We start from the raw sequence: 72,089 nt of genomic DNA on the forward strand, positions 1-72,089 counted from the left end.
CTCCCACTCAGACTCCCCTATTTACAGCTCTGTTTGCTAGCTCCTGTGCCGCTGCCTGACTGGCTGCTACCTTTATAGGACCCCTAGTCAGTGAAGCCCCGCCCCCTAATCAGGGCTCAGATTCTCTCCCAGCACAAAGCCTCTACTCATACAGATACTACCAATACAAAACCAAACACACACAAATACCTTCTCCTCCAACAGAACTCCCTCTCAAACTCCCCTGTTTACAGCTCAGTTTGCTAGCTCCTGTTCCGCTGCAGCTGTCTGTGCCCCTGCCTGACTGGCTGCTCCCTTTATAGGACCCGTAGACAGTGAAGCCCCGCCCCCTAATCAGGGCTCAGCTTTTCTCCCAGCACAAAGCCCCTACACATACAGATACTACCAATACAAAACCAAACACACACAAATGCCTTCTCCTCCAACAGAACTCCCACTCAGACTCCCCTATTTACAGCTCTGTTTGCTAGCTCCTGTGCCGCTGCCTGACTGGCTGCTACCTTTATAGGAACCCTAGTCAGTGAAGCCCCGCCCCCTAATCAGGGCTCAGCTTCTCTCCCAGCACAAAGCCCCTCCAAGCCTCTACACATACAGATACTACCAATACAAAACCAAACACACACAAATACCTTCTCCTCCAACAGAAGTCCCACTCAAACTCCCCTGTTTACAGCTCTGTTTGCTAGCTCCTGTGCCGCTGCCTGACTGGCTGCTACCTTTATAGGACCCCTAGTCAGTGAAGCCCCGCCCCCTAATCAGGGCTCAGCTTCGTTCCCAGCACAAAGCCCCTCCAAGCCTCTACTCATACAGATACTACCAATACAATACCAAACGCACACACAAATACCTTCTCCTCCAGCAGAAGTCCCACTCAAACTCCCCTGTTTACAGCTCTGTTTGCTAGCTCCTGTTCCGCTGCAGCTGTCTGTGTTGCTGCCTGACTGGCTGCTATCTTTCTAGGACCCCTAGTCAGTGAAGCCCCGCCCCCTAATCAGGGCTCAGCTTTTCTCCCAGCACAAAGACCCTACACATACAGATACTACCAATACAAAACCAAACACACACAAATACCTTCTCTTCCAACAGAACTCCCACTCAAACTCCCGTTTACAGCTCTGTTTGCTAGCTCCTGTACCGCTGCAGCTGTCTGTTTCGCTGCCTGACTGTCTGCTCCCTTTATAGGACCCCTCGTCAGTGAAGCCCCGCCCCCTAATCAGGGCTCAGCTTCTCTCCCAGCACAAAGCCCCTCCAAGCCTCTACACATACAGATACCAACAATACAAAACCAAACACACACACAAATACCTTCTCCTCCAACAGAACTCCCACTCAAACTCCCCTGTTTACAGCTCTCTTTGCTAGCTCCTGTGCCACTGCAGCTGTCTGTGCCGCTGCCTGACTGGCTGCTGCCTTTATAGAACCCCTAGTCAGTGAAGCCCCGCCCCCTAATCAGGGCTCAGCTTCTCTCCCAGCACAAAGCCCCTACACATACAGATACCACCAACACAAAACCAAACACACACAAATACCTTCTCCTCGAACAGAACTCCCACTCAAACTCCCCTGTTTACAGCTCTGTTTGCAAGCTCCTGTACCGCTGCAGCTGTCTGTGCAGCTGCCTGACTGGCTGCTCCCTTTATAGGACCCCTAGTCAGTGAAACCCCGCCCCCTAATCAGGGCTCAGCTTCTCTCCCACCACAAAGCCCCTACACATACAGATGCTACCAATAGAAAACCAAACACACACAAATACCTTCTCCTCCAACAGAACTCCCACTCATACTCCCCTCTTTACAGCTCTGTTTGCGAGCTCCTGTGCAGCTGCCTGACTGGCTGCTACCTTTCTAGGACCCCTAGTCAGTGAAGCCCCGCCCCCTAATCAGGGCTCAGCTTCTCTCCCAGCACAAAGCCCCTCCAAGCCTCTACACATACAGATACTACCAATACAAAACCAAACACACACAAATACCTTCTCCTCCAACAGAACTCCCTCTCAAACTCCCCTGTTTACAGCTCAGTTTTGTAGCTCCTGTTCCGCTGCAGCTGTCTGTGCCCCTGCCTGACTGGCTGCTCCCTTTATAGGACCCCTAGTCAATGAAGCCCCGCACCCTAATGAGGGCTCAGCTTCGCTCCCAGCACAAAGCCCCTCTAAGCCTCTACACATACAGATACCACCAACACAAAACCAAACACACACAAATACCTTCTCCTCCAACAGAACTCCCACTCAAACTCCCCTGTTTACAGCTCTGTTTGCTAGCTCCTGTACCGCTGCAGCTGTCTGTGCAGCTGCCTGACTGGCTGCTCCCTTTATAGGACCCCTAGTCAGTGAAGCCCCGCCCCCTAATCAGGGCTCAGCTTCTCTCGGAGCACAAAGCCCCTACACATACAGATACCACCAATACAAAACCAAACACACACAAATACCTTCTCCTCCAACAGAACTCCCAATCAAACTCCCCTGTTTACAGCTCTGTTTGCTAGCTCCTGTGCCGCTGCCTGACTGGCTACTACCTTTATAGGACCCCTAGTCAGTGAAGCCCCGCCCCCTAATCAGGGCTCAGATTCTCTCCCAGCACAAAGCCTCTACTCATACAGATACTACCAATACAAAACCAAACACACACAAGTACCTTCTCCTCCAACAGAACTCCCTCTCAAACTCCCCTGTTTACAGCTCAGTTTTGTAGCTCCTGTTCCGCTGCAGCTGTCTGTGCCCCTGCCTGACTGGCTGCTCCCTTTATAGGACCCCTAGTCAGTGAAGCCCCGCCCCCTAATCAGGGCTCAGCTTCGCTCCCAGCACAAAGCCCCTCCAAGCCTCTACACATACAGATACTACCAATACAATACCAAACACACACACAAATACCTTCTCCTCCAACAGAAGTCCCACTCAAACTCCCCTGTTTACAGCTCTGTTTGCTAGCTCCTGTGCCGCTGCCTGACAGGCTGCTACCTTTATAGGACCCCTAGTCAGTGAAGCCCCGCCCCCTAATCAGGGCTCAGCTTCGCTCCGAGCACAAAGCCCCTCCAAGCCTATACACATACAGATACCACCAATACAAAACCAAACACACACAGAAATACCTTCTCCTCAAACAGAACTCCCACTCAAACTCCCCTGTTTAGAGCTCTGTTTGCTAGCTCCTGTGCCGCTGCCTGACTGGCTGCTACCTTTATAGGACGCCTCGTCAGTGAAGCCCCACCCCCTTATCAGGGCTCAGCTTTTCTCCCAGCACAAAGACCCTACACATACAGATACTACCAATACAAAACCAAACACACACAAATACCTTCTCTTCCAACAGAACTCCCACTCAAACTCCCCTGTTTACAGCTCTGTTTGCTAGCTCCTGTACCGCTGCAGCTGTCTGTGTCGCTGCCTGACTGTCTGCTCCCTTTATAGGACCCCTCGTCAGTGAAGCCCCGCCCCCTAATCAGGGCTCAGCTTCTCTCCCAGCACAAAGCCCCTCCAAGCCTCTACACATACAGATACCAACAATACAAAACCAAACACACACACAAATACCTTCTCCTCCAACAGAACTCCCACTCAAACTCCCCTGTTTACAGCTCAGTTTGCTAGCTCCTGTTCCGCTGCAGCTGTCTGTGCCCCTGCCTGACTGGCTGCTCCCTTTATAGGACCCGTAGACAGTGAAGCCCCGCCCCCTAATCAGGGCTCAGCTTTTCTCCCAGCACAAAGCCCGTACACATACAGATACTACCAATACAAAACCAAACACACACAAATGCCTTCTCCTCCAACAGAAGTCCCACTCAGACTCCCCTGTTTACAGTTCTGTTTGCTAGCTCCTGTGCCGCTGCCTGACTGCCTGCTACCTTTATAGGAACCCTAGTCAGTGAAGCCCCGCCCCCTAATCAGGACTCAGCTTCTCTCCCAGCACAAAGCCCCTCCAAGCCTCTACACATACAGATACTACCAATACAAAACCAAACACACACAAATACCTTATCCTCCAACAGAAGTCCCACTCAAACTCCCCTGTTTACAGCTCTGTTTGCTAGCTCCTGTGCCGCTGCCTGACTGGCTGCTACCTTTATAGGACCCCTAGTCAGTGAAGCCCCGCCCCCTAATCAGGGCTCAGCTTCTCTCCCAGCACAAAGCCCCTACACATACAGATACCACCAACACAAAACCAAACACACACAAATACCTTCTCCTCGAACAGAACTCCCACTCAAACTCCCCTGTTTACAGCTCTGTTTGCAAGCTCCTGTACCGCTGCAGCTGTCTGTGCAGCTGCCTGACTGGCTGCTCCCTTTATAGGACCCCTAGTCAGTGAAGCCCCGCCCCCTAATCAGGGCTCAGCTTCTCTCCCAGCACAAAGCCCCTACACATACAGATGCTACCAATAGAAAACCAAACACACACAAATACCTTCTCCTCCAACAGAACTCCGACTCAAACTCCCCTGTTTACAGCTCTGTTTGCTAGCTCCTGTGCCCCTGGAGCTGTCTGTGACGCTGCCTGACTGGCTGCTACAATCATAGGACCCCTAGTCAGCGAAGCCCCGCCCCCTAATCAGGGCTCAGCTTCTCTCCCAGCACAAAGCCCCTCCAAGCCTCTACAAATACAGATACCACCAATACAAAACCAAACACACACACAAATACCTTCTCCTCAAACAGAACTCCCACTCAAACTCCTCTGTTTACAGCTCTATTTGCTAGCTCCTGTGCCGCTGCAGCTGTCTGTTCCCCTGCCTGACTGGCTGCTCCCTTTATAGGACCCCTAGTCAGTGAAGCCCCGCCCCCTAATCAGGGCTCAGCTTTTCTCCCAGCACAAAGCCCCGACACATACAGATACTACCAATACAAAACCAAACACACACAAATACCTTCTCCTCCAACAGAACTCCCACTCAAACTCCCCTGTTTACAGCTCTGTTTGCTAGCTCCTGTACCGCTGCAGCTGTCTGTGTCGCTGCCTGACTGTCTGCTCACTTTATAGGACCCCTCGTCAGTGAAGCCCCGCCCCCTAATCAGGGCTCAGCTTCTCTCCCAGCACAGAGCCCCTCCAAGCCTCTACACATACAGATACCAACAATACAAAACCAAACACACACACAAATACCTTCTCCTCCAACAGAACTCCCACTCAAACTCCCCTGTTTACAGCTCTCTTTGCTAGCTCCTGTGCCACTGCAGCTGTCTGTGCCGCTGCCTGACTGGCTGCTGCCTTTATAGGACCCCTAGTCAGTGAAGCCCGCACCCTAATCAGGGCTCAGCTTCTCTCTCAGCACAAAGCCCCTACACATACAGATACCACCAACACAAAACCAAACACACACAAATACCTTCTCCTCCAACAGAACTCCCACTCAAACTCCCCTGTTTACAGCTCTGTTTGCTAGCTCCTGTACCGCTGCAGCTGTCTGTGCAGCTGCCTGACTGGCTGCTCCCTTTATAGGACCCCTAGTCAGTGAAGCCCCGCCCCCTAATCAGGGCTCAGCTTCTCTCGGAGCAAAAAGCCCCTACACATACAGATACCACCAATACAAAACCAAACACACACAAATACCTTCTCCTCCAACAGAACTCCCAATCAAACTCCCCTGTTTACAGCTCTGTTTGCTAGCTCCTGTACCGCTGCAGCTGTCTGTGCAGCTGCCTGACTGGCTGCTCCCTTTATAGGACCCCTAGTCAGTGAAGCCCCGCCCCCTAATCAGGGCTCAGCTTCTCTCCCAGCACAAAGCCCCTACACATACAGATACCACCAATACAAAACCAAACACACACAAATACCTTCTCCTCCAACAGAACTCCCAATCAAACTCCCCTGTTTACAGCTCTGTTTGCTAGCTCCTGTGCCGCTGCCTGACTGGCTGCTCCCTTTATAGGACCCCTAGTCAGTGAAGCCCCGCCCCCTAATCAGGGCTCAGCTTCTCTCCCAGCACAAAGCCCCTACACATACAGATGCTACCAATACAAAACCAAACACACACACAAATGCCTTCTCCTCCAACAGAACTCCCACTCAGACTCCCCTGTTTACAGCTCTGTTTGCTAGCTCCTGTGCCGCTGCCTGACTGGCTGCTACCTTTATAGGACCCCTAGTCAGTGAAGCCACGCCCCCTAATCAGGGCTCAGCTTCGCTCCCAGCACAAAGCCCCTCCAAGCCTCTACACATACAGATACTACCAATACAAAACCAAACACACACACCAATAGCTTCTCCTCCAACAGAACTCCCACTCAAAGTCCCCTATTTACAGCTCTGTTTGCTAGCTCCTGTACCGCTGCAGCTGTCTGTGCCGCTGCCTGACTGGCTGCTGCCTTTATAGAACCCCTAGTCAGTGAAGCCCCGCCCCCTAATCAGGGCTCAGCTTCTCTCCCAGCACAAAGCCCCTACACATACAGATACCACCAACACAAAACCAAACACACACAAATACCTTCTCCTCCAACAGAACTCCCACTCAAACTCCCCTGTTTACAGCTCTGTTTGCTAGCTCCTGTACCGCTGCAGCTGTCTGTGCAGCTGCCTGACTGGCTGCTCCCTTTATAGGACCCCTAGTCAGTGAAGCCCCGCCCCCTAATCAGGGCTCAGCTTCTCTCGGAGCAAAAAGCCCCTACACATACAGATACCACCAATACAAAACCAAACACACACAAATACCTTCTCCTCCAACAGAACTCCCAATCAAACTCCCCTGTTTACAGCTCTGTTTGCTAGCTCCTGTGCCGCTGCAGCTGTCCTTGCCGCCGCCTGACTGGCTGCTCCCTTTATAGGACCCCTAGTCAGTGAAGCCCCGCCCCCTAATCAGGGCTCAGCTTCTCTCCCAGCACAAAGCCCCTACACATACAGATGCTACCAATACAAAACCAAACACACACACAAGTGCCTTCTCCTCCAACAGAACTCCCACTCAGACTCCCCTGTTTACAGCTCTGTTTGCTAGCTCCTGTGCCGCTGCCTGACTGGCTGCTCCCTTTATAGGACCCCTAGTCAGTGAAGCCCCGCCCCCTAATCAGGGCTCAGCTTCTCTCCCAGCACAAAGCCCCTACACATACAGATGCTACCAATACAAAACCAAACACACACACAAATGCCTTCTCCTCCAACAGAACTCCCACTCAGACTCCCCTGTTTACAGCTCTGTTTGCTAGCTCCTGTGCCGCTGCCTGACTGGCTGCTACCTTTATAGGACCCCTAGTCAGTGAAGCCACGCCCCCTAATCAGGGCTCAGCTTCGCTCCCAGCACAAAGCCCCTCCAAGCCTCTACACATACAGATACTACCAATACAAAACCAAACACACACACAAATAGCTTCTCCTCCAACAGAACTCCGACTCAAACTCCCCTGTTTACAGCTCTGTTTGCTAGCTCCTGTACCGCTGCAGCTGTCTGTGCAGCTGCCTGACTGGCTGCTCCCTTTATAGGACCCCTAGTCAGTGAAACCCCGCCCCCTAATCAGGGCTCAGCTTCTCTCCCAGCACAAAGCCCCTACACATACAGATGCTACCAATAGAAAACCAAACACACACAAATACCTTCTCCTCCAACAGAACTCCGACTCAAACTCCCCTGTTTACAGCTCTGTTTGCTAGCTCCTGTGCCCCTGGAGCTGTCTGTGACGCTGCCTGACTGGCTGCTACAATCATAGGACCCCTAGTCAGCGAAGCCCCGCCCCCTAATCAGGGCTCAGCTTCTCTCCCAGCACAAAGCCCCTCCAAGCCTCTACAAATACAGATACCACCAATACAAAACCAAACACACACACAAATACCTTCTCCTCAAACAGAACTCCCACTCAAACTCCCCTGTTTACAGCTCAGTTTTGTAGCTCCTGTTCCGCTGCAGCTGTCTGTGCCCCTGCCTGACTGGCTGCTCCCTTTATAGGACCCCTAGTCAATGAAGCCCCGCCCCCTAATGAGGGCTCAGCTTCGCTCCCAGCACAAAGCCCCTCTAAGCCTCTACACATACAGATACTACCAATACAATACCAAACACACACACAAATACCTTCTCCTCCAACAGAAGTCCCACTCAAACTCCCCTGTTTACAGCTCTGTTTGCTAGCTCCTGTACCGCTGCAGCTGTCTGTGTCGCTGCCTGACTGGCTGCTACCTTTATAGGACCCCTAGTCAGTGAAGCCCCGCCCCCTAATCAGGGCTCAGCTTTTCTCCCAGCACAAAGACCCTACACATACAGATACTACCAATACAAAACCAAACACACACAAATACCTCCTCTTCCAACAGAACTCCCACTCAAACTCCCCTCTTTACAGCTCTCTTTGCTAGCTCCTGTGCCACTGCAGCTGTCTGTGCCGCTGCCTGACTGGCTGCTGCCTTTATAGGACCCCTAGTCAGTGAAGCCCGCCCCCTAATCAGGGCTCAGCTTCTCTCTCAGCACAAAGCCCCTACACATACAGATACCACCAACACAAAACCAAACACACACACAAATACCTTCTCCTCCAACAGAACTCCCACTCAAACTCCCCTGTTTACAGCTCTGTTTGCTAGCTCCTGTACCGCTGCAGCTGTCTGTGCAGCTGCCTGACTGGCTGCTCCCTTTATAGGACCCCTAGTCAGTGAAGCCCCGCCCCCTAATCAGGGCTCAGCTTCTCTCGCAGCACAAAGCCCCTACACATACAGATACCACCAACACAAAACCAAACACACACACAAATACCTTCTCCTCCAACAGAACTCCCACTCAGACTCCCCTGTTTACAGCTCTGTTTGCTAGCTCCTGTGCCGCTGCCTGACTGGCTGCTAGCTCTATAGGACCCCTAGTCAGGGAAGTCCCGCCCCCTAATAAGGGCTCAGCTTCTCTCACAGCACAAAGCCCCTCCAAGCCTCTACACATACAAATACTACCAATACAAAACCAAACACACACAAATACCTTCTCCTCCAACACAACTCCCACTCAAACTCCCCTGTTTACAGCTCTGTTTGCTAGCTCCTGTGCCGCTGCAGCTGTCTGTGCCGCTGCCTGACTGGCTGCTCACTTTATAGGACCCCTCGTCAGTGAAGCCCCGCCCCCTAATCAGGCTCAGCTTCTCTCCCAGCACAAAGCCCCTCCAAGCCTCTACACATACAGATACCAACAATACAAAACCAAACACACACACAAATACGTTCTCCTCCAACAGAACTCCCACTCAAACTCCCCTGTTTACAGCTCTCTTTGCTAGCTCCTGTGCCACTGCAGCTGTCTGTGCCGCTGCCTGACTGGCTGCTGCCTTTATAGGACCCCTAGTCAGTGAAGCCCGCACCCTAATCAGGGCTCAGCTTCTCTCTCAGCACAAAGCCCCTACACATACAGATACCACCAACACAAAACCAAACACACACAAATACCTTCTCCTCCAACAGAACTCCCTCTCAAACTCCCCTGTTTACAGCTCTGTTTGCTAGCTCCTGTGCCGCTGCCTGAGTGGCTGCTACCTTTATAGGAACCCTAGTCAGTGAAGCCCCGCCCCCTAATCAGGGCTCAGCTTCTCTCCCAGCACAAAGCCCCTCCAAGACTCTACACATACAGATACTACCAATACAAAACCAAACACACACAAATACCTTCTCCTCCAACAGAACTCCCTCTCAAACTCCCCTGTTTACAGCTCAGTTTTGTAGCTCCTGTTCCGCTGCAGCTGTCTGTGCCCCTGCCTGACTGGCTGCTCCCTTTATAGGACCCCTAGTCAGTGAAGCCCCGCCCCCTAATCAGGGCTCAGCTTCGCTCCCAGCACAAAGCCCCTCCAAGCCTCTACACATACAGATACTACCAATACAATACCAAACACACACACAAATACCTTCTCCTCCAACAGAAGTCCCACTCAAACTCCCCTGTTTACAGCTCTGTTTGCTAGCTCCTGTACCGCTGCAGCTGTCTGTGTCGCTGCCTGACTGTCTGCTCCCTTTATAGGACCCCTCGTCAGTGAAGCCCCGCCCCCTAATCAGGGCTCAGCTTCTCTCCCAGCACAAAGCCCCTCCAAGCCTCTACACATACAGATACCAACAATACAAAACCAAACACACACACAAATACCTTCTCCTCCAACAGAACTCCCACTCAAACTCCCCTGTTTACAGCTCAGTTTGCTAGCTCCTGTTCCGCTGCAGCTGTCTGTGCCCCTGCCTGACTGGCTGCTCCCTTTATAGGACCCGTAGACAGTGAAGCCCCGCCCCCTAATCAGGGCTCAGCTTTTCTCCCAGCACAAAGCCCGTACACATACAGATACTACCAATACAAAACCAAACACACACAAATGCCTTCTCCTCCAACAGAAGTCCCACTCAGACTCCCCTGTTTACAGTTCTGTTTGCTAGCTCCTGTGCCGCTGCCTGACTGCCTGCTACCTTTATAGGAACCCTAGTCAGTGAAGCCCCGCCCCCTAATCAGGACTCAGCTTCTCTCCCAGCACAAAGCCCCTCCAAGCCTCTACACATACAGATACTACCAATACAAAACCAAACACACACAAATACCTTATCCTCCAACAGAAGTCCCACTCAAACTCCCCTGTTTACAGCTCTGTTTGCTAGCTCCTGTGCCGCTGCCTGACTGGCTGCTCCCTTTATAGGACCCCTAGTCAGTGAAGCCCCGCCCCCTAATCAGGGCTCAGCTTCTCTCCCAGCACAAAGCCCCTACACATACAGATGCTACCAATACAAAACCAAACACACACACAAATGCCTTCTCCTCCAACAGAACTCCCACTCAGACTCCCCTGTTTACAGCTCTGTTTGCTAGCTCCTGTGCCGCTGCCTGACTGGCTGCTACCTTTATAGGACCCCTAGTCAGTGAAGCCACGCCCCCTAATCAGGGCTCAGCTTCGCTCCCAGCACAAAGCCCCTCCAAGCCTCTACACATACAGATACTACCAATACAAAACCAAACACACACACCAATAGCTTCTCCTCCAACAGAACTCCCACTCAAAGTCCCCTATTTACAGCTCTGTTTGCTAGCTCCTGTACCGCTGCAGCTGTCTGTGCCGCTGCCTGACTGGCTGCTGCCTTTATAGAACCCCTAGTCAGTGAAGCCCCGCCCCCTAATCAGGGCTCAGCTTCTCTCCCAGCACAAAGCCCCTACACATACAGATACCACCAACACAAAACCAAACACACACAAATACCTTCTCCTCCAACAGAACTCCCACTCAAACTCCCCTGTTTACAGCTCTGTTTGCTAGCTCCTGTACCGCTGCAGCTGTCTGTGCAGCTGCCTGACTGGCTGCTCCCTTTATAGGACCCCTAGTCAGTGAAGCCCCGCCCCCTAATCAGGGCTCAGCTTCTCTCGGAGCAAAAAGCCCCTACACATACAGATACCACCAATACAAAACCAAACACACACAAATACCTTCTCCTCCAACAGAACTCCCAATCAAACTCCCCTGTTTACAGCTCTGTTTGCTAGCTCCTGTGCCGCTGCAGCTGTCCTTGCCGCCGCCTGACTGGCTGCTCCCTTTATAGGACCCCTAGTCAGTGAAGCCCCGCCCCCTAATCAGGGCTCAGCTTCTCTCCCAGCACAAAGCCCCTACACATACAGATGCTACCAATACAAAACCAAACACACACACAAGTGCCTTCTCCTCCAACAGAACTCCCACTCAGACTCCCCTGTTTACAGCTCTGTTTGCTAGCTCCTGTGCCGCTGCCTGACTGGCTGCTCCCTTTATAGGACCCCTAGTCAGTGAAGCCCCGCCCCCTAATCAGGGCTCAGCTTCTCTCCCAGCACAAAGCCCCTACACATACAGATGCTACCAATACAAAACCAAACACACACACAAATGCCTTCTCCTCCAACAGAACTCCCACTCAGACTCCCCTGTTTACAGCTCTGTTTGCTAGCTCCTGTGCCGCTGCCTGACTGGCTGCTACCTTTATAGGACCCCTAGTCAGTGAAGCCACGCCCCCTAATCAGGGCTCAGCTTCGCTCCCAGCACAAAGCCCCTCCAAGCCTCTACACATACAGATACTACCAATACAAAACCAAACACACACACAAATAGCTTCTCCTCCAACAGAACTCCGACTCAAACTCCCCTGTTTACAGCTCTGTTTGCTAGCTCCTGTACCGCTGCAGCTGTCTGTGCAGCTGACTGACTGGCTGCTCCCTTTATAGGACCCCTAGTCAGTGAAGCCCCGCCCCCTAATCAGGGCTCAGCTTCTCTCCCAGCACAAAGCCCCTACACATACAGATGCTACCAATACAAAACCAAACACACACAAATACCTTCTCCTCGAACAGAACTCCCACTCAAACTCCCCTGTTTACAGCTCTGTTTGCAAGCTCCTGTACCGCTGCAGCTGTCTGTGCAGCTGCCTGACTGGCTGCTCCCTTTATAGGACCCCTAGTCAGTGAAACCCCGCCCCCTAATCAGGGCTCAGCTTCTCTCCCAGCACAAAGCCCCTACACATACAGATGCTACCAATAGAAAACCAAACACACACAAATACCTTCTCCTCCAACAGAACTCCGACTCAAACTCCCCTGTTTACAGCTCTGTTTGCTAGCTCCTGTGCCCCTGGAGCTGTCTGTGACGCTGCCTGACTGGCTGCTACAATCATAGGACCCCTAGTCAGCGAAGCCCCGCCCCCTAATCAGGGCTCAGCTTCTCTCCCAGCACAAAGCCCCTCCAAGCCTCTACAAATACAGATACCACCAATACAAAACCAAACACACACACAAATACCTTCTCCTCAAACAGAACTCCCACTCAAACTCCCCTGTTTACAGCTCAGTTTTGTAGCTCCTGTTCCGCTGCAGCTGTCTGTGCCCCTGCCTGACTGGCTGCTCCCTTTATAGGACCCCTAGTCAATGAAGCCCCGCCCCCTAATGAGGGCTCAGCTTCGCTCCCAGCACAAAGCCCCTCTAAGCCTCTACACATACAGATACTACCAATACAATACCAAACACACACACAAATACCTTCTCCTCCAACAGAAGTCCCACTCAAACTCCCCTGTTTACAGCTCTGTTTGCTAGCTCCTGTACCGCTGCAGCTGTCTGTGTCGCTGCCTGACTGGCTGCTACCTTTATAGGACCCCTAGTCAGTGAAGCCCCGCCCCCTAATCAGGGCTCAGCTTTTCTCCCAGCACAAAGACCCTACACATACAGATACTACCAATACAAAACCAAACACACACAAATACCTCCTCTTCCAACAGAACTCCCACTCAAACTCCCCTGTTTACAGCTCTCTTTGCTAGCTCCTGTGCCACTGCAGCTGTCTGTGCCGCTGCCTGACTGGCTGCTGCCTTTATAGGACCCCTAGTCAGTGAAGCCCGCCCCCTAATCAGGGCTCAGCTTCTCTCTCAGCACAAAGCCCCTACACATACAGATACCACCAACACAAAACCAAACACACACACAAATACCTTCTCCTCCAACAGAACTCCCACTCAAACTCCCCTGTTTACAGCTCTGTTTGCTAGCTCCTGTACCGCTGCAGCTGTCTGTGCAGCTGCCTGACTGGCTGCTCCCTTTATAGGACCCCTAGTCAGTGAAGCCCCGCCCCCTAATCAGGGCTCAGCTTCTCTCGCAGCACAAAGCCCCTACACATACAGATACCACCAACACAAAACCAAACACACACACAAATACCTTCTCCTCCAACAGAACTCCCACTCAGACTCCCCTGTTTACAGCTCTGTTTGCTAGCTCCTGTGCCGCTGCCTGACTGGCTGCTAGCTCTATAGGACCCCTAGTCAGGGAAGTCCCGCCCCCTAATAAGGGCTCAGCTTCTCTCACAGCACAAAGCCCCTCCAAGCCTCTACACATACAAATACTACCAATACAAAACCAAACACACACAAATACCTTCTCCTCCAACACAACTCCCACTCAAACTCCCCTGTTTACAGCTCTGTTTGCTAGCTCCTGTGCCGCTGCAGCTGTCTGTGCCGCTGCCTGACTGGCTGCTCACTTTATAGGACCCCTCGTCAGTGAAGCCCCGCCCCCTAATCAGGCTCAGCTTCTCTCCCAGCACAAAGCCCCTCCAAGCCTCTACACATACAGATACCAACAATACAAAACCAAACACACACACAAATACGTTCTCCTCCAACAGAACTCCCACTCAAACTCCCCTGTTTACAGCTCTCTTTGCTAGCTCCTGTGCCACTGCAGCTGTCTGTGCCGCTGCCTGACTGGCTGCTGCCTTTATAGGACCCCTAGTCAGTGAAGCCCGCACCCTAATCAGGGCTCAGCTTCTCTCTCAGCACAAAGCCCCTACACATACAGATACCACCAACACAAAACCAAACACACACAAATACCTTCTCCTCCAACAGAACTCCCTCTCAAACTCCCCTGTTTACAGCTCTGTTTGCTAGCTCCTGTGCCGCTGCCTGAGTGGCTGCTACCTTTATAGGAACCCTAGTCAGTGAAGCCCCGCCCCCTAATCAGGGCTCAGCTTCTCTCCCAGCACAAAGCCCCTCCAAGACTCTACACATACAGATACTACCAATACAAAACCAAACACACACAAATACCTTCTCCTCCAACAGAACTCCCTCTCAAACTCCCCTGTTTACAGCTCAGTTTTGTAGCTCCTGTTCCGCTGCAGCTGTCTGTGCCCCTGCCTGACTGGCTGCTCCCTTTATAGGACCCCTAGTCAGTGAAGCCCCGCCCCCTAATCAGGGCTCAGCTTCGCTCCCAGCACAAAGCCCCTCCAAGCCTCTACACATACAGATACTACCAATACAATACCAAACACACACACAAATACCTTCTCCTCCAACAGAAGTCCCACTCAAACTCCCCTGTTTACAGCTCTGTTTGCTAGCTCCTGTGCCGCTGCCTGACTGGCTGCTACCTTTATAGGACCCCTAGTCAGTGAAGCCCCGCCCCCTAATCAGGGCTCAGCTTCGCTCCGAGCACAAAGCCCCTCCAAGCCTATACACATACAGATACCACCAATACAAAACCAAACACACACAGAAATACCTTCTCCTCAAACAGAACTCCCACTCAAACTCCCCTGTTTACAGCTCTGTTTGCTAGCTCCTGTACCGCTGCAGCTGTCTGTGTCGCTGCCTGACTGTCTGCTCCCTTTATAGGACCCCTCGTCAGTGAAGCCCCGCCCCCTAATCAGGGCTCAGCTTCTCTCCCAGCACAAAGCCCCTCCAAACCTCTACACATACAGATACCAACAATACAAAACCAAACACACACACAAATACCTTCTCCTCCAACAGAACTCCCACTCAAACTCCCCTGTTTACAGCTCTGTTTGCTAGCTCCTGTACCGCTGCAGCTGTCTGTGCAGCTGCCTGACTGGCTGCTCCCTTTATAGGACCCCTAGTCAGTGAAGCCCCGCCCCCTAATCAGGGCTCAGCTTCTCTCGCAGCACAAAGCCCCTACACATACAGATACCACCAATACAAAACCAGACACACACAAATACCTGCTCCTCCAACAGAACTCCCAATCAAACTCCCCTGTTTACAGCTCTGTTTGCTAGCTCCTGTGCCGCTGCAGCTGTCCGTGCCGCCGCCTGACTGGCTGCTCCCTTTATAGGACCCCTAGTCAGTGAAGCCCCGCCCCCTAATCAGGGCTCAGCTTCTCTCCCAGCACAAAGCCTCTACTCATACAGATACTACCAATACAAAACCAAACACACACAAATACCTTCTCCTCCAACAGAACTCCCTCTCAAACTCCCCTGTTTACAGCTCAGTTTGCTAGCTCCTGTTCCGCTGCAGCTGTCCGTGCCGCCGCCTGACTGGCTGCTCCCTTTATAGGACCCCTAGTCAGTGAAGCCCCGCCCCCTAATCAGGGCTCAGCTTCTCTCCCAGCACAAAGCCTCTACTCATACAGATACTACCAATACAAAACCAAACACACACAAATGCCTTCTCCTCCAACAGAAGTCCCACTCAGACTCCCCTGTTTACAGTTCTGTTTGCTAGCTCCTGTGCCGCTGCCTGACTGGCTGCTACCTTTATAGGAACCCTAGTCAGTGAAGCCCCGCCCCCTAATCAGGGCTCAGCTTCTCTCCCAGCACAAAGCCCCTCCAAGCCTCTACACATACAGATACTACCAATACAAAACCAAACACACACAAATACCTTCTCCTCCAACAGAAGTCCCACTCAAACTCCCCTGTTTACAGCTCTGTTTGCTAGCTCCTGTGCCGCTGCCTGACTGGCTGCTACCTTTATAGGACCCCTAGTCAGTGAAGCCCCGCCCCCTAATCAGGGCTCAGCTTCGCTCCCAGCACAAAGCCCCTCCAAGCCTCTACTCATACAGATACTACCAATACAATACCAGACACACACACAAATACCTTCTCCTCCAACAGAAGTCCCACTCAAACTCCCCTGTTTACAGCTCTGTTTGCTAGCTCCTGTTCCGCTGCAGCTGTCTGTGTTGCTGCCTGACTGGCTGCTCCCTTTATAGGACCCCTCGTCAGTGAAGCCCCGCCCCCTAATCAGGGCTCAGCTTCTCTCCCAGCACAAGGCCCCTACACATACAGATACTACCAATACAAAACCAAACACACACAAACACCTTCTCCTCCAACAGAACTCCCACTTATACTCCCCTGTTTAGAGCTCTGTTTGCTAGCTCCTGTACCGCTGCAGCTGTCTGTTTCGCTGCCTTACTGTCTGCTCCCTTTATAGGACCCCTCGTCAGTGAAGCCCCGCCCCCTAATCAGGGCTCAGCTTCTCTCCCAGCACAAAGCCCCTCCAAGCCTCTACACATACAGATACCAACAATACAAAACCAAACACACACACAAATACCTTCTCCTCCAACAGAACTCCCACTCAAACTCCCCTGTTTACAGCTCTCTTTGCTAGCTCCTGTGCCACTGCAGCTGTCTGTGCCGCTGCCTGACTGGCTGCTGCCTTTATAGAACCCCTAGTCAGTGAAGCCCCGCCCCCTAATCAGGGCTCAGCTTCTCTCCCAGCACAAAGCCCCTACACATACAGATACCACCAACACAAAACCAAACACACACAAATACCTTCTCCTCGAACAGAACTCCCACTCAAACTCCCCTGTTTACAGCTCTGTTTGCTAGCTCCTGTACCGCTGCAGCTGTCTGTGCAGCTGCCTGACTGGCTGCTCCCTTTATAGGACCCCTAGTCAGTGAAGCCCCGCCCCCTAATCAGGGCTCAGCTTCTCTCCCAGCACAAAGCCCCTACACATACAGATGCTACCAATACAAAACCAAACACACACAAATACCTTCTCCTCCAACAGAACTCCCACTCAAACTCCCCTGTTTACAGCTCTGTTTGCTAGCTCCTGTGCCCCTGGAGCTGTCTGTGACGCTGCCTGACTGGCTGCTACAATCATAGGACCCCTAGTCAGCGAAGCCCCGCCCCCTAATCAGGGCTCAGCTTCTCTCCCAGCACAAAGCCCCTCCAAGCCTCTACAAATACAGATACCACCAATACAAAACCAAACACACACACAAATACCTTCTCCTCAAACAGAACTCCCACTCAAACTCCCCTGTTTACAGCTCTGTTTGCTAGCTCCTGTGCCGGTGCAGCTGTCCGTGCCGCCGCCTGACTGGCTGCTCCCTTTATAGGACCCCTAGTCAGTGAAGCCCCGCCCCCTAATCAGGGCTCAGCTTCTCTCCCAGCACAAAGCCCCTACACATACAGATACTACCAATACAAAACCAAACACACACAAATACCTTCTCTTCCAACAGAAGTCCCACTCAAACTCCCCTGTTTACAGTTCTGTTTGCTAGCTCCTGTGCCGCTGCCTGACTGGCTGCTACCTTTATAGGAACCCTAGTCAGTGAAGCCCCGCCCCCTAATCAGGGCTCAGCTTCTCTCCCAGCACAAAGCCCCTCCAAGCCTCTACACATACAGATACTACCAATACAAAACAAAACACACACACAAATACCTTCTCCTCCAACAGAACTCCCTCTCAAACTCCCCTGTTTACAGCTCAGTTTTGCAGCTCCTGTTCCGCTGCAGCTGTCTGTGCCCCTGCCTGACTGGCTGCTCCCTTTATAGGACCCCTAGTCAATGAAGCCCCGCCCCCTAATCAGGGCTCAGCTTCGCTCCCAGCACAAAGCCCCTCCAAGCCTCTACACATACAGATACTACCAATACAATACCAAACACACACACAAATACCTTCTCCTCCAACAGAAGTCCCACTCAAACTCCCCTGTTTACAGCTCGGTTTGCTAGCTCCTGTGCCGCTGCCTGACTGGCTGCTACCTTTATAGGACCCCTAGTCAGTGAAGCCCCGCCCCCTAATCAGGGCTCAGCTTCGCTCCCAGCACAAAGCCCCTCCAAGCCTCTACTCATACAGATACTACCAATACAATACCAAACACACACACAAATACCTTCTCCTCCAACAGAAGTCCCACTCAAACTCCCCTGTTTACAGCTCTGTTTGCTAGCTCCTGTGCCGCTGCCTGACTGGCTGCTATCTTTCTAGGACCCCTAGTCAGTGAAGCCCCGCCCCCTAATCAGGGCTCAGCTTTTCTCCCAGCACGAAGACCCTACACATACAGATACTACCAATACAAAACCAAACACACACAAATAGCTTCTCCTCCAACAGAACTCCCACTCAAAGTCCCCTATTTACAGCTCTGTTTGCTAGCTCCTGTACCGCTGCAGCTCTCTGTGTCGCTGCCTGACTGTCTGCTCCCTTTATAGGACCCCTCGTCAGTGAAGCCCCGCCCCCTAATCAGGGCTCAGCTTCTCTCCCAGCACAAAGCCCCTCCAAGCCTCTACACATACAGATACCACCAACACAAAACCAAACACACACACAAATACCTTCTCCTCGAACAGAACTCCCACTCAAACTCCCCTGTTTACAGCTCTGTTTGCTCGCTCCTGTACCGCTGCAGCTGTCTGTGCAGCTGCCTGACTGGCTGCTCCCTTTATAGGACCCCTAGTCAGTGAAGCCCCGCCCCCTAATCAGGGCTCAGCTTCTCTCCCAGCACAAAGCCCCTCCAAGACTCTACACATACAGATACTACCAATACAAAACCAAACACACACAAATACCTTCTCCTCCAACAGAACTCCCTCTCAAACTCCCCTGTTTACAGCTCAGTTTTGTAGCTCCTGTTCCGCTGCAGCTGTCTGTGCCCCTGCCTGACTGGCTGCTCCCTTTATAGGACCCCTAGTCAGTGAAGCCCCGCCCCTAATCAGGGCTCAGCTTCTCTCCCAGCACAAAGCCCCTACACATACAGATGCTACTAATACAAAACCAAACACACACACAAATGCCTTCTCCTCCAACAGAACTCCCACTCAGACTCCCCTGTTTACAGCTCTGTTTGCTAGCTCCTGTTCCGCTGCCTGACTGGCTGCTACCTTTATAGGACCCCTAGTCAGTGAAGCCCCGCCCCCTAATCAGGGCTCAGATTCTCTCCCAGCACAAAGCCTCTACTCATACAGATACTACCAATACAAAACCAAACACACACAAATACCTTCTCCTCCAACAGAACTCCCTCTCAAACTCCCCTGTTTACAGCTCAGTTTGCTAGCTCCTGTTCCGCTGCAGCTGTCTGTGTTGCTGCCTGACTGGCTGCTCCCTTTATAGGACCCCTCGTCAGTGAAGCCCCGCCCCCTAATCAGGGCTCAGCTTCTCTCCCAGCACAAAGCCCCTCCAAGCCTCTACACATACAGATACTACCAATACAAAACCAAACACACACAAATACCTTCTCCTCCAACAGAAGTCCCACTCAAACTCCCCTGTTTACAGCTCTCTTTGCTAGCTCCTGTGCCACTGCAGCTGTCTGTGCCGCTGCCTGACTGGCTGCTGCCTTTATAGAACCCCTAGTCAGTGAAGCCCCGCCCCCTAATCAGGGCTCAGCTTCTCTCCCAGCACAAAGCCCCTACACATACAGATACCACCAACACAAGACCAAACACACACAAATACCTTCTCCTCGAACAGAACTCCCACTCAAACTCCCCTGTTTACAGCTCTGTTTGCTAGCTCCTGTACCGCTGCAGCTGTCTGTGTCGCTGCCTGACTGGCTGCTACAATCATAGGACCCCTAGTCAGCGAAGCCCCGCCCCCTAATCAGGGCTCAGCTTCTCTCCCAGCAGAAAGCCCCTCCAAGCCTCTACAAATACAGATACCACCAATACAAAACCAAACACACACACAAATACCTTCTCCTCAAACAGAACTCCCACTCAAACTCCCCTGTTTACAGCTCTATTTGCTAGCTCCTGTGCCGCTGCAGCTGTCTGTTCCCCTGCCTGACTGGCTGCTCCCTTTATAGGACCCCTAGTCAGTGAAGCCCCGCCCCCTAATCACGGCTCAGCTTTTCTCCCAGCACAAAGCCCCTACACATACAGATACTGCCAATACAATACCAAACACACACACAAACACCTTCTCCTCCAACAGAACTCCCACTCATACTCCCCTGTTTAGAGCTCTGTTTGCTAGCTCCTGTGTCGCTGCCGGACTGGCTGCTACCTTTCTAGGACCCCTAGTCAGTGAAGCCCCGCCCCCTAATCAGGGCTCAGCTTTTCTCCCAGCACAAAGCCCCTACACATACAGATACTGCCAATACAATACCAAACACACACACAAACACCTTCTCCTCCAACAGAACTCCCACTCATACTCCCCTGTTTAGAGCTCTGTTTGCTAGCTCCTGTGTCGCTGCCGGACTGGCTGCTACCTTTCTAGGACCCCTAGTCAGTGAAGCTCTGCCCCCTAATCAGGGCTCAGCTTCTCTCCCAGCACAAAGCCCCTCCAAGACTCTACACATACAGATACTACCAATACAAAACCAAACACACACAAATACCTTCTCCTCCAACAGAACTCCCTCTCAAACTCCCCTGTTTACAGCTCAGTTTTGTAGCTCCTGTTCCGCTGCAGCTGTCTGTGCCCCTGCCTGACTGGCTGCTCCCTTTATAGGACCCCTAGTCAGTGAAGCCCCGCCCCCTAATCAGGGCTCAGCTTCGCTCCGAGCACAAAGCCCCTCCAAGCCTATACACATACAGATACCACCAATACAAAACCAAACACACACAGAAATACCTTCTCCTCAAACAGAACTCCCACTCAAACTCCCCTGTTTACAGCTCTGTTTGCTAGCTCCTGTGCCGCTGCCTGACTGGCTGCTACCTTTATAGGACGCCTAGTCAGTGAAGCCCCGCCCCCTTATCAGGGCTCAGCTTTTCTCCCAGCACAAAGACCCTACACATACAGATACTACCAATACAAAACCAAACGCACACAAATACCTTCTCTTCCAACAGAACTCCCACTCAAACTCCCCTGTTTACAGCTCTGTTTGCTAGCTCCTGTACCGCTGCAGCTGTCTGTGTCGCTGCCTGACTGTCTGCTCCCTTTATAGGACCCCTCGTCAGTGAAGCCCCGCCCCCTAATCAGGGCTCAGCTTCTCTCCCAGCACAAAGCCCCTCCAAGCCTCTACACATACAGATACCAACAATACAAAACCAAACACACACACAAATACCTTCTCCTCCAACAGAACTCCCACTCAAACTCCCCTGTTTACAGCTCTGTTTGCTAGCTCCTGTACCGCTGCAGCTGTCCGTGCCGCCGCCTGACTGGCTGCTCCCTTTATAGGACCCCTAGTCAGTGAAGCCCCGCCCCCTAATCAGGGCTCAGCTTCTCTCGCAGCACAAAGCCCCTACACATACAGATACCACCAATACAAAACCAAACACACACAAATACCTTCTCCTCTAACAGAACTCCCAATCAAACTCCCCTGTTTACAGCTCTGTTTGCTAGCTCCTGTGCCGCTGCCTGACTGGCTGCTACCTTTATAGGACCCCTAGTCAGTGAAGCCCCGCCCCCTAATCAGGGCTCAGATTCTCTCCCAGCACAAAGCCTCTACTCATACAGATACTACCAATACAAAACCAAACACACACAAATACCTTCTCCTCCAACAGAACTCCCTCTCAAACTCCCCTGTTTACAGCTCAGTTTGCTAGCTCCTGTTCCGCTGCAGCTGTCTGTGCCCCTGCCTGACTGGCTGCTCCCTTTATAGGACCCGTAGTCAGTGAAGCCCAGCCCCCTAATCAGGGCTCAGCTTTTCTCCCAGCACAAAGCCCCTACACATACAGATACTACCAATACAAAACCAAACACACACAAATGCCTTCTCCTCCAACAGAAGTCCCACTCAGACTCCCCTGTTTACAGTTCTGTTTGCTAGCTCCTGTGCCGCTGCCTGACTGGCTGCTACCTTTATAGGAACCCTAGTCAGTGAAGCCCCGCCCCCTAATCAGGGCTCAGCTTCTCTCCCAGCACAAAGCCCCTCCAAGCCTCTACACATACAGATACTACCAATACAAAACCAAACACACACAAATACCTTCTCCTCCAACAGAAGTCCCACTCAAACTCCCCTGTTTACAGCTCTGTTTGCTAGCTCCTGTGCCGCTGCCTGACTGGCTGCTACCTTTATATGACCCCTAGTCAGTGAAGCCCCGCCCCCTAATCAGGGCTCAGCTTCGCTCCCAGCACAAAGCCCCTCCAAGCCTCTACTCATACAGATACTACCAATACAATACCAAACACGCACACAAATACCTTCTCCTCCAACAGAAGTCCCACTCAAACTCCCCTGTTTACAGCTCTGTTTGCTAGCTCCTGTTCCGCTGCAGCTGTCTGTGTTGCTGCCTGACTGGCTGCTCCCTTTATAGGACCCCTCGTCAGTGAAGCCCCGCCCCCTAATCAGGGCTCAGCTTCTCTCCCAGCACAAGGCCCCTACACATACAGATACTACCAATACAAAACCAAACACACACAAATACCTTCTCCTCCAACAGAACTCCCACTCATACTCCCCTGTTTAGAGCTCTGTTTGCTAGCTCCTGTGCCGCTGCCTGACTGGCTGCTATCTTTCTAGGACCCCTAGTCAGTGAAGCCCCGCCCCCTAATCAGGGCTCAGCTTTTCTCCCAGCACAAAGACCCTACACATACAGATACTACCAATACAAAACCAAACACACACAAATACCTTCTCTTCCAACAGAACTCCCACTCAAACTCCCGTTTACAGCTCTGTTTGCTAGCCCCTGTACCGCTGCAGCTGTCTGTTTCGCTGCCTGACTGTCTGCTCCCTTTATAGGACCCCTCGTCAGTGAAGCCCCGCCCCCTAATCAGGGCTCAGCTTCTCTCCCAGCACAAAGCCCCTCCAAGCCTCTACACATACAGATACTACCAATACAAAAACACACACACACAAATATCTTCTCCTCCAACAGAACTCCCACTCAAACTCCCCTGTTTACAGCTCTGTTTGCTAGCTCCTGTGCCGCTGCCTGACTGGCTGCTACCTTTATAGGACCCCTAGTCAGTGAAGCCCCGCCCCCTAATCAGGGCTCAGCTTCTCTCCCAGCACAAAGCCTCTGCACATACAGATACTGACAATACAAATCCAAACACACACAAATTCCTTCTCCTCCAACAGAACTCCAACTCCCCTGTTTACAGCTCTGTTTGCTAGCGCCTGTGCCACTGCAGCTGTCTGTGCCGCTGCCTGACTGGCTGCTACCTTTATAGGACCCCTCGTCAGTGAAGCCCCGCCCCCTAATCAGGGCTCAGCTTCTCTCCAAGCACAAAGCCCCGCCAAACCCCTACACATACAGATACTACCAATACAAAACCAAACACACACAAATACCTTCTCCTCCAACAGAACTCCCACACAAACTCCCCTGTTCACAGCTCTGTTTGCTAGCTCCTGTGCCGCTGCCTGACTGGCTGCTACCTTTATAGGACCCCTAGTTAGGGAAGCCCCGCCCCCTAATCAGGGCTCAGCTTCTCTCCCAACACAGAGCCCCTGCACATACTGATACTACCAATACAAAACCAAACACACACAAATACCATCTCCTCCAACAGAACTCCCACTCAAACTCCCCTGTTCACAGCTCTGTTTGCTAGCTCCTGTGCCGCTGCAGCTGTCTGTGCCGCTGCCTGACTGGCTGCTACCTCTATAGGACCCCTAGTCAGTCAAGCCCCGCCCCCTAATCAGGGCTCAGCTTCTCTCCCAGCACCTAGCCCCTCCAAGCCTCTACACATACAGATAATACCAATACAAAAACACACACAAATACCTTCTCCTCCAACAGAACTCCCACTCAAACTCAACTGTTTACAGCTCTGTTTGCTAGCTCCTGTGCCGCTGCCTGACTGGCTGCTCCCTTTATAGGACCCCTAGTCAGTGAAGCCCCGCCCCCTAATCAGGGCACAGCTTCTCTCCCAGCACAAAGCCCCTCCAAGCCTCTACACATACAGATAATACCAATACAAAAACACACACAAATACCTTCTCCTCCAACAGAACTCCCACTCCAACTCCCCTGTTTACAGCTCTGTTTGCGAGCTCCTGTGCCGCTGCAGCTGTCTGTTCCTCTGCCTGACTGGCTGCTACCTTTATAGGACCCCTAGTCAGTGAAGCCCCGCCAGCTAATCAGGGCTCAGCTTCTCTCCCAGCACCTAGCCCCTCCAAGCCTCTACACATACAGATACTACCAATACAAAAACACACACAAATACCTTCTCCTCCAACAGAACTCCCACTCAAACTCCCCTGCTTAGAGCTCTGTTTGCTAGCTCCTGTGCCGCTGTCTGACTGGCTGCTACATTTATAAGACCCCTAGTCAGTGAAGCCCCGCCCCCTAATCAGGGCTCAGCTTCTCTCCCAGCAGAAAGCCCCTACACATACATATACTACCAATACAAAACCAAACACACACAAATACCTTCTCCTCCAACAGAACTCCCACTCAAACTCCCCTGCTTAGAGCTCTGTTTGCTAGCTCCTGTGCCGCTGTCTGACTGGCTGCTACCTTTATAGGACCCCTAGTCAGTGAAGCCCCGCCCCCTAATCAGGGCTCAGCTTCTCTCCCAGCACAAAGCCCCTTCAAGCCTCTACACATACAGATACTACCAATACAAAAACACACAAATACCTTCTCCTCCAACAGAACTCCCACTCAAACTCCCCTCTTTACAGCTCTGTTTGCTAGCTCCTGTGCCTCTGCAGCTGTCTGTTCCTCTGCCTGACTGGCTGCTACCTTTATAGGACCCCTAGTCAGTGAAGCCCCGCCCCCTAATCAGGGCTCAGCTTCTCTCCCAGCACAAAGCCCCTCCAAGCCTCTACACATACACATACTACCAATACAAAAACACACACACACAAATACCTTCTCCTCCAACAGAACTCCCACTCAAACTCCCCTGTTTACAGCTCTGTTTGCTAGCTCCTGTGCCGCTGCCTCACTGGCTGCTACATTTATAGGACCCCTAGTCAGTGAAGCCCCGCCCCCTAATCAGGGCTCAGCTTCTCTCCCAGCACAAAGCCCCTCCAAGCCTCTACACATACAGATACTACCAATACAAAAACACACACACACAAATACCTTCTCCTCCAACAGAACTCCCACTCAAACTCCCCTGTTTACAGCTCTGTTTGCTAGCTCCTGTGCCGCTGCCTGACTGCCTGCTACCTTTATAGGACCCCTAGTCAGTGAAGCCCCGCCCCCTAATCAGGGCTCAGCTTCTCTCCCAGCACAAAGCCCCTCCAAGCCTCTACACATACAGATACTACCAATACAAAACCAAACACACACAAATACCTTCTCCTCCAACAGAACTCCCACTCAAACTCCCCTGTTTACAGCTCTGTTTGCTAGCTCCTGTGCCGCTGCCTGACTGCCTGCTACCTTTATAGGACCCCTAGTCAGTGAAGCCCCGCCCCCTAATCAGGGCTCAGCTTCTCTCCCAGCACAAAGCCCCTCCAAGCCTCTACACATACAGATACTACCAATACAAAACCAAACACACACAAATACCTTCTCCTCCAACAGAACTCCCACTCAAACTCCCCTGTTTACAGCTCTGTTTGCTAGCTCCTGTGCCGCTGCCTGACTGGCTGCTACCTTTATAAGACCCCTAGTCAGTGAAGCCCCGCCCCCTAATCAGGGCTCATCTTCTCTCCCAGCACCTAGCCCCTCCAAGCCTCTACACATACAGATACTACCAATACAAAACCAAACACACACAAATACCTCCTCCTCCAACCAAACTCCCACTCAAACTCCCCTGTCCACAGCTCTGTTTGCTAGCTCCGGTGCCGCTGCCTGACTGGCTGCTACCTTTATAGGACCCCTTGTCAGTGAAGCCCCGCCCCCTAATCAGGGCTCAGCTTCTCTCCCAGCACAAAGCCCCTCAAAGCGTCTACACATACAGATACTACCAATACAAACACACACACAAATACCTTCTCCTCCAACAGAACTCCCACTCAAACTCCCCTGCTTACAGCTCTGTTTGCTAGCTCCTGTGCCGCTGCAGCTGTCTGTTCCTCTGCCTGACTGGCTGCTACCTTTATAGGACCCCTAGTCAGTGAAGCTCCGCCCCCTAATCAGGGCTCAGCTTCTCTCCCAGCACAAAGCCCCTTCAAGCTTCTACACATACAGATACTACCAATACAAAACCAAACACACACAAATACCTTCTCCTCCAACAGAACTCCCACACAAACTCCCCTGTTTACAGCTGTTTGCTAGCTCCTGTGCCGATGCCTGACTGGCTGCTACCTTTATAGGACCCCTAGTCAGGGAAGCACCGCCCCCTAATCAGGGCTCAGCTTCTCTCCCAGCACAAAGCCCCTGCACATACAGATACTGACAATAAAAACCAAACACACACAAATACCTTCTCCTACAACAGAACTCCCACTCAAACTCCCCTGGTCACAGCTCTGTTTGCTAGCTCCTGTGCCGCTGCCTGACTGGCTGCTACCTTTATAGGACCCCTAGTCAGGGAAGCCCCGCCCCCTAATCAGGGCTCAGCTTCTCTCCCAGCACAAAGCCCCTGCACATACAGATACTACCAATACAAAACCAAACACACACAAATACCTTCTCCTCCAACAGAACTCCCACTCAAACTCCCCTGCTTAGAGCTCTGTTTGCTAGCTCCTGTGCCGCTGTCTGACTGGCTGCTGCCTTTATAAGACCCCTAGTCAGTGAAGCCCCGCCCCCTAATCAGGGCTCAGCTTCTCTCCCAGCACAAAGCCCCTACACATACAGATACTGACAATACAAAACCAAACACACACAAATACCTTCTCCTCCAACAGAACTCCCACTCCAACTCCCCTGTTTACAGCTCTGTTTGCTAGCTCCTGTGTCGCTGCAGCTGTCTGTTCCTCTGCCTGACTGGCTGCTACCTTTATAGGACCCCTAGTCAGTCAAGCCCCGCCCCCTAATCAGGGCTCAGCTTCTCTCCCAGCAAAAAGCCCCTTCAAGCCTCTACACATACATGTACTACCAATACAAAACCAAACACACACAAACACCATCTCCTCCAACAGAACTCCCACTCAAACTCCCCTGTTTACAGCTCTGTTTGCTAGCTCCTGTGCCGCTTCAGCTGTCTGTGCCGCTGCCTGACTGGCTGCTACCTCTATAGGACCCCTAGTCAGTGAAGCCCCGCCCCCTAATCAGGGCTCAGCTTCTCTCCCAGCACCTAGCCCCTCCAAGCCTCTACACATACAGATACTACCAATACAAAAACACACACAAATACCTTCTCCTCCAACAGAACTCCCACTCAAACTCCCCTGTTTACAGCTCTGTTTGCGAGCTCCTGTGCCGCTGCAGCTGTCTGTTCCTCTGCCTGACTGGCTGCTACCTTTATAGGACCCCTAGTCAGTGAAGCCCCGCCCCCTAATCAGGGCTCAGCTTCTCTCCCAGCAGAAAGCCCCTACACATACATATACTACCAATACAAAACCAAACACACACAAATACCTTCTCCTCCAACAGAACTCCCACTCAAACTCCCCTGTTCACAGCTCTGTTTGCTAGCTCCTGTGCCGCTGTCTGACTGGCTGCTACCTTTATAGGACCCCTAGTCAGTGAAGCCCCGCCCCCTAATCAGGGCTCAGCTTCTCTCCCAGCACAAAGCCCCTTCAAGCCTCTACACATACAGATACTACCAATACAAAAACACACACAAATACCTTCTCCTCCAACCGAACTCCCACTCAAACTCCCCTGTTTACAGCTGTTTGCTAGCTCCTGTGCCGCTGCCTCACTGGATGCTACCTTTATAGGACCCCCAGTCAGTCAAGCCCCGCCCCCTAATCAGGGCTCAGCTTCTCTCCCAGCACAAAGCCCCTCCAAGCCTCTACACATACAGATACTACCAATACAAAAACACAAACACACAAATATCTTCTCCTCCAACAGAACTCCCACTCAAACTCCCCTGTTTACAGCTCTGTTTGCTAGCTCCTGTGCCGCTGCCTGACTGGCTGCTACCTTTATAGGACCCCTAGTCAGGGAAGCCCCGCCCCCTAATCAGGGCTCAGCTTCTCTCCCAGCACAAAGCCCCTGCACATACAGATACTGACAATACAAATCCAAACACACACAAATTCCTTCTCCTCCAACAGAACTCCAACTCCCCTGTTTACAGCTCTGTTTGCTAGCGCCTGTGCCACTGCAGCTGTCTGTGCCGCTGCCTGACTGGCTGCTACCTTTATAGGACCCCTCGTCAGTGAAGCCCCGCCCCCTAATCAGGGCTCAGCTTCTCTCCCAGCACAAAGCCCCGCCAAACCCCTACACATACAGATACTACCAATACAAAACCAAACACACACAAATACCTTCTCCTCCAACAGAACTCCCACACAAACTCCCCTGTTTACAGCTGTTTGCTAGCTCCTGTGCCGCTGCCTCACTGGATGCTACCTTTATAGGACCCCTCGTCAGTGAAGCCCCGCCCCCTAATCAGGGCTCAGCTTCTCTCCCAGCACAAAGCCCCTACACATACAGATACTACCAATACAAAACAAAGCACACACAAATACCTTCTCCTCCAACAGAACTCCCACACAAACTCCCCTGTTTACAGCTCTGTTTGCTAGCTCCTGTGCCGCTGCCTGACTGGCTGCTACCTTCATAGGACCCCTAGTCAGTGAAGCCCCGCTCCCTAATCAGGGCTCAGCTTCGCTCCCAGCACAAAGCCCCTCCAAGCCTCTGCACATACAGATACTACCAATACAAAACCAAACACACACAAATACCTTCTCCTCAAACAGAAATCCCTCTCAAACTCCCCTGTTTAGAGCTCTGTTTGCCAGCTCCTGTGCCGCTTCAGCTGTCTTTGCCGATGCCTGACTGTCTGCTACCTTTATAGGACCCCTAGTCAGTGAAGCCCCGCCCCCTAATCAGGGCTCAGCTTCTCTCCCAGCACAAAGCCCCTACACATACAGATACCACCAATACAAAATCAAACACACACAAATACCTTCTCCTCCAACAGAACTCCCACTCAAACTCCCCTGTTTACAGCTCTGTTTGCTAGCTCCTGTGCCGCTGCCTGACTGGCTGCTACCTTCATAGGACCCCTAGTCAGTGAAGCCCCGCTCCCTAATCAGGGCTCAGCTTCGCTCCCAGCACAAAGCCCCTCCAAGCCCCTACACATACAGATACTACCAATACAAAACCAAACACACACACAAATACCTTCTCCTCCAACAGAACTCCCACTCAAACTCCGCTGTTTACAGCTCTGTTTGCTAGCTCCTGTGCCACTGCAGCTGTCTGTGCCGCTGCCTGACTGGCTGCTGCCTTTATAGGACCCCTAGTTAGTGAAGCCCCGCCCCCTAATCAGGGCTCAGCTTCTCTCCCAGCACAAAGCCCCTACACATACAGATGCTACCAATACAAAACCAAACACACACAAATACCTTCTCCTCCAACAGAACTCCCACTCAAACTCCCCTGTTTACAGCTCTGTTTGCTAGCTCCTGTGCCCCTGGAGCTGTCTGTGACGCTGCCTGACTGGCTGCTACAATCATAGGACCCCTAGTCAGCGAAGCCCCGCCCCCTAATCAGGGCTCAGCTTCTCTCCCAGCACAAAGCCCCTCCAAGCCTCTACAAATACAGATACCACCAATACAAAACCAAACACACACACAAATACCTTCTCCTCAAACAGAACTCCCACTCAAACTCCCCTGTTTACAGCTCTGTTTGCTAGCTCCTGTGCCGGTGCAGCTGTCCGTGCCGCCGCCTGACTGGCTGCTCCCTTTATAGGACCCCTAGTCAGTGAAGCCCCGCCCCCTAATCAGGGCTCAGCTTCTCTCCCAGCACAAAGCCCCTACACATACAGATACTACCAATACAAAACCAAACACACACAAATACCTTCTCTTCCAACAGAAGTCCCACTCAAACTCCCCTGTTTACAGTTCTGTTTGCTAGCTCCTGTGCCGCTGCCTGACTGGCTGCTACCTTTATAGGAACCCTAGTCAGTGAAGCCCCGCCCCCTAATCAGGGCTCAGCTTCTCTCCCAGCACAAAGCCCCTCCAAGCCTCTACACATACAGATACTACCAATACAAAACAAAACACACACACAAATACCTTCTCCTCCAACAGAACTCCCTCTCAAACTCCCCTGTTTACAGCTCAGTTTTGCAGCTCCTGTTCCGCTGCAGCTGTCTGTGCCCCTGCCTCACTGGCTGCTCCCTTTATAGGACCCCTAGTCAATGAAGCCCCGCCCCCTAATCAGGGCTCAGCTTCGCTCCCAGCACAAAGCCCCTCCAAGCCTCTACACATACAGATACTACCAATACAATACCAAACACACACACAAATACCTTCTCCTCCAACAGAAGTCCCACTCAAACTCCCCTGTTTACAGCTCGGTTTGCTAGCTCCTGTGCCGCTGCCTGACTGGCTGCTACCTTTATAGGACCCCTAGTCAGTGAAGCCCCGCCCCCTAATCAGGGCTCAGCTTCGCTCCCAGCACAAAGCCCCTCCAAGCCTCTACTCATACAGATACTACCAATACAATACCAAACACACACACAAATACCTTCTCCTCCAACAGAAGTCCCACTCAAACTCCCCTGTTTACAGCTCTGTTTGCTAGCTCCTGTGCCGCTGCCTGACTGGCTGCTATCTTTCTAGGACCCCTAGTCAGTGAAGCCCCGCCCCCTAATCAGGGCTCAGCTTTTCTCCCAGCACGAAGACCCTACACATACAGATACTACCAATACAAAACCAAACACACACAAATAGCTTCTCCTCCAACAGAACTCCCACTCAAAGTCCCCTATTTACAGCTCTGTTTGCTAGCTCCTGTACCGCTGCAGCTCTCTGTGTCGCTGCCTGACTGTCTGCTCCCTTTATAGGACCCCTCGTCAGTGAAGCCCCGCCCCCTAATCAGGGCTCAGCTTCTCTCCCAGCACAAAGCCCCTCCAAGCCTCTACACATACAGATACCACCAACACAAAACCAAACACACACACAAATACCTTCTCCTCGAACAGAACTCCCACTCAAACTCCCCTGTTTACAGCTCTGTTTGCTCGCTCCTGTACCGCTGCAGCTGTCTGTGCAGCTGCCTGACTGGCTGCTCCCTTTATAGGACCCCTAGTCAGTGAAGCCCCGCCCCCTAATCAGGGCTCAGCTTCTCTCCCAGCACAAAGCCCCTCCAAGACTCTACACATACAGATACTACCAATACAAAACCAAACACACACAAATACCTTCTCCTCCAACAGAACTCCCTCTCAAACTCCCCTGTTTACAGCTCAGTTTTGTAGCTCCTGTTCCGCTGCAGCTGTCTGTGCCCCTGCCTGACTGGCTGCTCCCTTTATAGGACCCCTAGTCAGTGAAGCCCCGCCCCTAATCAGGGCTCAGCTTCTCTCCCAGCACAAAGCCCCTACACATACAGATGCTACTAATACAAAACCAAACACACACACAAATGCCTTCTCCTCCAACAGAACTCCCACTCAGACTCCCCTGTTTACAGCTCTGTTTGCTAGCTCCTGTTCCGCTGCCTGACTGGCTGCTACCTTTATAGGACCCCTAGTCAGTGAAGCCCCGCCCCCTAATCAGGGCTCAGATTCTCTCCCAGCACAAAGCCTCTACTCATACAGATACTACCAATACAAAACCAAACACACACAAATACCTTCTCCTCCAACAGAACTCCCTCTCAAACTCCCCTGTTTACAGCTCAGTTTGCTAGCTCCTGTTCCGCTGCAGCTGTCTGTGTTGCTGCCTGACTGGCTGCTCCCTTTATAGGACCCCTCGTCAGTGAAGCCCCGCCCCCTAATCAGGGCTCAGCTTCTCTCCCAGCACAAAGCCCCTCCAAGCCTCTACACATACAGATACTACCAATACAAAACCAAACACACACAAATACCTTCTCCTCCAACAGAAGTCCCACTCAAACTCCCCTGTTTACAGCTCTGTTTGCTAGCTCCTGTGCCGCTGCCTGACTGGCTGCTACCTTTATAGGACCCCTAGTCAGTGAAGCCCCGCCCCCTAATCAGGGCTCAGCTTCGCTCCCAGCACAAAGCCCCTCCAAGCCTCTACACATACAGATCCCAACAATACAAAACCAAACACACACACAAATACCTTCTCCTCCAACAGAACTCCCACTCAAACTCCCCTGTTTACAGCTCTCTTTGCTAGCTCCTGTGCCACTGCAGCTGTCTGTGCCGCTGCCTGACTGGCTGCTGCCTTTATAGAACCCCTAGTCAGTGAAGCCCCGCCCCCTAATCAGGGCTCAGCTTCTCTCCCAGCACAAAGCCCCTACACATACAGATACCACCAACACAAGACCAAACACACACAAATACCTTCTCCTCGAACAGAACTCCCACTCAAACTCCCCTGTTTACAGCTCTGTTTGCTAGCTCCTGTACCGCTGCAGCTGTCTGTGTCGCTGCCTGACTGGCTGCTACAATCATAGGACCCCTAGTCAGCGAAGCCCCGCCCCCTAATCAGGGCTCAGCTTCTCTCCCAGCAGAAAGCCCCTCCAAGCCTCTACAAATACAGATACCACCAATACAAAACCAAACACACACACAAATACCTTCTCCTCAAACAGAACTCCCACTCAAACTCCCCTGTTTACAGCTCTATTTGCTAGCTCCTGTGCCGCTGCAGCTGTCTGTTCCCCTGCCTGACTGGCTGCTCCCTTTATAGGACCCCTAGTCAGTGAAGCCCCGCCCCCTAATCACGGCTCAGCTTTTCTCCCAGCACAAAGCCCCTACACATACAGATACTGCCAATACAATACCAAACACACACACAAACACCTTCTCCTCCAACAGAACTCCCACTCATACTCCCCTGTTTAGAGCTCTGTTTGCTAGCTCCTGTGTCGCTGCCGGACTGGCTGCTACCTTTCTAGGACCCCTAGTCAGTGAAGCCCCGCCCCCTAATCAGGGCTCAGCTTTTCTCCCAGCACAAAGCCCCTACACATACAGATACTGCCAATACAATACCAAACACACACACAAACACCTTCTCCTCCAACAGAACTCCCACTCATACTCCCCTGTTTAGAGCTCTGTTTGCTAGCTCCTGTGTCGCTGCCGGACTGGCTGCTACCTTTCTAGGACCCCTAGTCAGTGAAGCTCTGCCCCCTAATCAGGGCTCAGCTTCTCTCCCAGCACAAAGCCCCTCCAAGACTCTACACATACAGATACTACCAATACAAAACCAAACACACACAAATACCTTCTCCTCCAACAGAACTCCCTCTCAAACTCCCCTGTTTACAGCTCAGTTTTGTAGCTCCTGTTCCGCTGCAGCTGTCTGTGCCCCTGCCTGACTGGCTGCTCCCTTTATAGGACCCCTAGTCAGTGAAGCCCCGCCCCCTAATCAGGGCTCAGCTTCGCTCCGAGCACAAAGCCCCTCCAAGCCTATACACATACAGATACCACCAATACAAAACCAAACACACACAGAAATACCTTCTCCTCAAACAGAACTCCCACTCAAACTCCCCTGTTTACAGCTCTGTTTGCTAGCTCCTGTGCCGCTGCCTGACTGGCTGCTACCTTTATAGGACGCCTAGTCAGTGAAGCCCCGCCCCCTTATCAGGGCTCAGCTTTTCTCCCAGCACAAAGACCCTACACATACAGATACTACCAATACAAAACCAAACGCACACAAATACCTTCTCTTCCAACAGAACTCCCACTCAAACTCCCCTGTTTACAGCTCTGTTTGCTAGCTCCTGTACCGCTGCAGCTGTCTGTGTCGCTGCCTGACTGTCTGCTCCCTTTATAGGACCCCTCGTCAGTGAAGCCCCGCCCCCTAATCAGGGCTCAGCTTCTCTCCCAGCACAAAGCCCCTCCAAGCCTCTACACATACAGATACCAACAATACAAAACCAAACACACACACAAATACCTTCTCCTCCAACAGAACTCCCACTCAAACTCCCCTGTTTACAGCTCTGTTTGCTAGCTCCTGTACCGCTGCAGCTGTCCGTGCCGCCGCCTGACTGGCTGCTCCCTTTATAGGACCCCTAGTCAGTGAAGCCCCGCCCCCTAATCAGGGCTCAGCTTCTCTCGCAGCACAAAGCCCCTACACATACAGATACCACCAATACAAAACCAAACACACACAAATACCTTCTCCTCTAACAGAACTCCCAATCAAACTCCCCTGTTTACAGCTCTGTTTGCTAGCTCCTGTGCCGCTGCCTGACTGGCTGCTACCTTTATAGGACCCCTAGTCAGTGAAGCCCCGCCCCCTAATCAGGGCTCAGATTCTCTCCCAGCACAAAGCCTCTACTCATACAGATACTACCAATACAAAACCAAACACACACAAATACCTTCTCCTCCAACAGAACTCCCTCTCAAACTCCCCTGTTTACAGCTCAGTTTGCTAGCTCCTGTTCCGCTGCAGCTGTCTGTGCCCCTGCCTGACTGGCTGCTCCCTTTATAGGACCCGTAGTCAGTGAAGCCCAGCCCCCTAATCAGGGCTCAGCTTTTCTCCCAGCACAAAGCCCCTACACATACAGATACTACCAATACAAAACCAAACACACACAAATGCCTTCTCCTCCAACAGAAGTCCCACTCAGACTCCCCTGTTTACAGTTCTGTTTGCTAGCTCCTGTGCCGCTGCCTGACTGGCTGCTACCTTTATAGGAACCCTAGTCAGTGAAGCCCCGCCCCCTAATCAGGGCTCAGCTTCTCTCCCAGCACAAAGCCCCTCCAAGCCTCTACACATACAGATACTACCAATACAAAACCAAACACACACAAATACCTTCTCCTCCAACAGAAGTCCCACTCAAACTCCCCTGTTTACAGCTCTGTTTGCTAGCTCCTGTGCCGCTGCCTGACTGGCTGCTACCTTTATATGACCCCTAGTCAGTGAAGCCCCGCCCCCTAATCAGGGCTCAGCTTCGCTCCCAGCACAAAGCCCCTCCAAGCCTCTACTCATACAGATACTACCAATACAATACCAAACACGCACACAAATACCTTCTCCTCCAACAGAAGTCCCACTCAAACTCCCCTGTTTACAGCTCTGTTTGCTAGCTCCTGTTCCGCTGCAGCTGTCTGTGTTGCTGCCTGACTGGCTGCTCCCTTTATAGGACCCCTCGTCAGTGAAGCCCCGCCCCCTAATCAGGGCTCAGCTTCTCTCCCAGCACAAGGCCCCTACACATACAGATACTACCAATACAAAACCAAACACACACAAATACCTTCTCCTCCAACAGAACTCCCACTCATACTCCCCTGTTTAGAGCTCTGTTTGCTAGCTCCTGTGCCGCTGCCTGACTGGCTGCTATCTTTCTAGGACCCCTAGTCAGTGAAGCCCCGCCCCCTAATCAGGGCTCAGCTTTTCTCCCAGCACAAAGACCCTACACATACAGATACTACCAATACAAAACCAAACACACACAAATACCTTCTCTTCCAACAGAACTCCCACTCAAACTCCCGTTTACAGCTCTGTTTGCTAGCCCCTGTACCGCTGCAGCTGTCTGTTTCGCTGCCTGACTGTCTGCTCCCTTTATAGGACCCCTCGTCAGTGAAGCCCCGCCCCCTAATCAGGGCTCAGCTTCTCTCCCAGCACAAAGCCCCTCCAAGCCTCTACACATACAGATACTACCAATACAAAAACACACACACACAAATATCTTCTCCTCCAACAGAACTCCCACTCAAACTCCCCTGTTTACAGCTCTGTTTGCTAGCTCCTGTGCCGCTGCCTGACTGGCTGCTACCTTTATAGGACCCCTAGTCAGTGAAGCCCCGCCCCCTAATCAGGGCTCAGCTTCTCTCCCAGCACAAAGCCTCTGCACATACAGATACTGACAATACAAATCCAAACACACACAAATTCCTTCTCCTCCAACAGAACTCCAACTCCCCTGTTTACAGCTCTGTTTGCTAGCGCCTGTGCCACTGCAGCTGTCTGTGCCGCTGCCTGACTGGCTGCTACCTTTATAGGACCCCTCGTCAGTGAAGCCCCGCCCCCTAATCAGGGCTCAGCTTCTCTCCAAGCACAAAGCCCCGCCAAACCCCTACACATACAGATACTACCAATACAAAACCAAACACACACAAATACCTTCTCCTCCAACAGAACTCCCACACAAACTCCCCTGTTCACAGCTCTGTTTGCTAGCTCCTGTGCCGCTGCCTGACTGGCTGCTACCTTTATAGGACCCCTAGTTAGGGAAGCCCCGCCCCCTAATCAGGGCTCAGCTTCTCTCCCAACACAGAGCCCAACACATACTGATACTACCAATACAAAACCAAACACACACAAATACCATCTCCTCCAACAGAACTCCCACTCAAACTCCCCTGTTCACAGCTCTGTTTGCTAGCTCCTGTGCCGCTGCAGCTGTCTGTGCCGCTGCCTGACTGGCTGCTACCTCTATAGGACCCCTAGTCAGTCAAGCCCCGCCCCCTAATCAGGGCTCAGCTTCTCTCCCAGCACCTAGCCCCTCCAAGCCTCTACACATACAGATAATACCAATACAAAAACACACACAAATACCTTCTCCTCCAACAGAACTCCCACTCAAACTCAACTGTTTACAGCTCTGTTTGCTAGCTCCTGTGCCGCTGCCTGACTGGCTGCTCCCTTTATAGGACCCCTAGTCAGTGAAGCCCCGCCCCCTAATCAGGGCACAGCTTCTCTCCCAGCACAAAGCCCCTCCAAGCCTCTACACATACAGATAATACCAATACAAAAACACACACAAATACCTTCTCCTCCAACAGAACTCCCACTCCAACTCCCCTGTTTACAGCTCTGTTTGCGAGCTCCTGTGCCGCTGCAGCTGTCTGTTCCTCTGCCTGACTGGCTGCTACCTTTATAGGACCCCTAGTCAGTGAAGCCCCGCCAGCTAATCAGGGCTCAGCTTCTCTCCCAGCACCTAGCCCCTCCAAGCCTCTACACATACAGATACTACCAATACAAAAACACACACAAATACCTTCTCCTCCAACAGAACTCCCACTCAAACTCCCCTGCTTAGAGCTCTGTTTGCTAGCTCCTGTGCCGCTGTCTGACTGGCTGCTACATTTATAAGACCCCTAGTCAGTGAAGCCCCGCCCCCTAATCAGGGCTCAGCTTCTCTCCCAGCAGAAAGCCCCTACACATACATATACTACCAATACAAAACCAAACACACACAAATACCTTCTCCTCCAACAGAACTCCCACTCAAACTCCCCTGCTTAGAGCTCTGTTTGCTAGCTCCTGTGCCGCTGTCTGACTGGCTGCTACCTTTATAGGACCCCTAGTCAGTGAAGCCCCGCCCCCTAATCAGGGCTCAGCTTCTCTCCCAGCACAAAGCCCCTTCAAGCCTCTACACATACAGATACTACCAATACAAAAACACACAAATACCTTCTCCTCCAACAGAACTCCCACTCAAACTCCCCTCTTTACAGCTCTGTTTGCTAGCTCCTGTGCCTCTGCAGCTGTCTGTTCCTCTGCCTGACTGGCTGCTACCTTTATAGGACCCCTAGTCAGTGAAGCCCCGCCCCCTAATCAGGGCTCAGCTTCTCTCCCAGCACAAAGCCCCTCCAAGCCTCTACACATACACATACTACCAATACAAAAACACACACACACAAATACCTTCTCCTCCAACAGAACTCCCACTCAAACTCCCCTGTTTACAGCTCTGTTTGCTAGCTCCTGTGCCGCTGCCTCACTGGCTGCTACATTTATAGGACCCCTAGTCAGTGAAGCCCCGCCCCCTAATCAGGGCTCAGCTTCTCTCCCAGCACAAAGCCCCTCCAAGCCTCTACACATACAGATACTACCAATACAAAAACACACACACACAAATACCTTCTCCTCCAACAGAACTCCCACTCAAACTCCCCTGTTTACAGCTCTGTTTGCTAGCTCCTGTGCCGCTGCCTGACTGCCTGCTACCTTTATAGGACCCCTAGTCAGTGAAGCCCCGCCCCCTAATCAGGGCTCAGCTTCTCTCCCAGCACAAAGCCCCTCCAAGCCTCTACACATACAGATACTACCAATACAAAACCAAACACACACAAATACCTTCTCCTCCAACAGAACTCCCACTCAAACTCCCCTGTTTACAGCTCTGTTTGCTAGCTCCTGTGCCGCTGCCTGACTGCCTGCTACCTTTATAGGACCCCTAGTCAGTGAAGCCCCGCCCCCTAATCAGGGCTCAGCTTCTCTCCCAGCACAAAGCCCCTCCAAGCCTCTACACATACAGATACTACCAATACAAAACCAAACACACACAAATACCTTCTCCTCCAACAGAACTCCCACTCAAACTCCCCTGTTTACAGCTCTGTTTGCTAGCTCCTGTGCCGCTGCCTGACTGGCTGCTACCTTTATAAGACCCCTAGTCAGTGAAGCCCCGCCCCCTAATCAGGGCTCATCTTCTCTCCCAGCACCTAGCCCCTCCAAGCCTCTACACATACAGATACTACCAATACAAAACCAAACACACACAAATACCTCCTCCTCCAACCAAACTCCCACTCAAACTCCCCTGTCCACAGCTCTGTTTGCTAGCTCCGGTGCCGCTGCCTGACTGGCTGCTACCTTTATAGGACCCCTTGTCAGTGAAGCCCCGCCCCCTAATCAGGGCTCAGCTTCTCTCCCAGCACAAAGCCCCTCAAAGCGTCTACACATACAGATACTACCAATACAAACACACACACAAATACCTTCTCCTCCAACAGAACTCCCACTCAAACTCCCCTGCTTACAGCTCTGTTTGCTAGCTCCTGTGCCGCTGCAGCTGTCTGTTCCTCTGCCTGACTGGCTGCTACCTTTATAGGACCCCTAGTCAGTGAAGCTCCGCCCCCTAATCAGGGCTCAGCTTCTCTCCCAGCACAAAGCCCCTTCAAGCTTCTACACATACAGATACTACCAATACAAAACCAAACACACACAAATACCTTCTCCTCCAACAGAACTCCCACACAAACTCCCCTGTTTACAGCTGTTTGCTAGCTCCTGTGCCGATGCCTGACTGGCTGCTACCTTTATAGGACCCCTAGTCAGGGAAGCACCGCCCCCTAATCAGGGCTCAGCTTCTCTCCCAGCACAAAGCCCCTGCACATACAGATACTGACAATAAAAACCAAACACACACAAATACCTTCTCCTACAACAGAACTCCCACTCAAACTCCCCTGGTCACAGCTCTGTTTGCTAGCTCCTGTGCCGCTGCCTGACTGGCTGCTACCTTTATAGGACCCCTAGTCAGGGAAGCCCCGCCCCCTAATCAGGGCTCAGCTTCTCTCCCAGCACAAAGCCCCTGCACATACAGATACTACCAATACAAAACCAAACACACACAAATACCTTCTCCTCCAACAGAACTCCCACTCCAACTCCCGTTTACAGCTCTGTTTGCTAGCTCCTGTGCCGCTGCAGCTATCTGTTCCTCTGCCTGACTGGCTGCTACCTTTATAGGACCCCTAGTCAGTGAAGCCCCGCCCCCTAATCAGGGCTCAGCTTCTCTCCCAGCACCTAGCCCCTCCAAGCCTCTACACATACAGATTGTACCAATACAAAAACACACACAAATACCTTCTCCTCCAACAGAACTCCCACTCAAACTCCCCTGCTTAGAGCTCTGTTTGCTAGCTCCTGTGCCGCTGTCTGACTGGCTGCTGCCTTTATAAGACCCCTAGTCAGTGAAGCCCCGCCCCCTAATCAGGGCTCAGCTTCTCTCCCAGCACAAAGCCCCTACACATACAGATACTGACAATACAAAACCAAACACACACAAATACCTTCTCCTCCAACAGAACTCCCACTCCAACTCCCCTGTTTACAGCTCTGTTTGCTAGCTCCTGTGTCGCTGCAGCTGTCTGTTCCTCTGCCTGACTGGCTGCTACCTTTATAGGACCCCTAGTCAGTCAAGCCCCGCCCCCTAATCAGGGCTCAGCTTCTCTCCCAGCAAAAAGCCCCTTCAAGCCTCTACACATACATGTACTACCAATACAAAACCAAACACACACAAACACCATCTCCTCCAACAGAACTCCCACTCAAACTCCCCTGTTTACAGCTCTGTTTGCTAGCTCCTGTGCCGCTTCAGCTGTCTGTGCCGCTGCCTGACTGGCTGCTACCTCTATAGGACCCCTAGTCAGTGAAGCCCCGCCCCCTAATCAGGGCTCAGCTTCTCTCCCAGCACCTAGCCCCTCCAAGCCTCTACACATACAGATACTACCAATACAAAAACACACACAAATACCTTCTCCTCCAACAGAACTCCCACTCAAACTCCCCTGTTTACAGCTCTGTTTGCGAGCTCCTGTGCCGCTGCAGCTGTCTGTTCCTCTGCCTGACTGGCTGCTACCTTTATAGGACCCCTAGTCAGTGAAGCCCCGCCCCCTAATCAGGGCTCAGCTTCTCTCCCAGCAGAAAGCCCCTACACATACATATACTACCAATACAAAACCAAACACACACAAATACCTTCTCCTCCAACAGAACTCCCACTCAAACTCCCCTGTTCACAGCTCTGTTTGCTAGCTCCTGTGCCGCTGTCTGACTGGCTGCTACCTTTATAGGACCCCTAGTCAGTGAAGCCCCGCCCCCTAATCAGGGCTCAGCTTCTCTCCCAGCACAAAGCCCCTTCAAGCCTCTACACATACAGATACTACCAATACAAAAACACACACAAATACCTTCTCCTCCAACCGAACTCCCACTCAAACTCCCCTGTTTACAGCTGTTTGCTAGCTCCTGTGCCGCTGCCTCACTGGATGCTACCTTTATAGGACCCCCAGTCAGTCAAGCCCCGCCCCCTAATCAGGGCTCAGCTTCTCTCCCAGCACAAAGCCCCTCCAAGCCTCTACACATACAGATACTACCAATACAAAAACACAAACACACAAATATCTTCTCCTCCAACAGAACTCCCACTCAAACTCCCCTGTTTACAGCTCTGTTTGCTAGCTCCTGTGCCGCTGCCTGACTGGCTGCTACCTTTATAGGACCCCTAGTCAGGGAAGCCCCGCCCCCTAATCAGGGCTCAGCTTCTCTCCCAGCACAAAGCCCCTGCACATACAGATACTGACAATACAAATCCAAACACACACAAATTCCTTCTCCTCCAACAGAACTCCAACTCCCCTGTTTACAGCTCTGTTTGCTAGCGCCTGTGCCACTGCAGCTGTCTGTGCCGCTGCCTGACTGGCTGCTACCTTTATAGGACCCCTCGTCAGTGAAGCCCCGCCCCCTAATCAGGGCTCAGCTTCTCTCCCAGCACAAAGCCCCGCCAAACCCCTACACATACAGATACTACCAATACAAAACCAAACACACACAAATACCTTCTCCTCCAACAGAACTCCCACACAAACTCCCCTGTTTACAGCTGTTTGCTAGCTCCTGTGCCGCTGCCTCACTGGATGCTACCTTTATAGGACCCCTCGTCAGTGAAGCCCCGCCCCCTAATCAGGGCTCAGCTTCTCTCCCAGCACAAAGCCCCTACACATACAGATACTACCAATACAAAACAAAGCACACACAAATACCTTCTCCTCCAACAGAACTCCCACACAAACTCCCCTGTTTACAGCTCTGTTTGCTAGCTCCTGTGCCGCTGCCTGACTGGCTGCTACCTTCATAGGACCCCTAGTCAGTGAAGCCCCGCTCCCTAATCAGGGCTCAGCTTCGCTCCCAGCACAAAGCCCCTCCAAGCCTCTGCACATACAGATACTACCAATACAAAACCAAACACACACAAATACCTTCTCCTCAAACAGAAATCCCTCTCAAACTCCCCTGTTTAGAGCTCTGTTTGCCAGCTCCTGTGCCGCTTCAGCTGTCTTTGCCGATGCCTGACTGTCTGCTACCTTTATAGGACCCCTAGTCAGTGAAGCCCCGCCCCCTAATCAGGGCTCAGCTTCTCTCCCAGCACAAAGCCCCTACACATACAGATACCACCAATACAAAATCAAACACACACAAATACCTTCTCCTCCAACAGAACTCCCACTCAAACTCCCCTGTTTACAGCTCTGTTTGCTAGCTCCTGTGCCGCTGCCTGACTGGCTGCTACCTTCATAGGACCCCTAGTCAGTGAAGCCCCGCTCCCTAATCAGGGCTCAGCTTCGCTCCCAGCACAAAGCCCCTCCAAGCCCCTACACATACAGATACTACCAATACAAAACCAAACACACACACAAATACCTTCTCCTCCAACAGAACTCCCACTCAAACTCCGCTGTTTACAGCTCTGTTTGCTAGCTCCTGTGCCACTGCAGCTGTCTGTGCCGCTGCCTGACTGGCTGCTGCCTTTATAGGACCCCTAGTTAGTGAAGCCCCGCCCCCTAATCAGGGCTCAGCTTCTCTCCCAGCACAAAGCCCCTGCACATACAGATACCACCAATACAAAACCAAACACACACAAATACCTTCTGCTCCAACAGAACTCCCACTCAAACTCCCCTGCTTACAGCTCTGTTTGCTAGCTCCTGTGCCGCTGCAGCTGTCTGTGCCGCTGCCTGACTGGCTGCTACCTTCATAGGACCCCTAGTCAGTGAAGCCCTGCCCCCTAATCAGGGCTCAGCTTCGCTCCCAGCACAAAGCCCCTCCAAGCCTTTACACATACAGATACTACCAATACAAAACCAAACACACACACAAATACCTTCTCCTCCAACAGAACTCCCACTCAAACTCCGCTGTTTAGAGCTCTGTTTGCTAGCTCCTGTGCCACTGCAGCTGTCTGTGCCGGTGCCTGACTGGCTGCTGCCCTTATAGGACCCCTAGTCAGTGAAGCCCCGCCCCCTACTCAGGGCTCAGCTTTGCTCCCAGCACAAAGCCCCTCCAAGCCTCTACACATACAGATACCACCAATACAAAACCAAACACACACACAAATACCTTCTCGTCCAACAGAACTCCCACTCAAACTCCCCTGTTTACAGCTCTGTTTGCTAGCTCCTGTGCCGCTGCAGCTGTCCGTGCCGCCGCCTGACTGGCTGCTCCCTTTATAGGACCCCTTGTCAGTGAAGCCCCGCCCCCTAATCAGGGCTCAGCTTCTCTCCCAGCACAAAGCCCCTCCAAGCCTCTACACATACAAAACCAAACACACACACAAATACCTTCTCCTCCAACAGAACTCCAACACAAACTCCCCTGTTTACAGCTCTGTTTGCTAGCTCCTGTGCCGCTGTCTGACTGGCTGCTCCCTTTACAGGACCCCTAGTCAGGGAAGCCCCGCCCCCTAATCAGGGCTCAGCTTCTCTCCCAGCACAAAGCCCCTACACATGCAGATACTTCCAGTACAAAACCAAACACACACAAATACCTTCTCCTCCAACAGAACTCCCACTCAAACTCCCCTGTTTACAGCTCTGTTTGCTAGCTCCTGTGCCGCTGCAGCTGTGTGTGCCGCTACCTTTATAGGACCCCTAGTCAGTGAAGCCCCGCCCCCTAATCAGGGCTCAGCTTCTCTCCCAGCACAAAGCCCCTACACATACAGGTACTACCAATACAAACCAAACACACACAAATACCTTCTCCTCCAACAGAACTCCCACTCAAACTCCCCTGTTTACAGCTCTGTTTGCTAGCTCCTGTGCCGCTGCAGCTGTCTGGGCCTTTGCCTGACTGGCTGCTACCTTTAAAGCACCCCTAGTCAATGAAGCCCCGCCCCCTAATCAGGGCTCAGCTTCTCTCCCAGCACAAAGCCTCTACACATACAGATACCACCAATACAAAACCAAACACACACACAAATATCTTCTCCTCCAACGGAACTCCCACTCAAACTCCCCTGTTTACAGCTCTGTTTGCTAGCTCCCGTGCCGCTGCAGCTGTCCTTGCCGCTGCCTGACTTGCTGCTACCTTTATAGGACCCCTAGTCAGTGAAGCCCCGCCCCTAATCAGGGCTCAGCTTCTCTCCCAGCACAAAGCCCCTCCAAGCCTCTACACATACAGGTACTACCAATACAAAAACACACACAAACACCTTCTCCTCCAACAGAACGCCAACTCAAACTCCCCTGTTTACAGCTCTGTTTGCTAGCTCCTGTGCCGCTGCAGCTGTGTGTGCCGCTACCTTTATAGGACCCCTAGTCAGTGAATCCCCGCCCCCTAATCAGGGCTCAGCTTCTCTCCCAGTACAAAGCCCCTACAAGCCTCTACACATACAGATACCACCAATACAAAACCAAACACACACAAATACCTTCTCCTCCAACAGAACTCCCACTCAAACTCCCCTGTTTACAGCTCTGTTTGATAGCTCCTGTGCCGCTGCAGCTGTCTGTGCCGCTGCCTGACTGGCTGCTACCCTCATAGGACCCCTAGTCAGTGAAGCCCCGCCCCCTAACAGGGGCTCAGCTTCTCTCCCAGCACAAAGCCCCTACACATACAGGTACTACCAATACAGAACCAAACACACACAAATACCTTCTCCTCCAACAGAACTCCCACTCAAACTCCCCTGTTTACAGCTCTGTTTGCTAGCTCCTGTGCCGCTGCAGCTGTCTGTGCCGCTGCCTGAGTGGCTTCTACCTTCATAGGAACCCTAGTCAGTGAAGCGCCGCCCCCTAGTCATGGCTCAGCTTCTCTCCCAGCACAAAGACCCTCCAAGCCTCTAAACATACAGATACTACCAATACAAAACCAAACACACACACAAATACCTTGTCCTCAAACAGAACTCCCACTCAAACTCCCCTGTTTACAGCTCTATTTGCGAGCTCCAGTGCCGCTGCAGCTGTCTGTGCCGCTGCCTGACTGGCTGGTACCTTTATAGGACCCCTAGTCAGGGAAGCCCCGCCCCCTAATCAGGGCTCAGCTTCTCTCCCAGCACAAAGCCCCTACACATACAGATACTACCAATACAAAACCAAACACACACACACAAATACCTTCTCCTCCAACAGAACTCCCACTCAAACTCCCCTGCTTACAGCTCTGTTTCCGAGCTCCTGTGCCGCTGCAGCTGTCTGTTCCGCTGCCTGACTGGCTGCTACCTTTATAGGACCCCTAGTCAGTAAAGCCCCGCCCCTAATCAGGGCTCAGCTTCTCTCCCAGCACAAAGCCCCTACACATACAGATACTACCAATACAAAACCAAGCACACACAAATACCTTCTCCTCCAACAGAACTCCCACTCAAACTCTCCTGTTTACAGCTGTTTGCTAGCTCCTGTGCCGCTGCCTGACTGGCTGCTACCTTTATAGGACCCCAAGTCAGTGAAGCCCCGCCCCCTAATCAGGGCTCAGCTTCTCTCCCAGCACAAAGCCCCTACATATACAGATACCACCAATACAAAACCAAACACACACACACAAACACCTTCTCCTCCAACAGAACTCCCACTCAAACTCCCCTGCTTACAGCTCTGTTTGCTAGCTCCTGTGCCGCTGCAGCTGTCTGTTCCGCTGCCTGACTGGCTGCTACCTTTATAGGACCCCTAGTCAGTAAAGCCCCGCCCCTAATCAGGGCTCAGCTTCTCTCCCAGCACAAAGCCCCTACACATACAGATACTACCAATACAAAACCAAGCACACACAAATACCTTCTCCTCCAACAGAACTCCCACTCAAACTCCCCTGTTTACAGCTGTTTGCTAGCTCCTGTGCCGCTGCCTGACTGGCTGCTACCTTTATAGGACCCCAAGTCAGTGAAGCCCCGCCCCCTAATCAGGGCTCAGGTTCTCTCCCAGCACAAAGCCCCTCCAAGCCTCAACACATACAAATGCTACCAATACAAAAAACAAAACACAAATACCTTCTCCTCCAACAGAACTCCCACTCAAAGTCCCCTGTTTACAGCTCTGTTTGCTAGCTCCTGTGCCGCTGCCTGACTGGCTGCTACCTTTATAGGAAACCTAGTCAGTGAAGCCCCGCCCCCTAATCAGGGCTCAGCTTCGCTCCCAGCACAAAGCCCCTCCAAGCCTCTACACATACAGATACCACCAATACAAAACCAAACACACACACAAATACCTTCTCCTCCAACAGAACTCCCACTCAAACTCCCCTGTTTACACCTCTGTTTGCTAGCTCCTGTGCCGCTGCCTGACTGCCTGCTACCTTTATAGGACCCCTAGTCAGGGAAGTCCCGCCCCCTAATCAGCTTCTCTCCCAGCACAAAGCCCCTCCAAGCCTCTACACATACAAATACTACCAATACAAAACCAAACACACACAAATACCTTTTCCTCCAAGAGAACTCCCACTCAAACTCCCCTGTTTACACCTCTGTTTGCTAGCTCCTGTGCCGCTGCAGCTGTCTGTGCCGCTGCCTGACTGGCTGCTACCTTTATAGGACCCCTAGTCAGTCAAATACCTTCTCCTCCAACAGAACTCCCACTCAAACTCCCCTGTTTACAGCTCTGTTTGCTAGCTCCTGTACCGCTGCCTTACTGGCTGCTCCCTTTATAGGACCCCTCGTCAGTGAAGCCCCGCCCACTAATCAGGGCTAGGCTTCTCTCCCAGCACAAAGCCCCTCCAAGCCTCTACACATACAGATACCACCAACACAAAACCAAACACACACAAATACCTTCTCCTCCAACAGAACTCCCACTGAAACTCGCTTGTTTACAGCTCTGTTTGCTTGCTCCTGTACCCCTGCAGCTGTCTGTGTCGCTGCCTGACTGGCTCCTCCCTTTATAGGACCCATAGTCAGTGAAGCCCCGCCCCCTAATCAGGGCTCAGCTTCGCCCCCAGCACAAAGCCCCTCCAAGCCTCTACGCATACAGATACTACCAATACAAAACCAAACACACACACAAATACCTTCTCCTCCAACAGAACTCCCACTCAAACTCCCCTGTTTACAGCTCTGTTTGCAAGCTCCTGTGCCCCTGCAGCTGTCTGTGCCGCTGCCTGACTGGCTGGTACCTTTGTAGAACCCCAAGTCAGGAAAGCCCCGCCCCCTAATCAGGGTTCAGCTTCTCTCCCAGCACAAAGCCCCTCGGAGCCTCTACACATACAGATACTACCAGTACAAAACCAAACACACACACAAATACCTTCTCCTCCAACAGAACTCCCACTCAAACTCCCCTGTTTACAGCTCAGTTTGCAAGCTCCTGTGCCACTGCAGCTGTCTGTGCCGCTGCCTGACTGGCTGCTACCTTTATAGGACCCCTGGTTATTGAAGCCCTGCACCCTAATAAAGGCTCAGCTTCTCTCCCAGCAAAAAGCCCCTACACATACAGATACTACCAATACAAAACCAAACACACAAATACCTTCTCCTCCAACAGAACTCCCACTAAAACTCCCCTGTTTACAGCTCTGTTTGCTAGCTCCTGTGCCGCTGCAGCTGTCTGTGCCGCTGCCTGACTGGCTGCTACCCTCATAGGACCCCTAGTCAGTGAAGCCCCGCCCCCTAACAAGGGCTCAGCTTCTCTCCCAGCACAAAGCCCCTACACATACAGGTACTACCAATACAAAACCAAACACACACACAAATACCTTGTCCTCAAACAGAACTCCCACTCAAACTCCCCTGTTTACAGCTCTATTTGCGAGCTCCAGTGCCGCTGCAGCTGTCTGTGCCGCTGCCTGACTGGCTGGTACCTTTATAGGACCCCTAGTCAGGGAAGCCCCGCCCCCTAATCAGGGCTCAGCTTCTCTACCAGCACAAAGCCCCTCCAAGCCTCTACACAGACAGATACTACCAATACAAAACCAAACACACACACAAATACCTTCTCCTCCAACAGAACTCCCACTCAAACTCTCCTGTTTACAGCTGTTTGCTAGCTCCTGTGCCGCTGCCTGACTGGCTGCTACCTTTATAGGACCCCAAGTCAGTGAAGCCCCGCCCCCTAATCAGGGCTCAGCTTCTCTCCCAGCACAAAGCCCCTACACATACAGATACCACCAATACAAAACCAAACACACACACACAAACACCTTCTCCTCCAACAGAACTCCCACTCAAACTCCCCTGCTTACAGCTCTGTTTGCTAGCTCCTGTGCCGCTGCAGCTGTCTGTTCCGCTGCCTGACTGGCTGCTACCTTTATAGGACCCCTAGTCAGTAAAGCCCCGCCCCTAATCAGGGCTCAGCTTCTCTCCCAGCACAAAGCCCCTACACATACAGATACTACCAATACAAAACCAAGCACACACAAATACCTTCTCCTCCAACAGAACTCCCACTCAAACTCCCCTGTTTACAGCTGTTTGCTAGCTCCTGTGCCGCTGCCTGACTGGCTGCTACCTTTATAGGACCCCAAGTCAGTGAAGCCCCGCCCCCTAATCAGGGCTCAGGTTCTCTCCCAGCACAAAGCCCCTCCAAGCCTCAACACATACAAATACTACCAATACAAAAAACAAAACACAAATACCTTCTCCTCCAACAGAACTCCCACTCAAAGTCCCCTGTTTACAGCTCTGTTTGCTAGCTCCTGTGCCGCTGCCTGACTGGCTGCTACCTTTATAGGAAACCTAGTCAGTGAAGCCCCGCCCCCTAATCAGGGCTCAGCTTCGCTCCCAGCACAAAGCCCCTCCAAGCCTCTACACATACAGATACCACCAATACAAAACCAAACACACACACAAATACCTTCTCCTCCAACAGAACTCCCACTCAAACTCCCCTGTTTACACCTCTGTTTGCTAGCTCCTGTGCCGCTGCCTGACTGCCTGCTACCTTTATAGGACCCCTAGTCAGGGAAGTCCCGCCCCCTAATCAGCTTCTCTCCCAGCACAAAGCCCCTCCAAGCCTCTACACATACAAATACTACCAATACAAAACCAAACACACACAAATACCTTCTCCTCCAAGAGAACTCCCACTCAAACTCCCCTGTTTACAGCTCAGTTTGCAAGCTCCTGTGCCACTGCAGCTGTCTGTGCCGCTGCCTGACTGGCTGCTACCTTTATAGGACCCCTGGTTATTGAAGCCCTGCACCCTAATCAGGGCTCAGCTTCTCTCCCAGCAAAAAGCCCCTACACATACAGATACTACCAATACAAAACCAAACACACACAAATACCTTCTCCTCCAACAGAACTCCCACTAAAACTCCCCTGTTTACAGCTCTGTTTGCTAGCTCCTGTGCTGCTGCCTGACTGGCTGCTACCTTTATAGGACCCCTAATCAGTGAAGCCCCGCCCCCTACTCAGGGCTCAGCTTCGCTCCCAGCACAAAGCCCCTCCAAGCCTCTACACATACAGATACCACCAATACAAAACCAAACACACACACAAATACCTTCTCGTCCAACAGAACTCCCACTCAAACTCCCCTGTTTACAGCTCTGTTTGCTAGCTCCTGTGCCGCTGCAGCTGTCCGTGCCGCCGCCTGACTGGCTGCTCCCTTTATAGGACCCCTTGTCAGTGAAGCCCCGCCCCCTAATCAGGGCTCAGCTTCTCTCCCAGCACAAAGCCCCTCCAAGCCTCTACACATACAGATACTACCAATACAAAACCAAACAAACACAAATACCTTCTCCTCCAACAGAACTCCCACTCAAACTCCGCTGTTTACAGCTCAGTTTGCAAGCTCCTGTGCTACTGCAGCTGTCTGTGCCGCTGCCTGACCGGCTGCTACCTTTATAGGACCCCTAATCAGTGAAGCCCCGTCCCCTAATCAGGGCTCAGCTTCTGTCCCAGCACAATGCCCCTCCAAGCCTCTACAAATACAAAACCAAACACACACACAAATACCTTCTCCTCCAACAGAACTCCCACTCAAACTCCCCTGTTTACAGCTCTGTTTGCTAGCTCCTGTGCCGCTGCAGCTGTCTGTGCCGCTGCCTGACTGGCTGCTCCCTTTATAGGACCCCTAGTCAGTGACGCCCCGTCCCCTAATCAGGGCTCAGCTTCTCTCCCAGCACAAAGCCCCTCCAAGCCTCTACAAATACAAAACCAAACACACACACAAATACCTTCTCCTCCAACAGAACTCCCACTCAAACTCCCCTGTTGACAGCTCTGTTTGCTAGCTCCTGTGCCATTGCCTGTCTGGCTGCTACCTTTATAGGACCCCTAGTCAGTGAAGCCCCGCCCCCTAATCAGGGCTCAGCTTCTCTCCCAGCACAAAGCCCCTACACATACAGATACTACCGATACAAAACCAAACACACACAAATACCTTCTCCTCCAATCGAACTCCCACTCAAACTCCCCTGTTCACAGCTCTGTTTGCTAGCTCCTGTGTCGCTGCAGCTGTCTGTGCCGCTCCCTTTATAGGACCCCTAGTAAGTGAAGCCCCGCCCCCTAGTTAGGTCTCAGCTTCTCTCCCAGCACAAAGTCCCTACAAGCCTCTTCACATACAGATACCACCAATACAAAACCAAACACACACAAATACCTTCTCCTCCAACAGAACTCCCACTCAAACTCCCCTGTTTACAGCTCTGTTTGATAGCTCCTGTGCCGCTGTCTGACTGGCTGCTCCCTTTACAGGACCCCTAGTCAGGGAAGCCCCGCCCCCTAATCAGGGCTCAGCTTCTCTCCCAGCACAAAGCCCCTACACATACAGATACCACCAATACAAAACCAAACACACACACAAATAACTTCTCCTCCAACAGAACTCCCACTCAAACTCCCCTGTTTACAGCTCAGTTTGCAAGCTCCTGTGCCACTGCAGCTGTCTGTGCCGCTGCCTGACTGGCTGCTACCTTTATAGGACCCCTGGTTATTGAAGCCCTGCACCCTAATCACGGCTCAGCTTCTCTCCCAGCAAAAAGCCCCTACACATACAGATACCACCAATACAAAACCAAACACACACAAATACCTTCTCCTCCAACAGAACTCCCACTAAAACTCCCCTGTTTACAGCTCTGTTTGCTAGCTCCTGTGCTGCTGCCTGACTGGCTGCTACCTTTATAGGACCCCTCGTCAATGAAGCCCCGCCCCCTAATCAGGGCTCATCTTCTCTCCCAGCACAAAGCCCCTCCAAGCCTCTACACACACAGATACCACCAATACAAAACCAAACACACACACAAATGCCTCCTCCAACAGAACTCCCACTCAAACTCCCGTTTACAGCTCTGTTTGCTAGCTCCAGAGCCGCTGCAGCTGTCTGTGCCGCTGCATGACTGGCTGGTACCGTTATAGGACCCCCAATCAGTGAAGCCCCGCCCCCTAATCAGGGCTCAGCTTCTGTCCCAGCACAATGCCCCTGCACATACAGATACTACCAATACAAAACCAAACACACACACAAATGCCTCCTCCAACAGAACTCCCACTCAAACTCCCCTGTTTACAGCTCTGTTTGCTAGCTCCTGTGCCGCTGCAGCTGTCCGTGCCGCCGCCTGACTGGCTGCTCCCTTTATAGGACCCCTTGTCAGTGAAGCCCCGCCCCCTAATCAGGGCTCAGCTTCTCTCCCAGCACAAAGCCCCTCCAAGCCTCTACACATACAGATACTTCCAGTACAAAACCAAACACACACAAATACCTTCTCCTCCAACAGAACTCCCACTCAAACTCCCCTGTTTACAGCTCTGTTTGCTAGCTCCTGTGCCGCTGCAGCTGTCTGTGCCGCTGCCTGACTGGCTGCTCCCTTTATAGGACCCCTAGTCAGTGACGCCCCGTCCCCTAATCAGGGCTCAGCTTCTCTCCCAGCACAAAGCCCCTCCAAGCCTCTACAAATACAAAACCAAACACACACACAAATACCTTCTCCTCCAACAGAACTCCCACTCAAACTCCCCTGTTGTCAGCTCTGTTTGATAGCTCCTGTGCCGCTGTCTGACTGGCTGCTCCCTTTACAGGACCCCTAGTCAGGGAAGCCCCGTCCCCTAATCAGGGCTCAGCTTCTCTCCCAGCACAAAGCCCCTACACATACAGATACCACCAACACAAAACCAAACACACACAAATAACTTCTCCTCCAACAGAACTCCCACTCAAACTCCCCTGTTTACAGCTCTCTTTGCTAGCTCCTGTGCCGCTGCAGCTGTCCGTGCCGCTGCCTTTATTGGACCCATAGTCAGGGAAGCCCCGCCCTCCAATCAGGGCTCAGCTTCTCTCCCAGCACAAAGCCCCTCCAAGCCTCTACACATACAGATACTACCAATACAAAACGAAACACACACACAAATACCTTCTCCTCCAACAGAACTCCCACTCAAACTCCCCTGTTCACAGCTCTGTTTGCTAGCTCCTGTGCCGCTGCAGCTGTCTGTGCTGTTGCCTGACTGGCTGCTCCCTTTATAGGACCCAGAGTCAGGGAAGCCCCGCCCCCTAATCAGGGCTCAGCTTCTCTCCCAGCACAAAGCCCCTACATATGCAGATACTACCAGTACAAAACCAAACACACACAAATACGTTCTCCTCCAACAGAACTCCCACTCAAACTCCCCTGTTTCCAGCTCTCTTTGCTAGCTCTTGTGCCGCTGCAGCTGTCGTTCCGCTGCCTGACTGGCTGCTCCCTTTATAGGACCCCTAGTCAGTGAAGCCCCGCCCCCTAATCAGGGCTCAGCTTCTCTCCCAGCACAAAGCCCCTACACATACAGATACCACCAATACAAAACCAAACACACACAAATACCTTCTCCTCCAACAGAACTCCCACTCAAACTCCCCTGTTTACAGCTCTGTTTGCTAGCTCCTGTGCCGCTGCAGCTGTCTGTGCCGCTGCCTGACTGGCTGCTACCTTTAAAGCACCCCTAGTCAATGAAGCCCCGCCCCCTAATCAGGGCTCAGCTTCTCTCCCAGCACAAAGACCCTCCAAGCCTCTACACATACAGATACTACCAATACAAAACCAAACACACAGGAATACCTTCTCCTCCATCAGAACTCCCACTCAAACTCCCCTGTTTACAGCTCTGTTTGCTAGCTCCTGTGCCGCTGCAGCTGTCTGTGCCGCTGCCTGACTGGCTGCTACCTTTAAAGCACCCCTAGTCAATGAAGCCCCGCCCCCTAATCAGGGCTCAGCTTCTCTCCCAGCACTAAGCCCCTCCAAGCCTCTAAACATACAGATACCACCAATACAAAACCAAACACACACAAATAACTTCTCCTCCAACAGAACTCCCACTCAAACTCCCCTGTTTACAGCTCTGTTTGCTAGCTCCTGTGCCGCTGCAGCTGTCTGTGCCGCTGCCTGACTGGCTGCTACCTTTATAGGACCCCTAGTCAGTGAAGCCCCGCCCCATAATCAGGGCTCAGCTTCTCTCCCAGCACAAAGCCCCTACACATACAGATACCACCAATACAAAACCAACCAAACACACACAAATACCTTCTCCTCCAACGGAACTCCCACTCAAACTCCCCTGTTTACAGCTCTGTTTGCTAGCTCCTGTGCCGCTGCAGCTGTGTGTGCCGCTACCTTTATAGGACCCCTAGTCAGTGAAGCCCCGCCCCCTAATCAGGGCTCAGCTTCTCTCCCAGCACAAAGCCCCTACACATACAGATACTACCAATAAAAAACCAAACACACACAAATACCTTCTCCTCCAACAGAAATCCCACTCAAACTCCCCTGTTTACAGCTCTGTTTGCTAGCTCCTGTGCCGCTGCAGCTGTCTGTGCCGCTGCTTGACTGGCTGCTACCCTCATAGGACCCCTAGTCAGTGAAGCCCCGCCCCCTAACAAGGGCTCAGCTTCTCTCCCAGCACAAAGCCCCTACACATACAGATACTACCAATACAAAACCAAACACACACAAATAACTTCTCCTCCAACAGGGGAGTTTGAGTGGGAGTTCTGTTTATAGCTCTGTTTGCTAGCTCCTGTGACGCTGCAGCTGTCTGTGCCGCTGCCTGACTGGCTGCTCCCTTTATAGGACCCCTAGTCAGTGAAGCCCCGCCCCCTAATCAGGGCTCAGCTTCTCTCCCAGCACAAAGCCTCGACACATACAGATACCAACAATACAAAACCGAACACACACAAATACCTTCTCCTCCAACGGAACTCCCACTCAAACTCCCCAGTTTACAGCTCTGTTTGCTAGCTCCTGTGCCGCTGCAGCTGTGTGTGCCGCTACCTTTATAGGACCCCTAGTCAGTGAAGCCCCGCCCCCTAATCAGGGCTCAGCTTCTCTCCCAGCACAAAGCCCCTACACATACAGGTACTACCAATCCAAACCAAACACACACAAATTTCTTCTCCTCCAACAGAACTCCCACTCAAACTCCCCTGTTTACAGGTCTGTTTCCTAGCTCCTGTGCCGCTGCAGCTGTCTGTGCCGCTGCCTGAGTGGCTTCTACCTTCATAGGACCCCTAGTCAGTGAAGCCCCGCCCCCTAATCAGGGCTCAGCTTCTCTCCCAGCACAAAGCCCCTACACATACAGATACTACCAATACAAAACCAAACACACACAAATAACTTCTCCTCCAACAGGGGAGTTTGAGTGGGAGTTCTGTTTATAGCTCTGTTTGCTAGCTCCTGTGACGCTGCAGCTGTCTGTGCCGCTGCCTGACTGGCTGCTCCCTTTATAGGACCCCTAGTCAGTGAAGCCCCGCCCCCTAATCAGGGCTCAGCTTCTCTCCCAGCACAAAGCCTCGACACATACAGATACCAACAATACAAAACCGAACACACACAAATACCTTCTCCTCCAACAGAACTCCCACTCAAACTCCCCTGTTTACAGCTCTGTTTGCTAGCTCCTGTGTCGCTGCAGCTGTCTGTGCCGCTGCCTGACTGGCTGCTACCTTCATAGGACCCCTAGTCAGTGAAGACCCGCCCCCTAATCAGGGCTCAGCTTCTCTCCCAGCACAAAGACCCTCCAAGCCCCTACACATACAGATACTACCAATACAAAACCAAACACACACAAATACGTTCTCCTCCAACAGAACTCCCACTCAAACTCCCCTGTTCACAGCTCTGTTTGCTAGCTCCTGTGCCGCTGCAGCTGTCCGTGCCGCTGCCTTTATTGGACCCATAGTCAGGGAAGCCCCGCCCTCTAATCAGGGCTCAGCTTCTCTCCCAGCACAAAGCCCCTCCAAGCCTCTACACATACAGATACTACCAATACAAAACCAAACACACACACAAATACCTTCTCCTCCAACAGAACTCCCACTCAAACTCCCCTGTTCACAGCTCTGTTTGCTAGCTCCTGTGCCGCTGCAGCTGTCTGTGCTGCTGCCTGACTGGCTGCTACCTTTATAGGACCCCTAGTCAGTGAAGCCCGGCCCCCTAATCGGGGCTCAGCTTCTCTCCCAGCACAAAGCCCCTACACATACAGATACTACCAATACAAAACCAAACACACACACACAAATACCTTCTCCTCCAACAGAACTCTCACTCAAATTCCCCTGTTTACAGCTCTGTTTGCTAGCTCCTGTGCCGCTGTCTGACTGGCTGCTCCCTTTATAGGACCCCTAGTCGGTGAAGCCCCGCCCCCTAATCAGGGCTCAGCTTCTCTCCCAGCACAAAGCCCCTACACATAGAGATACCACCAATACAAAACCAAACACACACAAATACCTTCTCCTCCAACAGAACTCCCACTCAAACTCCCCTGTTTTCAGCTCTGTTTGCTAGCTCCTGTGCCGCTGCAGCTGTCCTTGCCGCTGCCTGACTGGCTGCTACCTTTATAGGACCCCCAGTCAGTGAAGCCCCGCCACCTATTCAGGGCTCAGCTTCTCTCCCAGCACAAAGCCCCTACACATACAGATACTACCAATACAAAACCAAACACACACAAATAACTTCTCCTCCAACAGGGGAGTTTGAGTGGGAGTTCTGTTTACAGCTCTGTTTGCTAGCTCCTGTGCCGCTGCCTGACTGGCTGCTAGCTTTATAAGACCCCTAGTCAATAAGCCCCGCCCCCCAATCAGGGCTCAGCTTCTCTCCCAGCACAAAGCCCCTCCAAGCCTCTACATATACAGATACTACCAATACAAAAACACACACAAATACCTTCTCCTCCAACAGAACTCCCACTCAAACTCCCCTGTTTACAGCTCTGTTTGCAAGCTCCTGTGCCGCTGCAGCTGTCTTTTCCGCTGCCTGACTGCCTGCTACCTTTCTAGGACCCCTAGTCAGGGAAGCCCCGCCCCCTAATCAGGGCCCAGCTTCTCTCCCAGCACAAAGCCCGTACACATACAGATACTACCAATACAAAACTGAACACACACAAATACCTTCTCCTCCAACAGAACTCCCACTCAAACTGCCCTGTTTACAGGTCTGTTTGCTAGCTCCTGTGCCGCTGCCTGACTGGCTGGTACCTTTATAGGACCGCTAGTCAGTGAAGCCCCGGCCCCCCAATCAGGGCCCAGCTTCTCTCCCAGCAAAAAGCCCCTCCAAGCCTCTACACATACAGATAATACCAATACAAAAACACACACAAATACCTTCTCCTCCAACAGAACTCCCACTCAAACTCCCCTGTTTAGAGCTCTGTTTGCTACCTCCTGTGCCGCTGCAGCTGTCTGTGCCGCTGCCTGACTGGCTGCTACCTTTACAGGACCCCTAGTCAGTGAAGCCCCGCCCCCTAATCAGGGCTCAGCTTCTCTCCCAGCACAAGGCCCCTCAAAGCCTCTACACATACAGATACTACCAATACAAAACCAAACACACACAAATACCTTCTCCTCCAACAGAACTCCAACCCCCCTGTTCACAGCTCTGTTTGCTAGCTCCTTTGCCGATGCCTGACAGGCTGCTACCTTTATAGGACCCCTAGTCAGGGAAGCCCCGCCCCCTAATCAGGGCTCAGCTTCTCTCCCAGCACAAAGCCCCTGCACATACAGATACTGACAATACAAAACCAAACACACACAAATACCTTCTCCTCCAACAGAACTCCAACCCCCCTGTTTACAGCTCTGTTTGCTAGCTCCTGTGCCGCTGCAGCTGTCTTAGCCGCTGCCTGACTGGCTGCTACCTTTATAGGACCCCTAGTCAGTCAGCCCCGCCCCCTAATCAGGGCTCAGGTTCTCTCCCAGCACAAAGCCCCTCCAAGCCTCTACACATACAGATACTACCAATACAAAACCAAACACACACAAATACCATCTCCTCCAACAGAACTCCCACTCAAACTCCCCTGTTTACAGATCTGTTTGCTAGCGCCTGTGCCACTACAGCTGTCTGTGCCGCTGCCTGACTGGCTGCTCCCTTTATAGGACCCCTAGTCAGTGAAGCCCCGCCCCCTAATCGGGGCTCAGCTTCTCTCCCAGCACAAAGCCCCTCCAAGCCTCTACACGTACACATACTACCAATACAAAAAAACACACACAAATACCTTCTCCTCCAACAGAACTCCCACTCAAACTCCCCTGCTTACAGCTCTGTTTGCTAGCTCCTGTTCCGCTGTCTGACTGGCTGCTACCTTTATAGGACCCCTAGTCAGTGAAGCCCCGCCCCCTAATCAGTGCTCAGCTTCTGTCCCAGCACAAAGCCCCTACACATACAGATACTACCAATACAAAACCAAACACACACAAATACCTTCTCCTCCAACAGAACTCCCACTCAAACTCCCCTGTTTACAGCTCTGTTTGCTAGCTCCTTTGCCGATGCCTGACAGGCTGCTACCTTTATCGGACCCCTAGTCAGGGAAGCCCCGCCCCCTAATCAGGGCTCAGCTTCTCTCCCAGCACAAAGCCCCTGCACATACAGATAGTGACAATACAAAACCAAACACACACACAAATATCTCCTCCTCCAACAGAACTCCCACTCAAACTCCCCTGTTTACAGCTCTGTTTGCTATGTCCTGTGCCGCTGCAGCTGTCTGTGCCGCTGCCTGACTGGCTGCTATCTTTATAGGACCCCTAGTCAGTGAAGCCCCGCCCCTAATCAGGGCTCAGCTTCTCTCCCAGCACAAAGCCCCAACACATACAGATACCACCAACACAAAACCAAACACACACAAATACCTTCTCCTCCAACAGAACTCCCACTCAAACTCCCCTGTTTACAGCTCTGTTTGCTCGCTCCTGTGCCGCTGCCTGACTGGTTGCTACCTTTATAGGACCCCTAGTCAGTGAAGCCCCGCCCCCTAATCAGGGCTCAGCTTCTCTCCCAGCACAAAGCCCCTCCAAGCCTCTACACATACAGATACTACCAATACAAAACCAAACACACACAAATACCTTCTCCTCCAACAGAACTCCCACTCAAACTCCCCTGTTTACAGCTCTGTTTGCTAGCTCCTGTGCCACTGCCTGACTGGCTGCTACCTTTATAGGACCCCTAGTCAGTGAAGCCCCGCCCCCTAATCAGGGCTCAGCTTCTCTCCCAGCACAAAGCCCCTCCAAGGCTCTACACACAGATACCACCAACACAAAACCAAACACACACACAAATACCTTCTACTCCAACAGAACTCCCACTCAAACTCCCCTGTTTACAGCTCTGTTTGCTAGCTCCTGTACCGCTGCAGCTGTCTGTGTCGCTGCCTGACTGGCTGCTCCCTTTATAGGACCCCTAGTCAGTGAAGCCCCGCCCCCTAATCAGGGCTCAGCTTCTCTCCCAGCACAAAGCCTCTACACATACAGATACTACCAATACAAAACCAAGCACATACAAATACCTTCTCCTCCAACAGAACTCCCACTCAAACTCCCCTGTTTACAGCTCAGTTTGTAAGCTCCGGTGCCACTGCAGCTGTCTGTGCCGCTGCCTGACTGGCTGCTGCCTTTATAGAACCCCTGGTCAGTGAAGCCCCGCACCCTTATCAGGGCTCAGCTTCTCTCCGAGCAAAAAGCCCCTACACATACAGATACTACCAAAACAAAACCAAACACACACAAATACCTTCTCTTCCAAAAGAACTCCCACTCAAACTCCCCTGTTTACAGCTCTGTTTGCTAGCTCCTGTGCCGCTGCCTGACTGGCTGCTGCCTTTATAGGACCCCTAGTTAGTGAAGCCCCGCCCCCTAATCAGGGCTCAGCTTCTCTCCCAGCACAAAGCCCCTACACATACAGATACTACCAATACAAAACCAAGCACACACAAATACCTTCTCCTCCAACAGAACTCCCACTCAAACTCCGCTGTTTACAGCTCTGTTTGCTAGCTCCTGTGCCGCTGCAGCTGTCTGTGCCGCTGCCTGACTGGCTGCTACCTTCATAGGACCCCTAGTCAGTGAAGCCCTGCCCCCTAATCAGGGCTCAGCTTCGCTCCCAGCATAAAGCATCTCCAAGCCTCTACACATACAGATACTACCAATACAAAACCAAACACACACACAAATACCTTCTCCTCCAACAGAACTCCCACTCAAACTCCCCTGTTTACAGCTCTGTTTGCTAGCTCCTGTGCCGCTGCCTGACTGGCTGCTACCTTTATAGGACCCCTAGTCAGTGAAGCCCCGCCCCCTAATCAGGGCTCAGCTTCTCTCCCAGCACAAAGCCCCTCCAAGCCTCTACACATACAGATACTACCAATACAAAACCAAACACACACAAATACCTTCTCCTCCAACAGAACTCCCACTCAAACTCCCCTGTTTACAGCTCTGTTTGCTCGCTCCTGTGCCACTGCCTGACTGGCTGCTACCTTTATAGGACCCCTAGTCAGTGAAGCCCCGCCCCCTAATCAGGGCTCAGCTTCTCTCCCAGCACAAAGCCCTTCCAAGCCTCTGCACATACAGATACTACCAATACAAAACCAAACACACACAAATACCTTCTGCTCCAACAGAACTCCCACTCAAACTCCCCTGCTTACAGCTCTGTTTGCTAGCTCCTGTGCTGCTGCAACTGTCTGTGCCGCTGCCTGACTGGCTGCTACCTTCATAGGACCCCTAGTCAGTGAAGCCCCGCCCCCTAATCAGGGCTCAGCTCCGCTCCCAGCACAAAGCCCCTCCAAGCCTCTACACATACAGATACCACCAACACAAAACCAAACACACAAATACCTTCTCCTCTAACAGAACTCCCACTCAAACTCCCCTGTTTACAGCTCTGTTTGCTAGCTCCTGTACCGCTGCAGCTGTCTGTGTCGCTGCCTGACTGGCTGCTCCCTTTATAGGACCCCTAGTCAGTGAAGCCCCGCCCCCTAATCAGGGCTTAGCTTTTCTCCCAGCACAAAGCCTCTACACATACAGATACTACCAATACAAAACCAAGCACATACAAATACCTTCTCCTCCAACAGAACTCCCACTCAAACTCCCCTGTTTACAGCTCAGTTTGCAAGCTCCTGTGCCACTGCAGCTGTCTGTGCCGCTGCCTGACTGGCTGCTACCTTTATAGGACCCCTGGTCAGTGAAGCCCCGCACCCTTATCGGGGCTCAGCTTCTCTCCCAGCAAAAAGCCCCTACACATACAGATACTACCAATACAAAACCAAGCACATACAAATACCTTCTCTTCCAAAAGAACTCCCACACAAACTCCCCTGTTTACAGCTCTGTTTGCTAGCTCCTGTGCCGCTGCCTGACTGGCTGCTACCTTTATAGGACCCCTAGTCAGTGAAGCCCCGCTCCCTAATCAGGGCTCAGCTTCTCTCCCAGCACAAAGCCCCTCCAAGCCTCTACACATACAGATACTACCAATACAAAACCAAACACACACAAATACCTTCTCCTCCAACAGAAATCCCACTCAAACTCCGCTGTTTACAGCTCTGTTTGCTAGCTCCTGTGCCACTGCAGCTGTCTGTGCCGCTGCCTGACTGGCTGCTGCCTTTATAGGACCCCTAGTTAGTGAAGCCCCGCCCCCTAATCAGGGCTCAGCTTCTCTCCCAGCACAAAGCCCCTACACATACAGATACTACCAATACAAAACCAAGCACACACAAATACCTTCTCCTCCAACAGAACTCCCACTCAAACTCCCCTGTTTACAGCTCTGTTTGCTCGCTCCTGTGCCGCTGCCTGACTGGCTGCCACCTTCATAGGACCCCTAGTCAGTGAAGCCCCGCTCCCTAATCAGGGCTCAGCTTCGCTCCCAGCACAAAGCCCCTCCAAGCCTCTACACATACAGATACTACCAATACAAAACCAAACACACACACAAATACCTTCTCCTCCCACAGAACTCCCACTCAAACTCCCCTGTTTACAGCTCTGTTTGCTCGCTCCTGTGCCACTGCCTGACTGGCTGCTACCTTTATAGGACCCCTAGTCAGTGAAGCCCCGCCCCCTAATCAGGGCTCAGCTTCTCTCCCAGCACAAAGCCCCTGCACATACAGATACCACCAATACAAAACCAAACACACACAAATACCTTCTGCTCCAACAGAACTCCCACTCAAACTCCCCTGTTTACAGCTCTGTTTGCTAGCTCCTGTGCCGCTGCCTGACTGGCTGCTACCTTTATAGGACCCCTAGTCAGTGAAGCCCCGCTCCCTAATCAGGGCTCAGCTTCTCTCCCAGCACAAAGCCCCTCCAAGCCTCTACACATACAGATACTACGAATACAAAACCAAACACACACAAATACCTTCTCCTCCAACAGAAATCCCACTCAAACTCCGCTGTTTACAGCTCTGTTTGCTAGCTCCTGTGCCACTGCAGCTGTCTGTGCCGCTGCCTGACTGGCTGCTGCCTTTATAGGACCCCTAGTTAGTGAAGCCCCGCCCCCTAATCAGGGCTCAGCTTCTCTCCCAGCACAAAGCCCCTACACATACAGATACTACCAATACAAAACAAAGCACACACAAATACCTTCTCCTCCAACAGAACTCCCACTCAAACTCCCCTGTTTACAGCTCTGTTTGCTAGCTCCTCTGCCGCTGCCTGACTGGCTGCCACCTTCATAGGACCCCTAGTCAGTGAAGCCCCGCTCCCTAATCAGGGCTCAGCTTCGCTCCCAGCACAAAGCCCCTCCAAGCCTCTACACATACAGATACTACCAATACAAAACCAAACACACACACAAATACCTTCTCCTCCCACAGAACTCCCACTCAAACTCCCCTGTTTACAGCTCTGTTTGCTCGCTCCTGTGCCACTGCCTGACTGGCTGCTACCTTTATAGGACCCCTAGTCAGTGAAGCCCCGCCCCCTAATCAGGGCTCAGCTTCTCTCCCAGCACAAAGCCCCTACACATACAGATACCACCAATACAAAATCAAACACACACAAATACCTTCTCCTCCAGCAGAACTCCCACTCAAACTCCCCTGTTTACAGCTCTGTTTGCTAGCTCCTGTGCCGCTGCCTGACTGGCTGCTACCTTCATAGGACCCCTAGTCAGTGAAGCCCCGCTCCCTAATCAGGGCTCAGCTTCACTCCCAGCACAAAGCCCCTCCAAGCCTCTACACATACAGATACTACCAATACAAAACCAAACACACACACAAATACCTTCTCCTCCAACAGAACTCCCACTCAAACTCCGCTGTTTACAGCTCTGTTTGCTAGCTCCTGTGCCGCTGCAGCTGTCTGTGCCGATGCCTGACTGTCTGCTACCTTTATAGGACCCCTAGTCAGTGAAGCCCCGCCCCCTAATCAGGGCTCAGCTTCTCTCCCAGCACAAAGCCCCTGCACATACAGATACAATCAATACAAAACCAAACACACACAAATACCTTCTGCTCCAACAGAACTCCCACTCAAACTCCCCTGCTTACAGCTCTGTTTGCTAGCTCCTGTGCCGCTGCAGCTGTCTGTGCCGCTGCCTGACTGGCTGCTACCTTCATAGGACCCCTAGTCAGTGAAGCCCTGCCCCCTAATCAGGGCTCAGCTTCGCTCCCAGCACAAAGCCCCTCCAAGCCTTTAGACATACAGATACTACCAATACAAAACCAAACACACACACAAATACCTTCTCCTCCAACAGAACTCCCACTCAAACTCCGCTGTTTAGAGCTCTGTTTGCTAGCTCCTGTGCCACTGCAGCTGTCTGTGCCGCTGCCTGACTGGCTGCTGCCCTTATAGGACCCCTAGTCAGTGAAGCCCCGCCCCCTACTCAGGGCTCAGCTTCGCTCCCAGCACAAAGCCCCTCCAAGCCTCTACACATACAGATACCACCAATACAAAACCAAACACACACACAAATACCTTCTCGTCCAACAGAACTCCCACTCAAACTCCCCTGTTTACAGCTCTGTTTGCTAGCTCCTGTGCCGCTGCAGCTGTCTGTGCCGCTGCCTGACTGGCTGCTCCCTTTATAGGACCCCTAGTCAGTGAAGCCCCGCCCCCTAATCAGGGCTCAGCTTCTCTCCCAGCACAAAGCCCCTACACATACAGATACTACCAATAAAAAACCAAACACACACAAATACTTTCTCCTCCAACAGAAATCCCACTCAAACTCCCCTGTTTACAGCTCTGTTTGATAGCTCCTGTGCCGCTGCAGCTGTCTGTGCCGCTGCCTGAGTGGCTTCTACCTTCATAGGAACCCTAGTCAGTGAAGCGCCGCCCCCTAGTCATGGCTCAGCTTCTCTCCCAGCACAAAGACCCTCCAAGCCTCTAAACATACAGATACTACCAATACAAAACCAAACACACAGGAATACCTTCTCCTCCAACAGAACTCCCACTCAAACTCCCCTGTTTACAGCTCTGTTTCCTAGCTCCTGTGCTGCTGCAGCTGTCTGTGCCGCTGCCTGACTGGCTGCTACCTTTATAGGACCCCTAGTCAGTGAAGCCCCGCCCCATAATCAGGGCTCAGCTTCTCTCCCAGCACAAAGCCCCTACACATCCAGATACTACCAATACAAAACCAAACAAACACAAATACCTTCTCCTCCAACAGAACTCCCACTCAAACTCCCCTGTTTACAGCTCAGTTTGCAAGCTCCTGTGCCACTGCAGCTGTCTGTGCCGCTGCCTGACTGGCTGCTACCTTTATAGGACCCCTGGTTATTGAAGCCCTGCACCCTAATCAGGGCTCAGCTTCTCTCCCAGCAAAAAGCCCCTACACATACAGATATCACCAATACAAAACCAAACACACAAATACCTTCTCCTCCAACAGAACTCCCACTAAAACTCCCCTGTTTACAGCTCTGTTTGCTAGCTCCTGTGCTGCTGCCTGACTGGCTGGTACCTTTATAGGACGCCTAGTCAGTGAAGCCCCGCCCCCTAATCAGGGCTCAACTTCTCTCCCAGCACAAAGCCCCTGCACATACAGATACTACCAATACAAAACCAAGCACACACACAAATACCTTCTCCTCCAATCGAACTCCCACTCAAACTCCCATGTTCACAGCTCTGTTTGCTAGCTCCTGTGTCGCTGCAGCTGTCTGTGCCGCTCCCTTTATAGGACCCCTAGTAAGTGAAGCCCCGCCCCCTAGTTAGGTCTCAGCTTCTCTCCCAGCACAAAGTCCCTACAAGCCTCTTCACATACAGATACCACCAATACAAAACCAAACACACACAAATACCTTCTCCTCCAACAGAACTCCCACTCAAACTCCCCTGTTTACAGCTCTGTTTGATAGCTCCTGTGCTGCTGCCTGACTGGCTGCTCCCTTTACAGGACCCCTAGTCAGGGAAGCCCCGCCCCCTAATCAGGGCTCAGCTTCTCTCCCAGCACAAAGCCCCTACACATACAGATACCACCAATACAAAACCAAACACACACACACAAATACCTTCTCCTCCAACAGAACTCCCACTCAAACTCCCCTGTTTACAGCTCCGTTTGCAAGCTCCTGTGCCACTGCAGCTGTCTGTGCCGCTGCCTGACTGGCTGCTACCTTTATAGGACCCCTGGTTATTGAAGCCCTGCACCCTAATCAGGGCTCATCTTCTCTCCCAGCACAAAGCCCCTACACATACAGATACCACCAATACAAAACCAAACACACACAAATACCTTCTCCTCCAACAGAACTCCCACTAAAACTCCCCTGTTTACAGCTCTGTTTGCTAGCTCCTGTGCTGCTGCCTGACTGGCTGCTACCTTTATAGGACCCCTAGTCAGGGAAGCCCCGCCCCCTAATAAGGGCTCAACTTCTCTCCCAGCACAAAGCCCCTGCACATACAGAAACTAACAATACAAAACCAAACACACACACACAAATACCTTCTCCTCCAACAGAACTCCCACTCAAACTCCCCTGTTTACAGCTCAGTTTGCAAGCTCCTGTGCCACTGCAGCTGTCAGTGTCGCTGCCTGACTGGCTGCTCCCTTTATAGGACCCCTCGTCAATGAAGCCCCGCCCCCTAATCAGGGCTCATCTTCTCTCCCAGCACAAAGCCCCTCCAAGCCTCTACACACACAGATACCACCAATACAAAACCAAACACACACACAAATGCCTCCTCCAACAGAACTCCCACTCAAACTCCCCTGTTTACAGCTCTGTTTGCTATCTCCTGTGCCGCTGCCTGACTGGCTGCTCCCTTTATAGGACCCCTAGTCAGTGAAGCCCCGCCCCCTAATCAGGGCTCAGATTCTCTCCCAGCACAAAGCCTCTACACATACAGATACCACCAATACAAAACCAAACACACACACAAATATCTTCTCCTCCAACGGAACTCCCACTCAAACTCCCCTGTTTACAGCTCTGTTTGCTAGCTCCCGTGCCGCTGCAGCTGTCCTTGCCGCTGCCTGACTTGCTGCTACCTTTATAGGACCCCTAGTCAGTGAAGCCCCGCCCCTAATCAGGGCTCAGCTTCTCTCCCAGCACAAAGCCCCTCCAAGCCTCTACACATACAGGTACTACCAATACAAAAACACACACAAACACCTTCTCCTCCAACAGAACGCCAACTCAAACTCCCCTGTTTACAGCTCTGTTTGCTAGCTCCTGTGCCGCTGCAGCTGTCTGTGCCGCTGCCTGACTGGCTGCTACCCTCATAGGACCCCTAGTCAGTGAAGCCCCGCCCCCTAACAAGGGCTCAGCTTCTCTCCCACCACAAAGCCCCTACACATACAGGTACTACCAATACAAAACCAAACACACACAAATACCTTCTCCTCCAACAGAACTCCCACTCAAACTCCCCTGTTTACAGCTCTGTTTGCTAGCTCCTGTGCCGCTGCAGCTGTCTGTGCCGCTGCCTGAGTGGCTTCTACCTTCATAGGAACCCTAGTCAGTGAAGCGCCGCCCCCTAGTCATGGCTCAGCTTCTCTCCCAGCACAAAGACCCTCCAAGCCTCTACACATACAGATACTACCAATACAAAACCAAACACACAGGAATACCTTCTCCTCCATCAGAACTCCCACTCAAACTCCCCTGTTTACAGCTCTGTTTGCTAGCTCCTGTGCCGCTGCAGCTGTCTGTGCCGCTGCCTGACTGGCTGCTACCTTTATAGGACCCCTAGTCAGTGAAGCCCCGCCCCATAATCAGGGCTCAGCTTCTCTCCCAGCACAAAGCCCCTACACATCCAGATACTACCAATACAAAACCAAACAAACACAAATACCTTCTCCTCCAACGGAACTCCCACTCAAACTCCCCTGTTTACAGCTCTGTTTGCTAGCTCCTGTGCCGCTGCAGCTGTCTGTGCCGCTGCCTGACTGGCTGCTCCCTCTATAGGACCCCTAGTCAGTGAAGCCCCGCCCCCTAACAAGGGCTCAGCTTCTCTCCCAGCACAAAGCCCCTACATATACAGGTACTACCAATACAAAACCAAACACACACACAAATACCTTCTCCTCAAACAGAACTCCCACTCAAACTCCCCTGTTTACAGCTCAGTTTGCAAGCTCCTGTGCCACTGCAGCTGTCTGTGCCGCTGCCTGGCTGGCTGCTACCTTTATAGGACCCCTGGTTAGTGAAGCCCTGCACCCTAATCAGGGCTCAGCTTCTCTCCCAGCACAAAGCCCCTACACATACAGATACTACCAATAAAAAACCAAACACACACAAATACTTTCTCCTCCAACAGAAATCCCACTCAAACTCCCCTGTTTACAGCTCTGTTTGCTAGCTCCTGTGCCGCTGCAGCTGTCTGTGCCGCTGCCTGACTGGCTGCTACCCTCATAGGACCCCTAGTCAGTGAAGCCCCGCCCCCTAACAAGGGCTCAGCTTCTCTCCCAGCACAAAGCCCCTACACATACAGGTACTACCAATACAAAACCAAACACACACAAATACCTTCTCCTCCAACAGAACTCCCACTCAAACTCCCCTGTTTACAGCTCTGTTTGCTAGCTCCTGTGCCGCTGCAGCTGTCTGTGCCGCTGCCTGAGTGGCTTCTACCTTCATAGGAACCCTAGTCAGTGAAGCGCCGCCCCCTAGTCATGGCTCAGCTTCTCTCCCAGCACAAAGACCCTCCAAGCCTCTACACATACAGATACTACCAATACAAAACCAAACACACAGGAATACCTTCTCCTCCATCAGAACTCCCACTCAAACTCACCTGTTTACAGCTCTGTTTGCTAGCTCCTGTGCCGCTGCAGCTGTCTGTGCCGCTGCCTGACTGGCTGCTACCTTTAAAGCACCCCTAGTCAATGAAGCCCCGCCCCCTAATCAGGGCTCAGCTTCTCTCCCAGCACTAAGCCCCTCCAAGCCTCTAAACATACAGATACCACCAATACAAAACCAAACACACACAAATAACTTCTCCTCCAACAGAACTCCCACTCCAACTCCCCTGTTTACAGCTCTGTTTCCTAGCTCCTGTGCTGCTGCAGCTGTCTGTGCCGCTGCCTGACTGGCTGCTACCTTTATAGGACCCCTAGTCAGTGAAGCCCCGCCCCATAATCAGGGCTCAGCTTCTCTCCCAGCACAAAGCCCCTACACATCCAGATACTACCAATACAAATCCAAACAAACACAAATACCTTCTCCTCCAACGGAACTCCCACTCAAACTCCCCTGTTTACAGCTCTGTTTGCTAGCTCCTGTGCCGCTGCAGCTGTGTGTGCCGCTACCTTTATAGGACCCCTAGTCAGTGAAGCCCCGCCCCCTAATCAGGGCTCAGCTTCTCTCCCAGCACAAAGCCCCTACACATACAGATACCACCAATACAAAACCAAATACGCACACATACGTTCTCCTCCAACAGAACTCCCACTCAAACTCCCCTGTTTACAGCTCTGTTTGCTAGTTCCTGTTCCGCTGCAGCTGTCTGTGCCGCTGCCTGAGTGGCTTCTACCTTCATAGGAACCCTAGTCAGTGAAGCGCCGCCCCCTAATCATGGCTCAGCTTCTCTCCCAGCACAAAGACCCTCCAAGCCTCTACACATACAGATACCACCAATACAAAACCAAACACACACACAAATATCTTCTCCTCCAACGGAACTCCCACTCAAACTCCCCTGTTTACAGCTCTGTTTGCTAGCTCCCGTGCCGCTGCAGCTGTCCTTGCCGCTGCCTGACTTGCTGCTACCTTTATAGGACCCCTAGTCAGTGAAGCCCCGCCCCTAATCAGGGCTCAGCTTCTCTCCCAGCACAAAGCCCCTCCAAGCCTCTACACATACAGATACTACCAATACAAAAACACACACAAACACCTTCTCCTCCAACAGAACGCCAACTCAAACTCCCCTGTTTACAGCTCTGTTTGCTAGCTCCTGTGCCGCTGCAGCTGTGTGTGCCGCTACCTTTATAGGACCCCTAGTCAGTGAAGCCCCGCCCCCTAATCAGGGCTCAGCTTCTCTCCCAGCACAAAGCCCCTACACATACAGGTACTACCAATACAAACCAAACACACACAAATACCTTCTCCTCCAACAGAACTCCCACTCAAACTCCCCTGTTTACAGCTCTGTTTGCTAGCTCCTGTGCCGCTGCAGCTGTCTGTGCCGCTGCCTGACTGGCTGCTCCCTCTGTAGGACCCCTAGTCAGTGAAGCCCCGCCCCCTAATCAGGGCTCAGCTTCTCTCCCAGCACAAAGCCTCTACACATACAGATACCACCAATACAAAACCAACCAAACACACACAAATACCTTCTCCTCCAACGGAACTCCCACTCAAACTCCCCTGTTTACAGCTCTGTTTGCTAGCTCCTGTGCCGCTGCAGCTGTCTGTGCCGCTGCCTGACTGGCTGCTCCCTTTATAGGACCCCTAGTCAGTGAAGCCCCGCCCCCTAATCAGGGCTCAGCTTCTCTCCCAGCACAAAGCCCCTACACATACAGATACCACCAATACAAAACCAAATACGCACACATACGTTCTCCTCCAACAGAACTCCCACTCAAACTCCCCTGTTTACAGCTCTGTTTGCTAGTTCCTGTTCCGCTGCAGCTGTCTGTGCCGCTGCCTGAGTGGCTTCTACCTTCATAGGAACCCTAGTCAGTGAAGCGCCGCCCCCTAATCATGGCTCAGCTTCTCTCCCAGCACAAAGACCCTCCAAGCCTCTACACATACAGATACCACCAATACAAAACCAAACACACACACAAATATCTTCTCCTCCAACGGAACTCCCACTCAAACTCCCCTGTTTACAGCTCAGTTTGCAAGCTCCTGTGCCACTGCAGCTGTCTGTGCCGCTGCCTGGCTGGCTGCTACCTTTATAGGACCCCTGGTTAGTGAAGCCCTGCACCCTAATCAGGGCTCAGCTTCTCTCCCAGCACAAAGCCCCTACACATACAGATACTACCAATAAAAAACCAAACACACACAAATACTTTCTCCTCCAACAGAAATCCCACTCAAACTCCCCTGTTTACAGCTCTGTTTGCTAGCTCCTGTGCCGCTGCAGCTGTCTGTGCCGCTGCCTGACTGGCTGCTACCCTCATAGGACCCCTAGTCAGTGAAGCCCCGCCCCCTAACAAGGGCTCAGCTTCTCTCCCAGCACAAAGCCCCTACACATACAGGTACTACCAATACAAAACCAAACACACACAAATACCTTCTCCTCCAACAGAACTCCCACTCAAACTCCCCTGTTTACAGCTCTGTTTGCTAGCTCCTGTGCCGCTGCAGCTGTCTGTGCCGCTGCCTGAGTGGCTTCTACCTTCATAGGAACCCTAGTCAGTGAAGCGCCGCCCCCTAGTCATGGCTCAGCTTCTCTCCCAGCACAAAGACCCTCCAAGCCTCTACACATACAGATACTACCAATACAAAACCAAACACACAGGAATACCTTCTCCTCCATCAGAACTCCCACTCAAACTCCCCTGTTTACAGCTCTGTTTGCTAGCTCCTGTGCCGCTGCAGCTGTCTGTGCCGCTGCCTGACTGGCTGCTACCTTTAAAGCACCCCTAGTCAATGAAGCCCCGCCCCCTAATCAGGGCTCAGCTTCTCTCCCAGCACTAAGCCCCTCCAAGCCTCTAAACATACAGATACCACCAATACAAAACCAAACACACACAAATAACTTCTCCTCCAACAGAACTCCCACTCAAACTCCCCTGTTTACAGCTCTGTTCCCTAGCTCCTGTGCTGCTGCAGCTGTCTGTGCCGCTGCCTGACTGGCTGCTACCTTTATAGGACCCCTGGTCAGTGAAGCCCCGCCCCATAATCAGGGCTCAGCTTCTCTCCCAGCACAAAGCCCCTACACATCCAGATACTACCAATACAAAACCAAACAAACACAAATACCTTCTCCTCCAACGGAACTCCCACTCAAACTCCCCTGTTTACAGCTCTGTTTGCTAGCTCCTGTGCCGCTGCAGCTGTCTGTGCCGCTGCCTGACTGGCTGCTCCCTTTATAGGACCCCTAGTCAGTGAAGCCCCGCCCCCTAATCAGGGCTCAGCTTCTCTCCCAGCACAAAGCCTCTACACATACAGATACCACCAATACAAAACCAACCAAACACACACAAATACCTTCTCCTCCAACGGAACTCCCACTCAAACTCCCCTGTTTACAGCTCTGTTTGCTAGCTCCTGTGCCGCTGCAGCTGTGTGTGCCGCTACCTTTATAGGACCCCTAGTCAGTGAAGCCCCGCCCCCTAATCAGGGCTCAGCTTCTCTCCCAGCACAAAGCCCCTACACATACAGATACCACCAATACAAAACCAAATACGCACACATACGTTCTCCTCCAACAGAACTCCCACTCAAACTCCCCTGTTTACAGCTCTGTTTGCTAGTTCCTGTTCCGCTGCAGCTGTCTGTGCCGCTGCCTGAGTGGCTTCTACCTTCATAGGAACCCTAGTCAGTGAAGCGCCGCCCCCTAATCATGGCTCAGCTTCTCTCCCAGCACAAAGACCCTCCAAGCCTCTACACATACAGATACCACCAATACAAAACCAAACACACACACAAATATCTTCTCCTCCAACGGAACTCCCACTCAAACTCCCCTGTTTACAGCTCTCTTTGCTAGCTCCCGTGCCGCTGCAGCTGTCCTTGCCGCTGCCTGACTTGCTGCTACCTTTATAGGACCCCTAGTCAGTGAAGCCCCGCCCCCTAACAAGGGCTCAGCTTCTCTCCCAGCACAAAGCCCCTACACATACAGGTACTAGCAATACAAAACCAAACACACACACAAATACCTTCTCCTCAAACAGAACTCCCACTCAAACTCCCCTGTTTACAGCTCAGTTTGCAAGCTCCTGTGCCACTGCAGCTGTCTGTGCCGCTGCCTGACTGGCTGCTACCTTTATAGGACCCCTGGTTAGTGAAGCCCTGCACCCTAATCAGGGCTCAGCTTCTCTTCCAGCAAAAAGCCCCTACACATAGAGATATCACCAATACAAAACCAAGCACACACAAATACCTTCTCCTCCAACAGAACTCCCACTCAAACTCCCCTGTTTACAGCTCTGTTTGCTAGCTCCTTTACCGCTGCTGCTGTCTGTGTCGCTGCCTGACTGGCTGCTCCCTTTATAGGACCCCTAGTCAGTGAAGCCCCGCCCCTAATCAGGGCTCAGCTTCTCTCCCAGCACAAAGCCCCTACACATACAGATACTACCAATACAAAACCAAACACACACACACAAATACCTTCTCCTCCAACAGAACTCCCACTCAAACTCCCCTGCTTACAGCTCTGTTTGCTAGCTCCTGTGCCGCTGCAGCTGTCTGTTCCGCTGCCTGACTGGCTGCTACCTTTATAGGACCCCTAGTCAGTAAAGCCCCGCCCCTAATCAGGGCTCAGCTTCTCTCCCAGCACAAAGCCCCTACACATACAGATACC

The sequence above is a fragment of the Lepidochelys kempii genome, chromosome 16 (assembly GCF_965140285.1).
Source record: "Lepidochelys kempii isolate rLepKem1 chromosome 16, rLepKem1.hap1, whole genome shotgun sequence".
In the NCBI taxonomy this organism is placed as follows: Eukaryota; Metazoa; Chordata; order Testudines; family Cheloniidae; genus Lepidochelys; species Lepidochelys kempii.